The sequence below is a fragment of the Moschus berezovskii genome, chromosome 15 (assembly GCF_049115385.1).
Source record: "Moschus berezovskii isolate FMDL1 chromosome 15, NW_MosBer_1.0, whole genome shotgun sequence".
NCBI classification, from domain to species: Eukaryota; Metazoa; Chordata; class Mammalia; order Artiodactyla; family Moschidae; genus Moschus; species Moschus berezovskii.
Genome location: NC_142474.1, coordinates 9226944 through 9297748, shown reverse-complemented (window position 1 = coordinate 9297748; position 70805 = coordinate 9226944). Strand labels below are relative to the sequence as shown.

The 70805-nt window shown below is 43.6% G+C and overlaps 3 protein-coding genes and 1 non-coding gene across 4 annotated transcripts; all 4 read right to left on the bottom strand.

Moving 5' to 3' along the window:
* Nucleotides 1-21435: 21435 nt before the first annotated feature.
* On the bottom strand, nt 21436-25047 carry LOC148775331 (WAP four-disulfide core domain protein 6A-like). Its single transcript, XM_088844341.1, has 4 exons — nt 24945-25047; nt 23603-23734; nt 22112-22279; nt 21436-21458 (listed from the first exon to the last, which is right to left on the bottom strand). Exons 1-4 carry the CDS (start codon nt 25045-25047, stop codon nt 21436-21438), a joined length of 426 nt encoding a protein of 141 aa, XP_088700467.1.
* Nucleotides 25048-31707: 6660 nt separating this feature from the next.
* On the bottom strand, nt 31708-38816 carry LOC148775330 (eppin-like). The gene is made up of 4 exons (XM_088844342.1): nt 38189-38816; nt 36557-36688; nt 32414-32581; nt 31708-31891 (listed from the first exon to the last, which is right to left on the bottom strand). Exons 1-4 carry the CDS (start codon nt 38277-38279, stop codon nt 31878-31880), a joined length of 405 nt encoding a protein of 134 aa, XP_088700468.1. The 5' UTR covers nt 38280-38816; the 3' UTR covers nt 31708-31877.
* Nucleotides 38817-53842: 15026 nt separating this feature from the next.
* WFDC8 (WAP four-disulfide core domain 8) lies at nt 53843-67970 on the bottom strand. Its single transcript, XM_088844340.1, has 6 exons — nt 67885-67970; nt 62030-62139; nt 58247-58387; nt 56794-56961; nt 55075-55215; nt 53843-53982 (listed from the first exon to the last, which is right to left on the bottom strand). Exons 1-6 carry the CDS (start codon nt 67941-67943, stop codon nt 53843-53845), a joined length of 759 nt encoding a protein of 252 aa, XP_088700466.1. The 5' UTR covers nt 67944-67970.
* On the bottom strand, nt 60571-60643 carry TRNAR-UCU (transfer RNA arginine (anticodon UCU)). The gene has a single exon. It is a non-coding gene; the product is annotated as a tRNA-Arg (tRNA).
* Nucleotides 67971-70805: the final 2835 nt, after the last annotated feature.

Genomic DNA, 70805 nt, shown 5'->3' with positions numbered 1-70805 from the left:
TTCAGTCTTCCCAGGAAGTTTCTTTAAGGCTTGTGGAGCTTGTTCATTTGAAAGATTTTCCTCCAGCGTATGTGGATTTAGAAATTTAGCAAGATCTCAACACCATGCCAAAAGTGTTGTTTCCAGTGTCCCTGTGGCTTATCTGGCACTCACTGGTCTTCTAGTAGTTTCTTCTTTTTGATAGTTTCTGTGTATCTTTTCATCTAAGCAACTTTTATATCACAACAGTTCTCATCACCCAGACTTGATGATGTAAGGCCTCTTGGATATTTGTACTCATAGGAACCAGGCACTGGGAGTCTTCAACTTTTCACCTGTGAACAAATATCAGAGAACGATGGAGAGGAAGGAGACGTATTAATAAAAGAAGGAGATTTATTAATAAAATTAATAACTTTTATTTTCTTAATTTTTTTGTCACATGGATTGCGGGATCTTAGTTCCTGAATCAGGGATCGTATCTGTGTCCCCTGCAGTGGAAGCATGAAGTCCTAGTCACTGGACCACCAGAAAACTCCCAAGAACTGAGTCTTTAAATGGTCACTGCTGTGTGACTCTGGCCAAGCTCCTCCTCCCTGTGGCAGTCAGACTGCTCAGGTGGTCCAGTGATCCCCACTTCCTAGGATTCATGCTCTTGTGTAGTCACTGCCTCGATGTGGGCAGGACTTAGTGACCTGTTTCTAAGGAGCAGTGCTGTAATGGAAAGTGATGCAGTGTCACTTCCAAGATTAAGTTGCAAACAACTGGAACTTCCATCTTGGAAGCACTTGTTCTGGTTTTTCCCACTGCTCACTCTGATGAAGCCCATTGTCGTGTTTGTGAGCTGCCCCCTGGAGAGACCTAATTGTCAGGGGCTGAAGGTGGCCCCTGGCCAACAGCCTTTGAGGAACCGAATCCTTCCAATGGCCAGGTGAGTGAGCTTGGAAGTGAATCTTTCCCCAGTTGAACTTCAGATGGTAGAGCAGGCTCAGTCAGTCACTGACACCTAGACTGCATCCTTGTAAAGAACTTAAGCTCAAAAGACAGTATTTCAGGTAACCCTGAGAGAACTGCTCTGAGTAGGCAGTGGGATGAGTCAGGTTATATAAAAGTTTGCAACAAAGGGCAGGTAGTCTGAACATCAAAAGTATTTTTGTGAAGTAAAGAAAATCAGATATCGCAAGTTAAGGAATTCAGCATGTTTCTAAGTATGGGAAGATGCAAGAGTCTGAACTCACAGAATCATTTCTTTCATTTGCATCTCAGCTATGTGGGGCCAGCATCAAGTATTTTTTTACATCTTGAACTCCTCAGGGTTTACCATAAGGAGTGGCTACAGCCTAACGGCTGCTGAATTGCAAGTGTTCCTCCCCTTCCTGGGCGCCCTTAGGGCTCAGGAATTCGCATTTGGAGGGCTGGGATTGCTGAGGATTGTGACAGCCTTGTTTACTGATATGGCAGGAAATTTTCCATTTCTCAGTTGTTGTGGTGCATGGGCTTAGTTGCTCCCGGGCATGTGGAATCTTCCCCAGGCAGGGATGGAACCTGTGTCCCCTGCATTGGCAGGTGGAGTCTTACCCACTGTTCCCCAGGGAAGTCGTCAGTGAGTTTCCTTCAGATGATTATTTTGCAATCTTTGACAGGCAGACTAGATCTGCATTTCTTGGGGGCCAGTTACCAGAGTTCCTTTGGTTGTGCCATGTTTGATTCTTCATGATTAATGTGGCTTTGTGTTGGTGTCTCTGCATTTGAAGGAACAAATACCTCTTCCAGTCTTGACATACTGGTTTTGGCACGTGAGAACTTTCTATCAGCTCTCCAGGCTGCCAGGACTACCACTAGAATCAGAGTTGTGCTGCATTAGAACTGGTTTTGAGGCTGTCACTGGGTCATCTGCAGTGGGTTTGTGATTGGCATGTTTGATTTCAGAGGCTCAGGTAGGCATGGATTCTGTCCAGTCCTTGGGTGGATGAGACTGTCTCTAGAACCTGGTTCTGCAGGGAGGTGCTGGGAGAGGGGTCTGCTTTAGGGTCCAAGGTCAGGTCCTCATTCAGTGAGCCTATTACCAGGTATAAGGTAGGTGTGGCTCCCACCAGGTCCCTGGGAGGGCTGCTGCTCAGTCACTGGATGAGTCCCTGGGTGGGTGACACTGGTCCTGGACTGTGGCTAAGAGGGACTGAAATGGAGCCCCAGGACTTTTTCAGGTTCAACAGCCAAGATTGAATTTTGTATTCCTGGTTCCAGAGGCACAGACGAGTGTCGCCTGCTGGGTCCCTGGCTGGGCTGGACTGTTCCCTGACTGTGAGTGGAAGGACCAGAGCCAATTCTAGGGCCCTTTCTGTATCTCCCAAGGTACAGATGTGTCTCCTGCCAAGTCTCTGTTCTGGCAAGACTGCTCACAGTCTGCGGCTGGAAAGGGCTGGAAGCCAGTCTAGGGCCTTTCAGGACCTCCAGACTCGCAGATGGGAGTGTCTTCTCTTGGGCCCCTGAGCCAGTGAGCCTGTCTGCAGACCATGGACAGGACGAGACAGATCCTATTTTGGGGCCCTTTCAGAATCTACACTCTGAGGAAGTTTGGTGGGTTTTCCTCCAGGGGCTTCTAGGCAGGGGCTGGAGGCAGTTCACAGGCTAGTTCAGTGCTCACTAGTTCTCTATGCCTATTATCTGATGTGTGGGGGAGGTTGACTCTGCCTGGGTCCCTTGGCATATGGTGCTGGTGACAGGACCAAGCTAAATGGGACTGTAACCAAGTCCTCGTGGGTATGGAGATGTTTTGGGTCTCTAGTTAGAACCATGATAGCTGTGTCAGCCACCTGTGTGTGGGCCTGCCTTCTCAAATGATTCTCCCAGGTCTATGGCTGCCCTGGGCTTCACAGTCTCCTTCCTGGATCTGAAAGCTTCCACAAAGGCATTTTTGTCTATGGATGGATGCCAAATAATTATTCGGAAGGAATATGAAAGGGGGATCTCTTATTCAACCATCTTTCTGGTGTCACTCAGGATGTTATTTTTCAAAGGTATTAAAAATCATTCTTAATGTTTCAGTTCAGTTCAGTTCAGTCGCTCAGTCGTGTCCGACTCTCCGCGACCCCATGAATCACAGCACGCCAGGCCTCCCTGTCCATCACCAACTCCCGGAGTTCACTCAAACTCATGTCCACAGAGTCGGTGATGCCATCCAGCCATCTCATTCTCCGTCGTCCCCTTCTCCTCCCGCCCCCAACCTTTCCCAGCATCAGAGTCTTTTCCAGTGAGTCAACTCGTCTCATGAGGTGGCCAAAGTATTGGAGTTTCAGCTTTAACCTTGTGTTATTTTGCAATAATGGAAAATTGGAAGCATACATTTAACCCCAGATGATTAGCTAAGTAAATTACAGTGCTTTGTAGGTTAGAATATTATGTAGCCATTAACAATGATACTGAAGAATATTCACTGATCTGGAAAAATATTTAAATGTTTATAGTAAAATGTTACATAAAAATCCTGATAGAAAATGCTACCTAATTCATACAGAGAGAGAGAGAGAAATAGGGAGGAGAGAAAGAAAGTAAGTAAAGGCCTACACAGAGGAATGCTATTTTAAGATGATAATTGAATGTTGTCCCTGTGGATAAAATTTAATTTAATCTTTACCCCAAAGATCTTCCTTGTCTAATGTGGTTTCGTCCAATACCATGCCCCAAGTTTTCAAATTCACCATCCATCCCCCAAAACCTTTATCCTCCAAATCACTAAGCATTAACTCATACTGGGGGCATGTGTGTGTGTGTGTGTGTGTGTGTGTGTGTGTGTGTGTGTGTTAGTTATTCAGTCGTGTCTGACTCTTTGCAATCCGATGGACTGTAGCCCACCAGGCTCCTCTGTCCATGGGATTCTCCAGGCAGGAATACTGGAGTGGGTTGCCATTTCCTTCTCCAGTACTAAGTGTGAATGACTCTTAATCCCCACAGTATATTAATATTTGTATGTATGTATATATTTTAAAAATAAAGTCTTGAGATTTTAAACATTTTGGCAATATTTGTAGAATTTCAGGCACAGAGGTAGATAATTTAAAGACACACCAAACTCTCTTGCACTGTTGATGGGAATATAAATTGATACAGCCACTATGGAAGACAGTATGGAAAGTCCTTAAAAAACTAGGAATAAAACTACCATACACCCTAGCAATAGGCATACACTCTGAGGAAACTAAAATTGAAAAAGACACACGTACCCTAGTGTTCAGTGCGGCACTATTTACAATAGCTAGGACATGGAAGCAACCTAGACACGCATCAACAGATGAGTGGAAAAGAAGCTGTGGTACATATATCTGTGGAGGGTTACTCAGTCATAAAAAGGAAAGCATTTGAGTCGGTTCTAATGAGGTAGATGAACCTAGAGCCTATTGTACAGAGTGAAAGAATTCAGAAAGAGAAAGACAAATATGGTGTATTAACATGTATTTATGGAATCTAGAAAGATGGTACTGATGAACCTGTTTGCAGGGCAGCAGTGGAGACGCAGACATAGAAAACAGCCTTACGAACAGGGAGGGGTACGGGGGAGGAAGGAGAGAGGGGGATGAATGGAGAGAGTAGCATGGAAACATGTGTACCATATGCAAACTAGATAGCCGATGGGAATTTGCTGTGTGACTCAGGAAACTCAAACTGGGGCTCTGTAACAACCTAGAGGAGTGGGAAGTGGTGGGAAGTTGGAGGGAGGTTCAAGAGGGAGGAGACATATGTACACCTGTGGCTGATTCATTTTGATTCATGGCAGAAACCAGTGCAATATTGTAAAGCAACTGTCCTCTAATTGAAAATAAATAAATTAAAAAAAAAAATAAAGAACACACCAGGGGGACTTCTCTGGAGGTCCAGTGGCTAAGATTGTGGCTCCCAATGCAGGGGGCCTGATTTCTATCCTTAGTCAGGGAACTAAGTCCCACATGATGAAACTAAAACTTGGCAAAGCCTAATTAATTAATTTAAAAAAAAAAACACAGCAGAGAGAAGGAGGTGGAGGGATGCACTTCTTATTCATAAAAATACCTTCTATTGCCCTAGAGCAAGCCTGGCCCCAGGGAGGGCTGACTTCTTATTAGAAAATCAGGTTTCTTGCAGGTTTCTTCACATTCTGTTTTCTTCTCAAAGTTGTTGCCATTGCCATAACAACCTCCAAAATTTAAAGACTCACATTCAGAAGTTTTCTAGTTGTAAAACAAGAGATGGGTCCATTCTGCACAGGGGCCAGTATTTATAGGATATTTGCAAACATTTGCGATGCCCATTCTGACTAAATAGAGAGTGGTTGAGAGAGGCTCACTTCTTATTTCCATATGCAGGGTGGTGTCGGGGCAGGGAATGGCCCCGGCCACAAGCGCCGGGCTGTCTGTAATAGCTGAGCTCTGTGTTTCTTCCCACTCAACTGACCTGATCCACCTAGCCCCTTCTCCATCTACACAGCAGCTGAGATCTTCATTTCTGGGAGTAGCCTGATGTGGTGAAAACCCAAGACTTGAGACTTCCACTCAAGCAGCTGCAAGTGCTAGCCCTGCCACTTACTGTTAATACCACGTGATATTGCATCACCTTAATATCTTCAAATTGCCATTTCTTCATTTGTGAAATTAGGGAGCTGAAGTCCACCATCTCTGAGCATCCTTCCAGGTCTGATTTTGGATTTGATGAGGAAGATCTCTCAGGTGTCCACCCCCATCTCACCGTCTTTCTAGAAAAGATATCTGATCATGAGACAAGGACCAACTTGAATCTGAGAGCGGGGTTGAACTTGACTCAATCATTTCCTAGCTTGGATAAATCACCTATCTCTTTGACACTCAAATATACACTGTAAAATGGGTGTATATGCACATTTTGGGCTTCCCTGGTGACTCAGCAGTAAAGAACACACCTGCCAGTGCAGGAGACACAAGAGATGTGGGTTCAATCCTTGGGTCAGGAAGATCCCCTGGAGAAGGAAATGGCAACCCACTCCAGTATTCTTGCCTGGGAAATCCCGTGGACAGAGGAGCCTGGAGGGCTAGCAAGAGTAGCCAGAGAGTCAGACACAACTTAGCAACTAAAATAACAAAATAAGCACATTTTAGACTTACTGAAGGGTGAGAGATGACCATTGAGAACCTTGATAAATAGAAAAGCATCAGCTTGATAAATAGAAAACCCTGAAAAGTGAAAGTTGCTCACTCATGTCCCACCCTTTGCAACCCCATGGACTATACAGTCCATGGAATTCTCCAGGCCAGAATACTGGAGTGGGTAGCCTTTCTCTTCTCCAGGGGATCTTCCCAACCCAGGAATTAAATCCAGGTCTCGCGCATTGCAGGCAGATTCTTTACCAGCTGAGCCACCAGGGAAGCCCAAAAATACTGGAGTAGGTAGCCTATCCCTTCTCCAGGGGATCTTCCTGACCCAGGAATCAAACCAGGGTCTCCTGCATTGCAGGTGGATTCTTTTCCAACTAGCTATCAGGGAAGCTGCTCTCAATCACTCTTTTCCTTCCTGGACCAAGAAGACTCTGAAAACAGGGACCTCATAATACTCTTTTCTGCAGTCTACACACCTAACACACACCTGGCTCTGAGTTCTCAGTAAATATTTGTTAATGGGGTTGTGGTAGGGAGGGGACAACCATGAATCTAAGGCAATGTTACGAGTTTCCTGTAAAAAAAACAAAAACAAAAAAGCATAAAACTCCTTTTATGTTAAAAAAGCATAAATTTCCTTTTATGTTCCTTTTAAGTGAACAACTTTATTCTTGCAATTACTCTTCAAGGTAGATATTGGGACTTTCAACTTTACATGAAAAAAGCTAAAAGTCAAAGAGGTAAAGTGTCTTTCCTAATGTCATACTAGAAAGTGTTGGTCTGAGACTTTCTCTATGTTGATGCCCCCCACCCCAACCCCCACCCTATTCCCAGGCTATTCTTGGAGCTCCCATGTTCTGTACTAACCACGCCCTTGGCAGAAGTTGAAGAGCTGGAGAAGTAAGAGAGAGAACAAGATCTGCATGGCTGCCTCCTAGTCAGCAGCCCTGCCTTGGGGTGGCATTTTAGAGAGAAAGGTGACCAAAGAGGAGGAGCCTGATCCCACATCCAAATCATTCATCCCTAACTTCTGCAGTTCAGAAGGCTGGTCCACCCTTGGAACAGAGTGTCCATCCAAAGCACAGTTCTGCCTTTCTCCTTTGACCTTACCTGATCTGAATTTATCAAAGGCTGTTTTACTACACTTCATGGTGCAAGTCCCTCAAACAATTAATAAAGCAACAACTACCATTTGTTGAGTGCCTTTACCTTTCCAAGCACCCTATAAAATACTCTTCATTCATTAGCTCCCTTGAATCCACACAAGATCCCGGCAAGGCTTGTTGTTATTTGGTGACAGACTAAGTCATGTCTGACTCTTTTTGGGACTCCATAGACTATAGCCCACCAAGCACCTTCTGTCCAGGCCAGAATACTGGAATGAGTTGCCATTTCCTTCTCCAAAGGATCTTCCCGACCCAGGAACTGAACCCTTGCTTCCCTGGTAGCTCAGCTGGTAATATGCCTGTAATGCAGGAGACCCCAGTTGGATTCCTGGGTCAGGAAGATCCCTTGAAGAAGGGATAGGCTACCCACTGCAGTATTCTTGGGCTTCCCTTGTGGCTCAGCTGGTAAAGAATGTGCCTGCAATGCAGGAGACCCCAGTTGGATTCCTGGGTTGGGAAGATCCCATGGAGAAGGGAACAGCTACCCACTGCAGTATTCTTGCCTGGAGAATTCCATGGACTGTATAGTCCATGGGGTCACAAAGAGTTGGACACGACTGAGAGACTTTCACTTTCACTTTCTCCTGCATCAGCAGGTGGATTCTTTACCACCAAGCCATCGGGAAGCCAAAGGATACCTTATGTTCTTGCAAAATCCTATATGCAAATGTTTGTAAGGGGTTTATTCATAATTACCCCAAACTGGAAATGAGAGTGCCAGCTGGATCACACTTGGTCCACACTTGGTCTCTATAGAAACTTGTTTCCCATCTTTACATGTTAGTGGAAACGCTTCCTTCCTTCTCTTTAAATTCCCTGAAGCCATGACCCTCATTCGCTGGCATCGCTTCTCCCAACTATAGTTCACACGGTGACTGGTCAGCCGTCTCGTCACCCTCAGAGCTTCACTGGATTCCCTTGAAGGCTTTTCGAAAGGCTGCATTTCCGCATCTCTATGTATCCTCTTTTGCACCTTGGTGGGTCTAGCAGCATTATTCCTGGTATCTCGTTTCTTAGCTCTCTTAGGTGGTCAAATCAGTTCATCAGAAACCAAAATAACGGTGGAAGGAGGCTCCCAGGAAGTAAACAGACAGACATTCCATTCAAACAAAGGAAAAGCAGGACTACCTACAGGTTCCCTCGGCTGAGAGCTTTACTACAATGTTCCCTCTTCTAGAGTGAGAATTGGCCTCTAAATTCAGAAAAGCCCCCGCTAATCCGGTGGTTAGGACTCCAGGCCTACTCTGCCATAGTCCGGTGGTTAGGACTCCAGGCCTACTCTGCCATGGGCCCAGTTTCCATCTCGGGTCAGGTCCCACAAGCTACAAAAGAAAAATGTTTTTCAGAAAAGTTTCTGCTTTCCCAGAAAAGCAGTTTTCATCTGGGGAGGGGATAATTCTGGCCTCCCAGGGACAATATCTAGAGATGTGTTTGAGTGACACAACTAGGGTTGAGGGTCACCTGGTAAAGGCCAAGGATGCTGCTAAACATTCTACAAGACATAGGACAGCCTCAACATAAAGAATTATCTGCCCTCAAATATCAGATATTGCCGAGGTTAAGCGACCTGCATAAAAGTTATGGATATAAATACTTCCCAACCAGAGATCTAACCCGGGCCCCCTTGACAGTGAAGGTGCAGAGTCCTAACCACTGAACCTTACATTGGCAGCATGATATGGATTCCACAAAGTAAATGCAGTGCTTGATGAGCTGTGTCTGTACTTACTGGCTGAACAAGCCTTGTAGGTGGATGTGGGAGGCACTGATCTTTCCAAACCAGGCACTCTATACCCGGTGCCCTGGGCAATCTCTGGCGATGACTCAGTGACTTGGCCTTTCTTCAGGTAACTGATGACTGTAATTCCAGAAGCTGGAGGGCTAGTGCAAGATTTATTAAAAGCTCATTGGAGAAGTTAGCAGTAAGTTCTTGCTAGTTACTAGTACTTATACTCGTCAAAGGAGTCTTACTAATCAACTATACTTCAATAAAAATAAGAAAATTGATTGATTATTTCTGATGACATAATAAATTTTTATATTAATTTCCTATCATTTCAGGATTACCTATATAGTTTCAATGATCTCTACAACTATTTTGAATAAATATTTGGTACTGTCTATCTTTAAAAAAAAAAGTGACCTTTACTAACTCCATGTCAACCATGTATACATGTTTGTGTGTGTATGTCTGTGTGTGTGTGTACACATATATAAAGAATTAATTAAATTACTATTAATTGAGACCTGATGCTTTTGGGTAGTATAGGGACTTTTGCTGTTGTTTAATTACTAAGTCATGTCCAACTCTTTTTGTGAACCCATGGACTGTAACCTGACAGGCTCCTCTGTCCATGGGATTTCCCAAGAAAGAAAACTGGAGTGGGTTGTCATATCCTCCTCCCAGGATATGGATCTTCCTGACCCAGGGATCAAACCTACATCTCCTACATTGACAGACAGATTATTTATACCACGGAGCCACCAGGGAAGTCCAGTGTAGGGATAGGGGAAGTAAATAAGGGTGGAATATTGGAAAAGTAAAATCTCCCCATTCAAACTAAAACCTCCATGTAAAGTTTATCTTTATCTTTCTAGAAGGGGGAAGGAGACCAACATCACCTGAGTACCGGCTACACGTCAGGGAATTTTCTGCCTTGACACTTCACATTCTCATGAAAAGACCGTGTGACAGATACTATTATCATCCCAAGATAATGAACGCAACAGAGAAATGAAGACTTAGAGAGACGACCTGCTTGTACATATAACAAATACGTTTACCACACACGTACACATACCAGGAGATTTTATTTTTGTTTTCACCTTATTTATGTTCAAAATAAATGTCCGGGGCAGGGGGGGATAAGCTTGATTACTTTAAAAGCAGAGTCAATTTATTTTTTATAATTTTTTTTTATAGTGTTGGGTCTTCGTTGCTGTGCGGGATTTTCTCTAGATTTTTCTAGAGAAAGCGGGGGCTACTCTCTGGTTGTGGTGTATAGGCGTCTCTCGTTGCAGAGCACTGGCTCTCTGGCACACAGGCTCAGCAGTTGTGGGCACAAGCTTAGTTGCTCTGTGGCATGTGGGATCCTTTAGGAGCAAGCCAAACTTGTGTCCCGTGCGTGGGCAGGTGGATTCCCATCCACTGCGCCACCAGGGAAGTCAATTTATGTCTTCAGAAAGACAAGTGAAAATTTTAGCAGCGGATAATTTTTAGCATTCCATGCCGAATAGCTTGCGTATGAATAGGGTCTTCAGTGGAGGGAAGAAAATGTCCCTAAAACTCAGGAGGTTGAAATTCTCCCTGAGACACAGTGAATTCCCACAGCTCCAGACTGACCATTTTCCTGGGAGTTGTGACTCTATACAATTTGCATCTGAGTGGTTGACACCATGAAGCAATGCCTGCATTTTGCACTGTTTGTTCTCATACTAATCCTTTTTTGGTCGTGAAATATCTCCAACATACCAGGGAGTATGCTATGCACCTCACATAAATCATCTCATGTGACTTTCACAAAAACTCTGTGGCTCAGATTTTATCATTTTGCATTCTTCACAGATGAGGAAACCATGACCCACACATGTTGTGAGACATCCCCAAGTTTCTTTAGTTCATAACTGATCAGTCTAGGGTTTAACTTATGATTCTCTGACTCAAGCCTTTGTTAAACCATGATACTGTGTCATTCCACCACTTCCCTGACAAGGACCTCTGTCTTTCAGAAAGGACATTCCCCTCCATCATTTCCATACCCCAGAGAGACCATCAGCTCTCCATGGACTCAATGCCTATCCACTTCAGGGCTTTATTCTTTGGGAAATGAAGTCATGAGCAGAGGAACTCATGGAGTCATGTTTGGGGTGGCAGAGAGATCTTAGAGACTCTGAGTTTAGGGTGTACATAGGATTGGTTGTACACCTATTGACCTAATTCCAATAAAATTTGAGTCAGTTATAGTGAGGTGGATGAACCTAGAGCCTGTTATATGAGTGAAGTAAGTCAGAAAGAGAAAAACAAATCTAGTATATTAACTCGTAAATACGGGATCTGGAAAAATGGTATTGATGAACCTATTTTCAGGGAAGGAACAGAGACGCAGATATAGAGAAGAGACCTGTGGACACAATAGGGGAAGGGATGAGTGGGACAAATGGAGACGGCTGCACTGACACGTATACACTATCGCATGTAAAACAGGGGGCTAGTAAGAAGTTGCTCTATAACACGGGGAGCCCAGCCTGGCGCTCTGTGACGACCCAGCGGGGTGGGGTGTGGGCAGCGGGGAGGAGAGGGAGACTCAAGAGGGAGGAGCAACAGGGCAAGTCAGTCATAGTTCTATGGCTGATTTAATAGCAAAGTCATAGCGGAATACTGCTCAGCCATAAAAAAGCATGAAATGATGCCTGTTGCAGCAACATGGATGGATCTAGAGATTATCATACTAAGTGATGTAAGTCAGACAGAGAAAGACAGATACCATGATCTTGCTTATGTGTGGAATTTGAGAAAATCATACAAATGAATTTATCTGCAAAACATAAATAGGCCCACAGACATAGAAAATAAATGCATGGTTACCAAAGGGGAAAGGGCAGGGAGGGATAAATTAAGAGGTTGGGATCAACATACATTCACGACAATACATAAAATAGTTAACCAACAAGGACCTATTGTATAGCACATGTACCTATACTCAATATGTTGTAATAACCTGTAAGGGAAAAGAATCTTAAAAAGAATATATGTATTACATACATGGATAATATATATGTAATATGTAATAATATATGTATATATTAGTCATTTTGCTGTACACCTGAAACTAACACATTGTAAATCAGGTCTAAGTGTGTGCTAAGTCACTTCAGTGCTGTCCAGCTGTTTGCAACCCTATGCCTATTGCCTGCCAGGCTCCTCTGTCTGTGGGGATTCTCCAGGCAAGAATACTGGAGTAGGTTGACATGCCCTTCTCCAAGGGATCTTCCCGACCAGGGATCGAAGCTGAGTCTCTTCTATCTCCTGCATTGGCAGACAGGTTCTTTAGCACTAGTGCTAAAGCACTTGGGGAGCCCCGAAGTTTAGCCACTCAGTCGTGTCTGACTCTTTGAGCCCCCATGGACTGTATAGCCCGCCAGGCTCCTCCATCCATGGAATTCTCCAGGCAAGAACACTGAAGTGGGTAGCCAGTCCCTTCTCCAGGGGATCTTCCTGACCCAGGGTTTGAACCCAGGTCTCCTGCATTGCAGGCAGATTCTTTACCATCTGAGCCACGAAGGAAGCCCAAATCAACTATACTCCAATTTTTAAAAATATATAACTTCGTACCATGAGAAGGGCCATCACAGAGAAGTTTGGATGCCTGAAGACTCAGAGGGAGAGGAAGCCACATAATGTGAACCAGCTTACACGGATGCTTTGGTATGGGAAGGAGCTCTGCACATATGAGAAACTGAAATAAGACCAGCAAGGCTATAGCTCAGGGAATGAGGGAATAAAGCCTGACTCGACCAGCTTCAGCAATGGATTAGCTTTGGGTAGGGGGTTGAGGGGAACAGAGGGAGCCTCTTCAGCCGTGAAAAATAAAGTTCACTGAAGCGTAGCCTTCTTCTGATGTCCTCCTTTCACTTTTTCAGGGATCTTGAAAGAACACTGAGTAAGTCCCGTCTTCATTTTGCTTGATGAATTAATATGCCAGAAGTAGGTGGTAAGGAGAAAAAGGGAGGGAAAGTTGTGCAAAAGATAAATACGATGAAACAGGTATGAGATGTTCTCTTCTGGACAATACTTATCAGGAATAGCAGATCAAGAAGGAAGAATCTTTAGTGTCAAAATTAATAGCAACGGAATGCAGACGTACAAATATGATGAATTAGAAATGATACGCTCTGCATTTTATAATATTTATCAGGAATTGTGATATTGAATGGAGAAGGTGTTAGGCCAGTAGTTCCAAACTTGTAACATATCAGAATTACCTTGGGACCTTTCTTTTAAGTTTGTTTTTGTTTGTTTGTTTTGTTTGGAAAAGTCCAGAATCTCTGAGTCCTCAATGTAAGGATATTGGTGAGCCACTGCCTTAGATATGTGGCTTAAGAAAGCCCTTGACCTACCCAAAGGCAGATAAGGTACTTAAAAGGCATTAAAAATGTTTGTGCGTCCTCTTGACAGAGCCTGCTGAAGTTGTGTCTGGGGTGTCTTAGAGCAGCTCAGATGTCAGTGCTTATGGATACTGAAGTATACATGCTGTTGATCGAGAGTGAAAACTGCCCTCCAAACCCAAAGCCCAGGTCCTGATGACAGTTATCAGGGCTCAGTTCTCCCCTCCCAATGCGATGCTGCATTGGGGTGCAGCTCACCTGACAAGAGGCGGATGTAGGACGAGGGTTTGGAGCCCCAAGCCTTCCTGGAAGGTGTGTGGTCTACAGGGTTTTCCTGGATTTCCTGTTGCTCTACCAGGTCCGCTCTTCTCCCATCACTACCTCTTATTGATATCGCTTTGAACCTCACTAGGGGTGGGAAGGATTCAAGCCAAGGCAGTGCCCCAGGTGAGTCTTTAGAGGAAGGTCCTTTGTCTTTTCCCAGTGGTGCAGGTGTGGTAGTAACCAGAGAGAATAGCAACTTATTCATTGTCACATAGTTCAAGGGCTGGGGCCAGCATTAGAGACCAGTTCCCTAAGCCCAAAGCTCTTTCTACTATTCATGGAAGTGGTCTCCCTTTACCCTGTTATTTTGAAGAGAATATTCTTTCTGATTTCCACTCATGCCCCAGTTCTTTCATCGTATCCATATCCTTGCAATGAGAAAGTAAGAGGGTAAATGATCTCAGTGTTACTCACTTCTGGGTGTTCATGCTCTAAAGGACACCCATTCCAGAGAAAAACCTAACCCAGAGGAATATGGGGCCCATAGCATAACGACAAACTTCAGGAACCAGTTGTGGAAGGACTTCATTGGACCACATCACGTTAGGCCAACAACCTGTCATGAGAAAACAAGTCCTCTGTGCTCACTGAGATTTCCAGGTGGTGCTAGTGGTAAAGAATCTGCCTGCCAATGCAGGCAATGAAAGAGACTCAAGTTACATTCCTGGGTTGGGAAGATCCCCTGGAGAACCCACTCCAGTATTCTTGCCTATAAAATCCCATAGACAGAGGAACCTGGTAGGCTTCAGTCCATGGAGTCACTAAGAGTTGGACACAACTGAGTGACTGAGCCTTATGCTCGTTGGGACTTCTAGACTCTTCCAGGTGCCATCCTCGTATATCAGTCAGGGTTTCCAGACACAAATGCAATCCAGTTTATTTTAGACATAATGGAAATCTATTTTTCAAATTCTGGGTGGTTCACAGGATGCCCAACAGGACAGAGAAATAAGATAAGGGGAATGGACGGGAACAAGGAAGGCAACAAAGCCAGGGCCACAATCAACAGAGCCCTGAATACTGGGGTCCATCTTGTACCAACACCTTTGCCATCATGCCCACCGCCCCCCGGAAATAGGATGAGGCTGTCTGCTCTTGCTGCTGCCCTCAGAATGAATTCTCTCTTATCCTTGCTTCTTGCTTCCTAAGCTCCCAATTCAGTGTTTTAAGTGAGGGGTCTGATTATCTGAACCCAAGACTAGTACCTATTTACCAGCTGCAAGCAGGCTGGGACAGAGAGCACCCTAGCACTAACCTCCTCTCTTCCAGCTCCAGTCCAGCCTTGCTCTGCTGGGGACGGGACTCTCCACAAACAAAGCTTCCCCTTGCTCTTCTGCCGGTTTGCTTTCAGTTAGACTCTGTGATGGGAGACTCTGACAGAAAACGGACAGATGAGATGAAGGGAGACTTTCTTCCTTTTTCTGTCTCCCATCAGCATCTTTCCAGCAGCAGAAGAGTTAGAGCTCCACTCTCTAGATCACTTCTCAAGCCAGATACATTTGCGCCTCCTTGGAAATACCAGCACCAGCTTGGTAGACCAAGCACCATTGGAGCCAGTTTCCCCTCATTTCAGAGGCCCAAATGAAATGCCCCAGCCGCAGGGCATTTTAGAAGATTGAGTGCCCACCACAGAGCCCCAAGCTCTGTCCCTCCAGAAGTGTGAGCCCCAGCTGTGTCTGGGCCCCTTCTGTGAACTCCTAGGTCTGATAACCCCAAATCTTCTATTCTATCAAATCTAGGAGGGATGGATGCCTCAGCCCCTCCTCCTTTAGGTCTTTCATCCTCCCAACACTCACGTAAACAGTTTGTATTTTCTAATTCTCTCTTTTTGAAATACAAAACAGGGTGGTTTCAGTGTCCTTTAATGAACCCTGACTGATAAAGTATCTAACCCTCTCAGCTTTTACATTGGAATGCTGGTTTTACCTCATTCCAAGACTCCTCTGGATAGGGAATTCTTCATCTGTAGGATTCATATGTAGGAATGAGATTAAGACGCTGAATATAAAAAAAAAAATGACAAATAACCATTATATCCACCCTGATTCCCCATTAGGCTGTGGGATTTGGCAACAGCTTGTGTTAGTCGCTGAGTTGTACCCAACTCTTCATGACCCCATGGAATATGGCTTGCAGGCTCCTCTGTCGATGGAATTCTCCAGGCAAGAATACTGAAGTGGGTAGCCATTCCCTTCTCTAGAGGATCTTCCCCACCCAAGAATCGAACCTGAATCTCCTGCATTGCAGGCAGACTCTACAGTCTGAGCCACCGAGCAACACCTTGCTACCCTTCAAACTTGGATTTTAGATCCAGATGTGTTATTGATTTGCTGTATGACTTTGGACAAGTCTGTTTCCTGCTGCTGCTGCTGCTAAGTTGCTTCAGTCGTGTCCGACTCTGTGCAACCCCATAGATGGCAGCCCACCAGGCTCCCCTGTCCCTGGGATTCTCCAGGCAAGAACACTGGAGTGGGTTGCCATTTCCTTCTCCAATGCGTGAAAGTAAAAACTGAAAGTGAAGTCGCTCAGTTGTGTCCGACCCTCAGTGACCGCATGGATTGCAGCCTACCAGGCTCCTCTGTCCATGGGATTTTCCAGGCAAGAGTACTGGAGTGGGGTGCCATTGCCTTCTCCGCTGTTTCCTGCTAGAAGCTTCTATTTGTACATGTGTTTAAAAAAAAAGAGGGGAAAGTTATTGGGCTGTAAGAACTCTCTAGTCTCCTTTACCTGCTCTTTCCCAGAGGTTCCAAGCCATCCACAGTTTCCTCTGGGCATTTCTGGCTCTGGAGGCAGTTTTGAAAAGAGAATGAGGAGAAGAGAGATAAGGGGTCCTGGGTCTGCCTGCCACCACGAGTAACACCTAAAAATCCTACTCAAGGTATCCTCTTGAGTAGGGTTCTAAGGGGCAGAATAATGAGCAAACAGCTGACAACAAGGAGACACAGCATCTTCCATACCAGGACCTATGCTCAATCCTGAGGGCTCTGCACAGGAGTGTCTGAGCACAGAGTGCAGACCCTGTCATCCACAAAGCACACTTGGCCATTTACAAGGACCTCTGTGGTCCGTGAGGGCAGAACGATTCTGTTCCAGTCCCTCGTGCATGTAAACTTCAATCAAGAGCTGAGAGGCACCAATGGGATGGACAAGCATCAGTTGCTTATCGGATTTGGCAAGGTTCCTGAGCTTCCATGTTTTCTCAACTTTAGAAATACTCTTTGAATGTGAGTCCACCACTTTCATCTAACAGATGGGAAACTGAGATTCTACGAGGAGTACCTCTCCACCCTACTCGGTCCCAACCGGGTCATACATTCAATGAGGGGCAAAGTTGAGACTCATATTTCAACGTCTTTATTCCCAGAGAAGTGCTCTCCCCATAGGATGCAGACCAATGATGACTTTTTGGTAATTTGGCCTGCATCACAAAGATGTACAGGACTGGAACAGGCTTCCCAGGAGAACACAGGTGTGAAGGCAAGAGCAGTGTAAATGTGGGAGACACCACACACAAGAACCACTTGGCCAGGTGGTCACTCTGCCAAACTGCCAAATTAGCAGCGGTTTGGAGGTCTGCAGCCCAACCCTGCCTTATCCTCCCCAACTTTCAGAGACTCTAGTATTTTCTCCTAATGTCCTTCTGTACCAGGAGCAGGCACCAAAAAACGTGTTAAACCTCTATTTTTTTCTTTCCCTCACTGATGGATTGCCCCTTAAGTATCATTCCACCCACAGGTTCTATAAAATCACTTAGATCTTGAAGATTCCTGGACTCTCCTTCTGGAGATGACGATTTCTTAGAGGACAATTTCTGGGGGACCCACACTTTAGACAAGCTCCTCCCTATCCTAAGTGACCAGTCAGGCTCTTCTGTCCATGGGAAGTCTCCAGGCAAGACTACTGGAGTGTGTTGCCATGCCCTCCTCCAGATCTTCCAGACCCAGCAATCGAACCTGCATGTCCTGTGGCTCCTGCATTGGCAAACAAATTCTTTAACACTGAGCTACCAGGGAAGCCCCATAAGTGACCCTAAGTGACCATAATGTAGGTATTTGCTAACATCATTTTCAGAAATAGTCATAATTTAAGCAGCGCTTTTTAAGGAGGGAGAAACTGAGAGTTGAGAAGATGGTAGGTCTTACTAGACCAGTGAATGTACCCCAGATTCTTTAGAAGCTCTTGGTGCAAGTCAAAGCAAACAAGGAGTTTATTCAAACGTGACATCCAGGATGTGTGCTGTGGGGCTCCCTTCTCAAGCCTTGTGCCCTCTTATCTTGCCCCGCCTTTGGGGACCCCTTTTTTCTTCACCCAGCCTTCTCCATGTCGTTCCTCTTCCTCTCCCCTCCCCGCTTCCTGCTTCCATTCTATTCACTTCCTTATCGCATCTGTTCCAATTATCTACCAATTGCTGCAAATAAAATTTCCCCAGGGACTTCCCTCGTGATCCAATAGTTAAGATTCTGCCTTGCAATGCAGGGGACGCAGATTCCATCCCTGGTCAGGGAAATAAGACCTCACAAGCCACGAAGCAGCTAAGCCCACGCACTGCAATGGCTGAAGCCCATGGGCTCCAGAGGGCGCCAGCCACAACCAGAGAGTCCAGGGGCCACATCCAAGATCCCGTATGATGCAACTAAGACCCGGTGCAGCCAAATAAATCATTTTTTTAATTCCCCAAACTTGGTAGTTTAAAACAAATTTTTTATTTTTTGTGGGTGAGGAAATGGGAAGGAATCAGCTGGCTGGTCCTCTTTTGGGGTCTTCATAGGGTTGATGTTTGCTGGAGGCTCTGATGGGTTAGGAGCACATTCATGTGGCTGGAGACTGATGCTGCTCCTTAGGCAGAGCTTCTCTGGGTCTGTGGACCACAGCACCAACAGAGGCCTCTTTAGCATGATCATCTCAGCGTAGTTGGCCCCCTCCCTCTCCGTGACAGATGCATGAGCCCTTTCCAAGATGGAGCTACCCTCTATTAAGCCTCAAGTCTTAGGAACCCCTCACTTGAACAGACCCCTTGTAAGACTCTGAGAGTGGCCCAGGTAGTATGCTCTGTACCATCTCTGAAAGCAAGATCTTCTAACCAACCAGCCCGCTTTCTCTTTCCACTCCATCTTTCCCTCTCCTCCTGTGTCCAGTGATATTTAAAGGCAGCCAGCATTTATGGCATCCAGCTACAAGGAAATTGAGTTGGCGAAGCAACTGAGTTTGGAATTAGTGGGATATATTTAGATGTATGCGTGCTAAGTCGCTTCAGTCATGTCTGACTCTTTGTGACACTGTGGGTTGTAGCCCTCTAGGCTCCTCTGTCCATGGGATTCTCCAGGCATGAAACCTGAAATAGGTTACCATGCCCTCCTCCAGGGGATCTTCCCAACCCAGGGATCAAATCCCCATCTCTTATGTCTCTTGCATTGGCAGGCTGGTTCTTTACCACTAGAGCCACATGGGAAACCCCTATATTTAAGCAGTCATTCATGTATGTATGATACATCTATGTATTATGTATCAGTTATTTCTGTTAGGTAGTTAGAATAGGAAAAAGGAGTTCAGAATGGCCGTGGCTAAAAGACAAGGAAGGGGAAAGTTCATGAAAATAGAACAAAGGAATGTCTGAGAACCAGAGTGAGGACCTCAAGTAGAACAAACAGCACTCCTGCTAGCCCAATGTACACAGGGCAGGCCCAGGTGGAGGAGAAAAAACATATAAAGAGGAGCCAAAGGGCCAGGGGTCTCTCGCTCTCTTTCCCTGGCTCTCTCGCTCTCTTCTCTTTGCATCTTTTACGTCGGCATGCCTTCACACCTCGAGGATGTATTTTCCTTTTATTTTCTAAATAAAACTGAACTGTAACACAGTGCTGTGACACGGTCTGTCTGAGAGCTTTAATGTCTGTTGCTTCAAATTTTTGTTGTGACGAGACAGAACTGAAGAAATTACACGCTCCCACGACATTTCTATGTATCATATGTTGCTGCCATCTGTCTTGGTGCAAGAATGGTGCTAAGCAACATTCCTACCACCCACATGACACTAAGGAATGGGGCTAGACGTTGTGTTGTAATAAAATGTACCAAATTTACCTAGAAGGATGGAACAGTGGAGGAAAAACAAGGTCTAAAATGTATGGAACAAGAAAAATCATTCTGCAAAAAATTCTTCCAAATATCAGAAAAATAAATCTATGAAGAGAAAAAAATTAGTTCTGAAGGAAGCCTGTTCAGAGGAGGTGTTCTTTTTCTTTTTTAATTGGAGGGTAATTACTTTACAATATTGTATTAGTTTGTTGCAGAAACCAGTATTCGAGAAACCAAGCACCACACTCGGAGAGTTGGAGAACTCAGGTTTATTACGCCGGTGGACCCAGAAGAGTTAACACTCCAAGCTCTGAGCCCCAAACAAAGGGATTACAGAGTTTTTATAGACAGACTGTAGTGGGCAACACTAGCTGTTAATAGGCTGGTTTAAACTAAGGGGTTTTGCGTGCACAGGAACAGCAGTCAAGATGGGTAGGAGGATGCCTGACCTGGACAGGCCTAATTAAGAAGGTTTGCAGGGGCTGGGCAATTGCAAAGAGCAGGATAAGGGTGAGTGAGATAAACTCCAGTTCCTAGTATTGCAAGTCCCCACTTTCTGAAACTATGTGACCTACATGATCTGCAATTTGCAAGGGGCAAGCTGAGTTACAGAGGCAGAGGGAGAAAGAGGTTATGTTAAATTTTAACTTTTCCTCTTCAGTTTCTGCCGTACATCAACATGAATCAGTCACAGGTATACATATGTTCCTTCTCTCTTGACCTCCTTCCCACTTCCCATCCCAAGAACAGATGCTCTTTACTAGCAAGAATATACTTGATAATTCAATCTGTACAATTTAAAATGCACCATACGTTTTCTTCTTTTTTTGATGGAATTATACAAAGAAAATTTATTGAAATTCCTGTATCTTTAGGGCACAAACCTGCAGAACTACAACTATCACACATGGCTGTGTTATTTATGCACTTCCACCATAATCAAAATAGAAAGATAGTCATCTTTCGATCGGCCACAGTAAATCAAAGACTGAATCATCTTTCCATAGACATTGACTTTTACAGAAATAATGTCCTACATTTTAAAAAATCGATAATCCATCTAAATGGGATTTTGTGCAATTAGTAGTACTAGCTAGCTTTTTAAACTTTTCAATTGGTGCAATTTCCTTTCTCACTTGAAATAATATTCACTTTTAAATTTAATGTGCATTCCTTTTTAAAGGAACTTCTAAGCTTTAGTCCAGACAAAACCTGGACCTGCTCTGTTTCCATTCTTAAGCAGATTTATGGCAATCACACCAGGACAAAAAATATCACCAGCCCTCTACAGCATTTTCATACTCTTCTGTCCCTCCGTTGGTGTCACTGGGAGATCCAATGACATGTTCTCTGCAGAGGGAACATGTGAATTATTCAGTCGCAGAGAACTCAGACCTCACAGAGCGCTTTATTGGGGGGAATCTGAAGGTTTCCAGAGGATGAATGGAGGCCCTGAAAGTTGGAAAAATAGGGTCACACACTGAGAAGGGATCAAAGCGCGAAGGGCATTATGTTTGAAGAGTAACTGAGCTGGAGGAAAGGATGTCAGCAAATCATGAGGCTCCTCGAGGAAACCGCCAAAGTCTTCGCAGCTGAGATTCGACCAGTGGAAGCCAACATGGAACATCTGTCAGGCACACCTGGAGAGATCCCTGGAATAAGCCAAATCCTGGAGGCTGTTCCAGCTTTCTTTATCCCAGCCAGCTGACTGACCCTGCAAGACAGCAGGATGAAAAATGATGTCCTGGTGAGATGCTGGGGCCTTTCTCACCTCCAGGACCATAGCCTGCAATTAATGGAAGAAAGGAGATGGCATCATTTTTATATCATTTCACAGGGAGAGAAAACAGAAGTGGAGTGTCTTCAGGGGCTCATACAGTGATCGTGTGTTCTGGTTTTTCCAATAGTCCCAGTTTATGCCTGTTGTTACCAGTGTAATAATTAATGGCATCTCCTTTCACTCTTAAAAATATCTTGGTTTGGTCATTATGCCATGTGGTTGTCCTGGCTATAATCACCTTAAGAAAATAAAAAGAATCAGTGAAGAGGTTTGACAGAAGTTAAGGCCTGGAGCAACTGGCTGGTGCATGGTGCCCAGCTCTGGGCCGGTTCCCTGGGCCTTCTTCTGACTTGATCTCAGCTACTCCACCACCTCTGTTTACTCTGTCTGTACCCACCATTCATTTCATATTCACCCCCATCCCTTTGATCACTGCTCCCTTTCCCAAAACATCCTCTACTTACCCTTCTGTGAGCTGCATTCTTACCTCTGGATCATAAGCCCCAAGACTGCCAGGCTTCTGAAATGGACCAGTTAGCACCAGGCCTCCCAGGGTGGCCCAGGTTAGCATGGAAACTGGGACTTACTTCTCCGGGGGCAGATAGCATGGCAGACACCTTCAGATTGGAAGTTGTTATTGTTCCCTTGGCAACCTCCATAGATAAATGAGGAACAGGTTTCTTTTTCCTGATCATACCACCAGCGCACAAAGAAGGCGTTGCAGGGGCCAGGAACCTTTGGCAAAGTGCACACATCTGCAGGGAGATTGAGGGGCAGAGCTGTGTCAATGTCTGCCTCCCTAAGGAATGTTCCAAGCACGTGCAAAGGCATGGGATGGGAGGGCGGGGGAATGCAAAGGCATGAAAATTTTAGCACACGGCACAGAACTCATCCTGCATGGATGCTTCAGGAATGTTTACAGTAAAAAATCCTGAACGGAAGCATTTACTGAGCAACTGTTTTGTGCACAGTCCTAGGAGGTACAGATAGAGTTCTTTAGAACCTCATAGTCTAAAGCACAATGAGCACACAGTTATTAAAGGGTCAGGCACTGTTCTCACTACTTAATATATATTAACACATAGTTTTAGGAGGTAGGTCCTCTTATCATCTTCATTTTTCAAATGAACAAACTGAGACTCAGAGAGGCTAAGTCACTTCCCTAAGGTCACATATAGATGGTAAGGGATTTGAATGTAGATAGTCTGTTGCTTTTAACATTGAGACCAGATCCTTTACTCTGACTGGCAAGGCCCTACCTTGTCAGAGCTTTCTCTACCTACTCTAGCTTTATCGTTCTCATCTCTTACCATACTCATGGCCTTCTCTGTTCTCTGGGCTTCCTAGCTTGAGGATGGTGTCTTCTCACACAGGGCCTTTGCACATGCTGTTCCCTGTGCCAGAAACATCCTCCCTTTCATTTTTCCTACCTTCTACCCATCTTTCAAATCTTAAATCATGGATTCCTTTCCTGTCCCCCCTGGCTACACTGAGCAAGTGGAGCCCATCATGGGTGTCAGGGCCACTAGTAAATGTTTGTTTAATGAATGAATAACCCTTGATGAACAAGGTCTTCTTTAGAACTCAGTGATATGGGCAGAGAGAAAAGAGTGTAGGAGATCAAAGATGTCTAGGAGAGGCATCCAGAATTTCTACAGACAGACAGGCCAGAAAAGAAGCTAGGAAATACAGATTATATACCTGTTTTTTATAGTTATCATGTCACCTGCCACCATGCTGGCATTTGATGAGACTTCAATAGCTACTTAGCATCTCAGAGGATCACAAAATACTCACACCTTTCTTAGAAACAGAAAAACTAAGACCCATAAAGGAAAAATTACATTACTCACATCACACAACTAAATAGAGGCAGAAATGAGATAAAACCCACGTCTGTCAACACCCTCCCCAGCCCAGCATCGACAGGATTTGTGCCAAGTTAAGATGCACCCCATCTCTTGGTCAGAGACCAGTCCTCAACAAACCAGGGGAGGAGTACAACAATACCAGCACAGGTGGCAGAAAGTAGGGGTAGGGGTGAGGGTGTCAGACAATCCAAGGGATTGGTGAGTTACCTTTGTTGATATCTAAACATTTCTTTCCACAGTTAAACAGGCAACATTTCATCTTCTTTGGGCAATCTCTGCTGTTCATACATAGGTCTCTTTCTTGTATTTCACATCTTACCCTATTTCGGGGACACTGCCCTGAGGGACAAAAGGATATACTCGTCTGGAACCTTGAAGGGGCTGGAGCCCTCCCTTCCCAGGGCCAGGACACCGCCAAAGGAGGGAAGCTGTTTTCACTTCACCTCTCACCTTCAGGGAGCTCAGAATTTTCCCAACCATACCCCCACTCCCAACCACATAACCGCTCAACATCTGATCTCTAGACCCATTGTCCATAAGGTTCCAGGGACAGAGATGCTCATCCCAGGACTATTCTGGTCACTTGGCCTTCCCGTATTTGGATGTTCCCTGGCTGCAGACAGGGGTGTTTCAACTCTCAGTGGTTGCGAACTCCCTTTCTGGAATCAGGGCTTTTGAATTCTGTGCATCCCTTGGTGTGGCAGGAACCGTCCCTGAACCTTGATTTTCTTCATTTGCTGAGAGGGCTTTTTCGAGGATTCATGTGACAAACCTTGTAAAGCCATTGTCAAGCTGCCCAGGGCCTCATTAGGATCCCCATCCACCATCCCCATCCTTCTCCTGCTCATCATTATAACCAGTATTGATTAAGTGTTTATTGTGTCCCTGTTTCTTTTCTCTTCAGTCTTCCTTACCGCTCTTCTGGGTAAGCTTTGTCAACATTCACATTTTGTAAAAAGGAGCTGCTGTAAACTTGCCAAGATCACACAGCTACCAGGAAGTGGAACGAGATTTGGCCCTGCCGTGTGTGGCTCCGCTGCTGTCTGAGGGCTCAGTTTCTCTCTGCTGCTAATGGCAGGGGTCTTCATTATGTCAGCATTCCAGGGGACTTTCAAAGACCCTCCTTTACCCCAAAGGCAACGATCCCCTGTAGGTGTGGAGGTGGGGGTGGGGAAATTTTGGAGGGCTACAGTGAGAAGACTTAGGAGTTGATGAAGGTGGTGCTGGGGGCGGGGAGTGGCCTTTCTTATGAGGAATTTTCCCAAGTTCCCTTAGTCTGTTTCATCCAAACCCTTCTAGGAAGAAGTCCTCACATAATGATGGTGGGAAGTCATGATCCCGAGCCACAGGCTCAGGTTCCTGCATTCACCAAGGACATCTTAACCAGGAGGAAAGCGGCTAAAAGGAGTTCTCCGGATATGGTTCTTCTTTCTCCCCCAGGATCCCAGACATAGGTGGGGGAACACATTTCTCATCAGCAAATTTTTTGTTCCTTCCTCCCAGCCACGCTCCGTTTCTCCACTAGGAAGACTGAGTCTTCAATTCTTGCTTTGATACTTACTTAGAAAGAATGCCTCCACCAGCCCAGGTTCCTGGACACCCCCCAAGAGAATGAATAGTATCAGGATTGGCAAAATTCCAAGGAACCCCATTTCAGGAGGGACTCGCCTGGCTGGCAGCACCAAAACCAGGAACTCCTGCTCTGCAGCTTCTGCTTCTGAACTTTGGCTGCCCCGGCCTAGCTTGACACTCCAGGAAACCACACATCACTGGAGCCAAGCCAGCCACACTCCCTCTTCTGGGGAACGACAAGCCCCGGAGGCCATCAGTGGGACTAGCTGACTCCCACAATGTCAACCTTTGCGGGGAGGAGCTCTTTGATAGACAGCTCCCTCTTCTCATCTCATTGAGGCTCTCTGGCTTTCTGGTCAACCAGGGAGGACAAAGCTTGTCAGGGGCTTCTAGACCCCCTAGGCAGAAGGGCATATTTGATTTCAGGATCTTCTGTTTTCCAGGGGGAGTTTGGAGATCATGAGGATCCTAGTTCTCTTGTCTCTTTCTAATCTTACCCTTCTCCCGACGTATCTATTTTGGTCTGCTTATTTTCCTCACACTGCTATTGTTTGTTTGTTTTTCCTTCTCTCAGCACCTTTCTTTTATACTGCCTATTATTTCTCTCTTTTTCTTTGCATTTCCCTCTGTCTGGGTCTCTTTCTCCCAGCTGTTCATCTCTCTTCTGTCTTTCTCTTCCTTCTTTTTGGGCAACCACTTTTCGTTCTGTGTGTGTGATCAGTCATACAGTTGCATCCAGTTCTTTGTGACCCCATGGACTGTAACCCGCCAGGCTCCTCTGTCCATGGGATTTTCCAGGCAAGAATCCTGGAGTGGGTTGCCATTTCCTTCTCCAGGGGATCTTCCTGACTCAGGGATCAAAGATCCCTGCACCCCCTGCATTGATGGGTGGATTCTTTACCACAGCACCACCTAATCGGATAGGCACCACTTTTCTTTAACCATTGTCAAAGAGTAAAGGTATCGTCATGAGTAGCATGTGGGGGAAGAAACAGGCTGATTTGAGAATGAACCAAATCTTCAGAGAGTGCCTGTTAAAGTTGTGGTGCTTTGAAAGCAGGAGAGAAGGTTATAGCTAATGGAGAGCTTCGATCACCTCTGACTGTAATTTGAAATCAGTGATGCAGGGAGTGGGGTGGGGGAAATAAATGTCAGTTATGACCTCATAGCTAGCTGCAGCACTGGGGCCTTAAGAATGTTCTTTTGAACTTTCCAATTTAAGGCTTGCAGCATCTGTAGGTCATATTCTTGGTTTGTCTCTGATTTTACCTGCAGTTGTAGGAGACAGTTCTAGTTCATTATTGTTTTTCCTAATCCATTTCTTAAAACTGAGGTGGAATTCACATTAAATAAAATTAAGAATTTTAAAGTAACAGTGCAGTAGCTTTTCAGTACCTTCATAATACTGCATAATTTCCACCTTTATTAATTCCAAAACATTTTCATCACTCCCAAAGAAAACCTCATACCATTATCAGTCACTCTACACCCTCTTCAGCCTATTCCATCCCCTAGCAACCACTATTCTCTTTTTATCTTTATGGATTTACCTGTTCTGGATAGTTCATGTAAACAGAATCTCATAGCATATGACCTTTTGTGTGTGACTTCTTCAGTTCAGTTCAGTCACTCAGATATGCCCGACTCTTTGTGACCCCATGAACACCAGGGCCTCCCAGCCTATCACCAACTCCCGGAGTCCACCCAAACCCATGTCCATTGAGTCGGTGATGCCACCCAACCATTTCATCCTCTATCGTGCCCTTCTCCTCCTGTCCGCAATCTTTCCCAGCATCAGGGTCTTTTCCAATGAGTCAGCTCTTCCCATCAGGTAGCCAAAGTATCGGAGCTTCAGCTTCAACATCAGTCCTTCCAATGAACACCCAGGATTGATCTCCTTTAGAATTGACTGGCTGGATCTCCTTGCAGTCCAAGGGACTCTCAAGAGTCTCCTCCAACACCACAGTTCAAAAGCATCAATTCTTATGCACTCAGCTTTCTTTATAGTCCAACTATCACATCCATACATGACCACTGCAAAAACCATAGCGTTGACTAGACGGACCTTTGTTGGCAAAGTAATGTCTCTGCTTTTCTTTTTTTTTGTAATTAATTTATTTTTTATTGGAGGCAAATTATTTTACAATATTATATTGGTTGGTTTTGCCATACATTGACATGAATTCGCCCCGGGTTTACATAAGTTCCCCCTCCTGAACCCCCCTCCCACCACCTCCCTCCTCCCTCCTCCCTTTATCCTCCCTCAGGGTCATCCCCGCATGCCAGCCCCGAGCATCCTGTAACATGCATTGACCCTGAACTAGTGATTCATTTCACATATGACAACATACGTGTTTCAATGACATTCTCCCAAATCATCCCACCCTCACCCTCTCCCACAGAGTCCCAAAGACTGATCTATACATCTGTGTCTCTTTTGCTGTCTCGTATACAGGGTTATCATTTGCATCTTTCTAAATTCCATATATATGCGTTAGTATGCTGTATTGGTGTTTTTCTTTCTGGCTTACTTCACTCTGTATAATAGGCTCCAGTTTCATCCACCTCATTAGAACTGATTCAAATGTATTCTTTTTAATGGCTGAATAATACTCCATTGTGTATATGTACCAAAGCTTTCTTATCCATTCGTCTGCAGATGGACATCTAGGTTGCTTCCATGTTCTGGCTATTATAAACAGTGCTGCAATGAACATTGGAGTACATGTGTCTCTTTCAATTCTGGTTTCCTCGGTGTGTATGCCCAGGAGTGCAATTGCTGGATCATATGGCAGTTCTATTTCCAGTTTTTTGAGGAATCTCCACACTGTTCTCCATAGTGGCTGTACTAGTTTGCATTCCCACCAACAGTGTAAGAGGGTTCCTTTCTCTCCACATCCTCTTGTCTCTGCTTTTCAATATGCTGCCTAGATTAGTCATAACTTTCTTTCCAAGGAGTAAGCATCTTTTAATTTCATGGCTGCAATCACCATCTGCAGTGATTTTGGAGTCCAGAAAAATAAAGTCAGCCACTGTTTCCACTGTTTCCCCATCTACCCGCCATGAAGTGATGGGACCGGATGCCATGATCTTAGATTTCTGAGTGTTGAGATTTAAGCCAGCTTTTTCACTCTCCTCTTTCACTTTCATCAAGAGGTTCTTTAGTTCTTCTTCACTTTCTGCCATAAGGGTGGTGTCATCTGCATATCTGAGATTATTGATATTTCTCCCGGCAATCTTGATTCCAGCTTGTGCTTCTTCTAGCCCAGCGTTCCTCATGATGTACTCTGCATATAAGTTAAATAAGCAGGGTGACAATATACAGCCTTGACGTACTCCTTTTCCTTTTTGGAACCAGTCTGTTGTTCCATGTCCAGTTCTAACTGTTGCTTCCTGACCTGCATACAGGTTTCTCAAGAGGCAGGTCAGGTGGTCTGGGATTCCCATCTCTTTCAGAATTTTCCACAGTCTATTGTGATCCACACAGTCAAAGGCTTTGGCATAGTCAATAATACAAAAATAAATGTTTTTCTGGAACTCTCTTGCTTTCTCCATGATCCAGCGAATGTTGGCAATTTGATCTCTGGTGCCTCTGCCTTTTCTAAAACCAGCTTGATCATTTGGAAGTTCATGGTTCACATATTGCTGAAGCCTGGCTTGGAGAATTTTGAGCATTACTTTACTAATGTGTGAGATGAGTGTAATTGTGCAGTAGTTTGAGCATTCTTTGGCATTGCCTTTCTTTGGGATTGGAATGAAAACTGACCTTTTCCAGTCTTGTGGCCACTGCTGAGTTTTCCAAATTTGCTGGCATATTGAGTGCAGCACTTTCACAGCATCATCTTTCAGGATTTGAAATAGCTCAACTGGAATTCCATCACCTCCACTAGCTTTGTTCATAGTGATGCTTCCTATGGCCCATTGACTTCACATTCCAAGATGTCTGGCTCTAGGTTAGTGATCACGCCATCGTGATTATCTGGGTCATGAAGATCTTTTTTGTACAGTCCTTCTGTGTATTCTTGCCACCTCTTCTTAATATCTTCTGCTTCTGTTAGGTCCCTACCATTTCTATCCCTCATTGAGCCCATCTTTGCATGAATGTTCCCTTGGAATCTCTAATTTTCTTGAAGAGATCTCTAGTCTTTTCTATTCTGTTGATTTCCTCTATTTCTTTGCATTGATCGTTGAGGAAAGCTTTCTTATCTCTCCTTGCTATTCTTTGAAACTCTGTATTCAGATGCTTGTATTTTTCCTTTTCTCCTTTGCTTTTCACTTCTTTTCTTTTCACAGCTATTTGTAAGGCCTCCTCAGACAGCCATTTTTCTTTTTTGCATTTCTTTTCCATGGGGATGGTCTTGGTCCCTGTCTCCTGTACAATGTCACGAACCTCCGTCCAGAGGTCATCAGGCACTCTACCTATCAGATCTAGTCCCTTAAATCTATTTCTCACTTCCGCTGTATAGTCATAGGGATTTGATTTAGGTCATACCTGAATGGTCTAGTGGTTTTCTCCACTTTCTTCAATTTCAGTCTGAATTTTGCAATAAAGAGTTCATGATCTGAGCCACAGTCAGCTCCCAGTCTTGTTTTTGCTGACTGTGTAGAGCTTCTCCATCTTTGGCTACAAAGAATATAATCAATCTGATTTTGGTGTCAAAATCAGACTCTGCAAGAGTCTTCTCTTGTGTTGTTGGAAGAGGGTGTTTGCTATGACCAGTGTGTTCTCTTGGCAGAACTCTATTAGCCTTTGCCCTGCTTCATTCTGTACTCCAAGGCCAAATTTGCCTGTTACTCCAGGTGTTTCTTGACTTCCTACTTTTGCATTCCAGTCCCCTATAATGAAAAAGACATCTTTTATGGGTGTTAGTTCTAGACTGTCTTGTAGGTCTTCATAGAACTGTTCAAATTCAGCTTCTTCAGTGTTACTTGTCAGGGCATAGACTTGGATTACCATGATATTGAATGGTTTGCCTTGGAAACATACAGAGACCATTCTGTCATTTTTGAGATTGCATCCAAGGACTGCATTTCGGACTCTTTTGTTGACTATGATGGCTACTCCATTTCTTCTAAGGGATTCCTGCCCACAGTAGTAGATATAATGGTTATCTGAGTTAAATTCACCCATTCCAGTCCATCTTAGTTATCTGATTCCTAGAATGTCGATGTTCACTCTTGTCATCTCCTGTTTGACCACTTCCAACTTGCCTTGATTCATAGACCTAACAGTCTAGGTTCCTATGCAATATTGCTCTTTACAGCATCAAACCTCGCTTCTATCACCAGTCCCATCCACAACTAGGTGTTGTTTTTGCTTTGCCTCCATCCCTTCATTCTTTCTGGAGTTATTTCTCCACTGATCTCCAGTAGCATGTTGGGCACCTACCGACCTGGGGAGTTCATCTTTCAGTGTCCTATCTTTTTGCCTTTTCATACTCTTCATGGGGTTCTCAAGGCAAGAATACTGAGTGGTTTGCATTCCCTTCTCCAGTGGACCACATTCTGTCAGACCTCTCCACCATGACCTGCCCGTCTTGGGTGGCCCTACATGGCATGGTTTAGTTTCACTGAGTTAGACAAGGCTGTGGTCCGTGTGATCAGACTGACTAGTTTTCTGTGATTATGGTTTCGGTCTGTCTGCCCTCTGATGCCCTCTCTTAGTGCCTACCATCTTACTTGGGTTTCTCTTACCTTGGACGTGGGGTATCTCTTCACTGCTGCTCCAGCAAAGTGCAGCAGCCGCCCCTGACCTCAGACATGGAGTAGCTCCTCTTGGCCGCTGCCCCTGTGTGACTTCTTAGTGGAACATTTTTAAGGTTCATCCACAGTGTAGCATGCATTAGTACTTTATTCCTTTTTATGGATAAATTTTGTTTTGTTTTTGGCCACATCACACAGCACACAGGATCTCAGTTCCCTGACAAGGAACTGAACGCACACCCTCTGCAGTGGAAGTGTGGAGTCCCAACCACTGGGCGACCGCGGAAGTTCCAATGGCTGAATAATATCCGATGCACACCAATAGCGTCCCACTTCAAGGATCAGAGTCTCTGCTTCTCTGCTCTGAGTTCTCTCCGACTTCCTAGGAACTTGGTCAGCTTGCATGCAGAAGAGTCTGGAAGAGTGAGGGATTTAACAAACAGCATGCATCCAGTAGAAGATGAAAGTCAATGACTAAACACCTTAGCTTCCTCATGAATGAAGAAAATTCAGAGGCAGGTTTTATAAGGTTCTTTGGAAGGTCCCTAATGGGATTAAGCTGCATTTTCCCACCACGGTAACCAACACATAATCAACTCCTCTCTTCCTTTATCACTTATCCCACTCCTCAACTTGTATTTCTTGAAAGATCCCAAATGAACTTACTTTCACCCATGCCCTTCTCCTAGAAAGGAGCAGCACCCAAGAGCCCTTGCCTTAAAAGGGTCATATGATGCTTTGAAAAAACAGAGGAGTAGTATAACAACGTCCCTGGAATCCTCAACTCTCAAGGTTCTGATTATCTTCATTCCCTTTAAAGATGTCACCAGAAACCTCAGTGACCCTTTATTCCCTGCAAAGTGTAATATGCCAATAGATGTAAATTATTCAGCCTCAGAGGCACAGGACTAAATAAAGTGCTTTATTGGGGAAAATGAGAGCTTCACAGATATAAACAAGCGGTTCTAGAAGTTGGACATAAAGGTAAGAAGCATAGAGATGGGATCAAAAGAGAAAGCTTATGTCTAAAAAGAGGCTGAGATGGAGAAAGGGGAGGCAGGTGCCAGGATTCAGTTTAGGGAAGCTCTAAGGCCTTGGAACACTGGAAGTGGAACAGTGGAAGCCAGCCTGGATCATCTGCAGGCATATGAACAGCGCTTGGTCATTAACTGAATCCCGGCGGTGATTGCAGTGTATCCTTTCGCATTCAGGAATTAGAGCCTGTTGAGAATGGAGGATAGGACCAGCTGAGCTTCTAGGACTCAGCTTATTTTCCAAACGCTATGTTTGTACATGTTTTCACAGGAGACTAAAAGGAAGTGGGTTTCCCTGGAAAGCTCTGAATGGGATGTGGCTGGGAGTGGGTTGCTGGCGAAGAGTCATGAGGGGAAATCGATGGCCTGGAAAGGGTGATTGGTCCACCTGTCCAGCACTAGGCTGGATGTCCTGGGATCTCTCTGAACTTGGTCTCTGAGACCTCACCATGTCTGCATCCTCTCCCACTCCTAATACTTGCCAGCTTTGATCCATATCCATGTCCCCTCCCAACCTCAGTTTCTCAGCAAGCCATGGTCCCACCCTCTGCAAGGCTCATTCTTACCTGCTGATCGGAGCTGGTCAGTTCCTGGTCTTCACTTGGTCTGTCAAGGATGCAACTATTCTGGAATAGGCCAAGCAACACCCAGACTCCTCCCCTCAGAGTGGACCTGGCAAGGATGAGAGACTGGGGCCCTTGGGACTCACCCTTTGCGGAGCAGGCACTCTGGCACACAGCTTGGGATTGGAAATTGTTATTGTTTCCTCTGCAACCACCATAGATGAAGCTGGAGCAAGTATTATTTGTCTTATCATACCACCAACGATGGAAAAGAGCCATGCAGGGGCCAACTTCTTTGGGCATACTGCATATGTCTGCAGGGAGATGCCAGAGGTCAGATTTTAAAGTGCCCACACCAAAAAAAAAAAAAGCAGCTCTTATTGTCCTCCTAGTAACTAGCACAGACGAAACCAAACAAGCTCCTTTTACCTTTTCACACCTCGGGAGCCCTGTTCCACTGGTATATTTGCCCATTTGTAGAGCAGAGCTGTTTGGCTGTCTGCATCCCCAGGGAACATCAGGTCAGGTCCCCACCTTCCCTTCAGGTCACTGTACTCACTGTCTCCCCTGAGAGTGAGCAGCCTCTGTTTCCAGGGCTGTGCGCTTAATTCGGGGTGTGCACATTGACCTCCCACAATACCAGTCTTGTCCTTGACTTCAGTAAAATGAGGATGCAAAATCCCACCCTGCTCATCACCAGGGGCTGTCCTGAGGTGCAAATAAGACCACCTTCAAGGCCTGCTAAGTTGTGAGCCCCTTGATTATATCTAAATGTGCAGCTTCTAGCACAGTGCCTGGTGAGAATAGGTGCTCAATAAATACGTTCTGGATGGATACAGGAGTGCCTCAAAAATGCCAAATTATAAGCCACTTACTCTGCCCTCCAAACCATGCCAAAGAAAGAGAATATGGGGTCAGAGTCAAGGGCAAGTCCATGCAGGGAATGCCAGGGATAGTTTTTCAAGCCCCCTTTTTCCCTGCAGTTAGCTTCTGTCCTGTTATGGGTTGAGTCCCCCTCCATTTCTAGTTCATACATTGAAGACCTAGCCCTCAGCACCTCAGAAGGACCCTGTCTGGAAATAAAATTGGGGCCTATATCATTAGTTAAGATGAGGCCCCTAATCCAAAATGACTGGTGTCCCTTAAAAAGGACAAATTCTAATAGTTAACTAGTAAAGACCCACTGTATAGCACAGGGAACTCTACTCAATATTTTGTAATGGCCTATATGGGAAAAGAATTTTCAAAAGAGTGGATAAACGTATTACTGATTCACTTTACTATACAGCTGAAAGTAACGTAGCACTGTAAATTAATTACACTCCAATAAAAAAATGTGATAATAAAAAGGGTAAATTCTGACACCGACACACACACAGGGAGGACACCATGTGAACAGGAAGATAAGGGATCTCCATGGCATGGAACACCAGAGATTGCCAGCAAACCACCAGAAGGTAGAGGAAGAGGTTTAAACAGATCCTCCCTCACCACCTGACGAGGAACCAACTTGCCAACACTTGGCCCTGAACTTCCAGCCTGCAGAATGGTGAGACGATCCATTTCTGCTGTTTAAGCCATCATAGTGGTGGTACTTCGTTGCAGCAGTCCTAGCAAACTAACACGGGTCTGAACTAAACTGTAAGTTCCCCAAGAGTCAACTCCCACAGCTAAACAGTTAAGTCCTGTTGATTTTCACCTTCTCAAAGCTCACCTGTCTGCCCCTCTCCTTAAGTCTCAGGCTGTTGAGAGAGCCCCAGATTGATCTTCCAGCCTCTATCCTTGGCTCCTACAATCAATCCTTCCTGCCTCCCACCAGAGAGAAGGACCTGACGGATCTGAGACCAAGCTAATCATGTCACGCCACAGCTAAGACCTTGACTTTATGAGCAGGTCTTCCATGGCCTACAGACACTTCATCGTCTGGCTCCTGTTTGGCGCTCTGGCCTCCTCCCCTACCACAGTCCCCTTTTGAGCTTCGGGCTTCCACAGTCTTCAACACCCCGCCCCACACCTTTCACTCCATGTTCCCTCTGCCGCCCCTCCATTGTTCATTAATCACATTCTCATTCTCCCTTCAAAACCCTTCCCAGACATCAACTCCACTATGGCGTCTTGAACTCCATTCTCCACACCGCACCCCCACAGGTGCCTAACTCGATCCTGCATTTTTCCACTGGGCTTCTGAGCTGTGTGTGTGTGTGTGTGTGTGTGTGTCAGTTTTTTTCATCTTCGGTCTCATCCACGAGGTCGTGAGCTGCTATGACGTAGTGACCAGAGACCATGTCTGGTTTCATCTTGGAACCCCATTCTTAGCAGATGGTCATGCACAGTGTAGGATTTTGCAAATGCTGAGGGTAAAACAAAATGTATCTTGACTGGAACTGAATAAGTCACTCCCTGAGTACCTACTACGTGCTCAATGCTTAAAGAGACAAAAGTATGGCCTCTGTTACATAGGAGCGCCCAGTCGTGAATGACTGCATAATGTGAGCCAACATGTCACATGACTATTAGATGCCAGGCATTGCCCTAAGCATTTCACCTGCATAAACATATTTGATCTTTCAAATAACCTTTAACATTAGTCTTTTTGCTCTCTAGAAACTGAGGCATCACAAGGGAAAGTGGTTAATTTGCCCAAGATAAATAAGCTGGTGAGAACTGGAGTTAAGATTTGAACTCGGGAAGTCTGGATTCTGAATTCTCAGCTATAGGCAAACGAACACCCCACTGTCCTCCTGCCTGCCCAATCTACTCCATTGTCAAGTCATGTTCACTTCACTTCCTACGTGCCTTTCAAACACATCCGACTCTTCCCCACCCTCTCAGCTACTTAGTCCAAGAAACCTTTTTTTTTTCATCTTGAAGTTCTTTGAGTCACTCCGTTCCTGCCTTGTAAGCATAGTAAAAGCCACACCATGTGCCCACCCACCTCAGCGAATTTCCACTGATCTTAAGATCAAGGTGAGACCCTCGTCCAGCAAGAACTTACCTCCCAAGAACCTTTTTCCCTTTCACCATGTTCATGCTCATGTACAAAGTCTTGATGGTGGGACGCCACAATCCATCAAGACTTTGTATGTGTATATTGCCTGTGCCTGGAAAGCCCTTCCACCCACTTTTCCCCAAAACTTGCTACCCATCCTTCTGAACTCAACTCTAGTTTTACTTTCTCAGGGAAGGCTTCCTCAACCTCCTTACAGGTCAAATCCTATTACAGGTCTCAGAGACACTCAACAAACATTTCTTAAATGAGTGAATAAAGAATCTCTGATAGTCTTAATAGATTCAACAGACATAGAAGACAAACTTATGGTCACCAAAAGGGAAAGGAAGGAGAAGGGATAAATTAGGAGTTTGGGACTAACAGATACATCCTGCTATATATAAAATAGATAAACAACAAGGCCCTACCATATAGCACATAGAGAACTATATTCAGCATCTTGTAATGATTAACAATGGAAAAGAAACTAAAAAGAAAAAAAAAAATATATATATATATGAACCACTTAGTTGTACACCTGAAACATTGTAAGGAGCTATACTTTAACTTTTGTCTTTTTTTTTTCCAAAATTTAAACTGTTTATTTTGTATTGGAGTACAGTCGATTAACAAAGTTATGGCAGGTTATGTTCACAGGTGAACAGCGAAGGGACCCTACATATAATGTAATACATATACATTATGTATTACTTAATGTAATACATATACATTACCCTTTGAATCCTTGATAGTCTTTCTGGAGCTGAGGGAGATGGGCATGGAGTTAATACTGCATCAACAAAGGATAGACCCTCTGGTCTCGTCAGCAAAGATTTCCTAATGCTAAAGTGGATTTGTATAGGCAGGCAGTGAATCTGGAGCAAAAAGCTATTTTTTTGTATTTTTAAGAAATACAAACATCTTAATTATCATTTTTAGCAGCAGTGTTGATATATGGTGAACCAATAGTGGACCCCTGGGGACTAAGAAAATCATAAGGGTTAAAAAAAAAAATAGAAAATAATAAGAGTGGAAAAGAGCCAAGAGACTTTCCAGTTCAATCCCAACCTTATACCTAGATTTTGCTTGCAGAACCTGAGACCCAACAGGATGAAGATACTCCCTAATGTCAAACATCATACTAAGGGCAGTGATGTGTCTAAATTTCAAGCTTCCCAAGTCCAGCAGTCTTGCTCAGAGACCATCCCTTAGTGAACCAGGGACAGAGCCAGCCCAGAGGAGCGGAAGGGGAGGATATGGGTAGAGGGATTGGTTATTGAGGCTCTCAGTATGTATTTACCTTGTTGCAGGTTTAAGCATTTTCTTCCGCAGCTGAAGAAGCAACACTTCTCACGCTTCGGGCACTTTTTGTTCTTCGAACATTCATCCCTTTCTTTGAATTCACAATTACCCTGGATTCTGGGGCATCTCTCTAGGGAAGGACTGACACCCATGAGTCTTACAGTCACAGTGCCCACCCTTCTCCAGACCCAAGGCAATTCTGGGGAGTCAGGGGAGTTTGCTTTCGCTTTGCTCATCCCCAGGAGTCCTTTTCCTGGGGGACTTTCATTTATTTCCCAGCTCTGCCTTCATTAACCTCTCTCCTGACCACCCCTCACTCTCTGCCTCCTTTCCCCAGCCCCACCCACTAAGGCAAGATTTCTCAACCTAGGCACTGGAGGCATTTGGGCCAGATAATTATTTGATGGGTAGAGGAGGGTTGTCCTGGACATTGAAGGACGTTTAGCAGCATCCCTGGCCTCTACTCACTAGATTGCCGGTAGCATTCCCCGGTTGTGACAACCAAAAAAGTCTCTAGACATTGTCAATGTTCCCTGGAAGGCAAAATCGTGCATTGAAAGCCAGTGGTCTAACTAAGCCAATCTAGTCGCTTTGGGCTGGTTGAGAAAGCAGTGTTTGGGATTTCCTCTGGGGGGCGCTATTGTGCAGCAATATTGTTCACCCTGGCAGTCAGACAGCTGGGTTTTTTAATTCTCATTCTTGGTTTACCACTTACTCTCTCTGAACTTTGGTTTCTTCATTTATAAAATCCTTTTAGCTTTACAGAGAGGTGAGGGAGAAGTAAGACAAAGAGGGTAAAGCTATAATCATCGTCACGGATGCCCAGTAATATGAACTAACATTGCTTAAGTAACCATAAGCCTAGCACTCTTCCAACCATTTTAAAGGGGTTATCTCATATAATCCCCATAATTGTTCTATGAAGCTAATTCTATTAATATCCCCCATTTTGCAGATGAGGAAACTGAAGCACAGGGAATTTAAGCAGAATTTGTACCCACCAAGTCTGACTCCAGATCCCTCTCTAAATCCCTGCTTTCAGAACGCTCAGTAAAGAGCAGCAATTATCAATATGACTCTATTCGTTGTTATTCAGTCGCTCAGTTGCGTCCGACTCTTTGCGATCCCATGGACTGCAGCACACGGGGAAAGGAGTATTACTGTCTTAAATTCAAAGGAACTTCCAGAGAGTATCCTTCGGCCCAAAGTCAAGGAACCCTTGGGGAGGTGGGAACACTTTCTAGAACTACATTTGAAAAAATCAGAAGTTAATCGAGGTGGCGGTTCAAGAAAGGGGGCTATTTTTGTCATGGGGTGAGGGAAAAGTCCCTTAGGCATCCCAGATCCTTATAGCCCCTCCCCTAAATGCTAGATTTTGTGATACCCACCCCACCTCTCCACCCCTACTCAGAAAGACCTTCCATTTCAAAGGGGCTGAAAATACAAATTGCCCAGGTCTGTATTCTTGCATTCACTAAAGAGATCTTCCATAGAAAAGAAAAAGGGAAGAAATAACCCAAATATCTCCCTCATCCCTAACCCAGGCCCAGAGCTAAGGTGGTGGAAAACTCATTTCTTCCTCCAGCCATATTCTTTCTCTCCAGGGCAAGGGCTGAGGCCCAGTACTTACGGGGAAAGAACCAATCAGTCAGAGCAGGTCCCTGGACATTCACTAGAAGGAGGGATAGCACCAAGATGCTCAAAAGTCCAGAAGACTTCATTCTGAAGGAAAGCTGTCCTGGTGGTGGTTCCGGATCATAAAAATGTCTGGCTGCCTTGTCCAGCCTAATCTTTCAGCGGTCAGTGTCTTGGATACTTGAGAGCTGGAGTCAAGCCAACCACCTCCTTTCCTGATGGGAACACTGGGTTCCTGAGGTCATCAACGTGACTAGCTGGCATCCACATCCCACAGCCCTGGACAAGGGTCTTTTATTGAGTAGATGTTGGTCATTAGCCCCCTCAGCTGCAGTGGGTCTTCTGGTCAACCAGGGAAGTGGGCAAAGCTGCTCTCACTTTCCAGGCTAGCTTAGGAGTGAATGCCACCATCAGAGGTCTTCATCTTGATAACTTTGAGAGTTGTAGGAGGACCTCCTTCTCTATTCATTTTCCATTTCAACTGGCACACCCCCTCTTATTTTGTTTGATCCACGTGCATCTATTCAGCTCTTAGATTCTCTTTGTTTCTGTAAGTCTCCCATGGTCCCTATGTTTCTTTGTCTCCCTCTCCCACACTGGCCTCCCAGCCTCCTTTTTCTCTTCGGCTCACTCCACTCAAACTCTTTGACTGAGACCAAAGAGTAAAGATGTTGCCCCAGAGTGATTTGGTGAGGAGGAAGCAGGCTGAAAGCAGACTTTGCAGATAACGTTTGTCAAGATTGCATTGTCCTGAGAGCAGGAGGGAGGGTCAGGAAGGGTGGAGCTTGTACAGAGCATCTACTATCTGGTGCAAACTCCCTGTTGTCTGATTGGTAACTTTAAAGGGAAGAGACCTGCCTGAGAGACCACAACTCAGTAAAGGTCAAGAACACAGCAGAGTGTCTGGTTTCTAACTAACTAACGGACCCCTAACTAACAGACGGGCTGTGGGAGAGAGGGGGGCTGCTGTAGGACTTGTCAGCTTTCCTTCAGCTACAGAACCCAGAACCCCAGCCCGTCAATCAGTCCTGGTAGAGGGAGAGATAAATGTCATCAGTAGGGGCCCTGTTTTCTTCCCTAAATAGATGTTGCACATTTGGGCAAAGCTTTATTGTCCAACTGTCTTACCTGCTGGAGAAGCCATACAAAAACCAACCTTATTATCGGTGACTGACTCTCTGGTCACAAAATCTAGGATCACGACAAAGTCCCTGTGGAATCTATCTTGTGGGTCTGAGCCTATTGATAGTGATGTTCTTAGCCAGGACTGCCTGAGGCACTCAGACAGCCTGTATTTACTCTTGTAGAGCCCCACAGACATTTCTTCCATCGTCACCGGGGCCGAGGTTGGGTCTGGACCAACCTTTGTGGTTCTTCGGGTGGTTGCAGGACACAGCTCTGCAAAATCCTCTGGGAACTGTTAAAGGGAAAAACCACGGGCCACAAATGGCATCATTAATGCTCAAATCTATGATACCAAGCCTAGATTTAATACCTAACCTAACTGCAGTTTTGACCTTCACCAGAAATGTATTAATCAGTCTGGAATTCCCAGGTCAGCACCAGTGAGGCAATCTGTCACGTGGGCCGTCTCCATGTGCCCCACTCCCCAAGAACAGGCAATCTGTGTGATAAGGACCCTTGATTCTATTCCCTCCAAAAGTACATCCTGGTCTAAAAGTAATTCTTTCTTTCCTTTTGCTTATAGTTCCCTTGCCTCATAGCTCTTCCTATAAAAACCCTCCATTTTGTACAACCCCTTGGAGCACCTTCTAGCAGCCCAGTGGATGCTACTCAATTCATCAGTGATCTAAGAAAGCCAATTTGAGCTTCAAATTTATTCAGTTGATTGTATTTTTTTAATGGAACTTTGCAGAACAAGGTTTTTATTATTCACAAGTCCTGGAGGGTACATGACAGGCCCGAGGGCCACACAGTTAAGATCACAAGCAGAGAAAGATGGAGAAAGTGTAGACCTGGGGCTCTGCCTTTATTACGGTTCAAGATGGAGTATCTGAGGTTTCACTCTTTTTTTTTTTTTTTAATAATTTCTGCTCCTCTCTCCCTCTTTTTTTTTTTTTGGTTTTTTCTTTTTTTTTTTTTTTTGCTACACTGGGTCTTTTCTGCATTGCATGGGCTCAGTAGCTGGGAATCTCCTGTGGAGCATGGATTCTAGAGTGAGTGGGCTCTCTAATTGTGGCATTGGGCTTAGTTGCCCCATAGCATGTGGAATCTTAGCTCCCCAACCAGGAATTGAACCCACGTCCCCTACATTGGAAAGTGGATTCTTAACCACTGGACCACAGGAAAATCCTAAGATTTCACTCTTTATTGGTGAGTTTAAATCATGAAAGCAGGAATGAGGGCATGGAAGGTAGAAACCAGGTCACCCAGTGGTTAGTCATCTAGGTTATGTTGCAAAACTCAGTCCACCAGTGCCGAATAGAAAGGCAGAGACAAGAGTTTGAGGTAAAATAGAAAAGAGTAGCTTTTATTGCTTTGCCAGGAGAAGGGATCCACAGGGGTCAAATGCCCTCAAGACTGTGTAGCCCACCCTGGGCGAGGTAGACAGGAGCCGTCTAATGTCCAAGGAGCAGGGCCTGATCAGCTTGTGGACATTCTCGGATTGACTGGCAGCCAGCTGAAGTTTCAAGCATCTTCAGTGTCCTAATTTCAACCAGTCTAAGGTCTATATCCTTGTGGTGAGCAGTTTTCATCTGAAGGGAGTCTGCTTCCTGTAAAAACAACTTAGGAATTTGTGCCAGGCCTTTATCTGTATCTTTCAGGGAGCCGGGAATTCGGGAGTTCTGCTCTGTGACAGAATTATAGTCGATAATGTTACCAGTTCCCCAGTCAACAGCTATTCTTTGTTTCTGCATCTTCACATTTCCCAACTATTAACTCTTGAATCAATATTTTACTTCAAAAGACGAAGACACAGGGGTTTGAACACAGCTTCAGTACTTGGACTTTCTAAGAGGGAAACTTCACAGATGGGGGCAGCCTGGTTCCTTGCCTAGTTGTTCTGCTGTGTCCAGTAACTGGCAATATGTTTATTCAAGAGGGGTGTCATCCAGTCAGAATGGCTGCTATCCAAAATCTACATGCAATAAATGCTGGAGAGGGTGTGGAGAGAAGGGAACCCTCTTACACTGTTGGTGGGAATGCAAACTAGTACAGCCACTATGGAGAACAGTGTGGAGATTCCTTAAAAAACTGGAAATAGAATTGCCATATGATCCAGCAATCGCACTCCTGGGCATACAGACTGAGGAAACCAGAATTGAAAGAGACACATGTACTCCAATGCTCATCGCAGCACTGTTTATAATAGCCAGGACATGGAAGCAACCTAGATGTCCATCTGCAGACAAATGGATAAGAAAGCTAGTACATATACACAATGGAGTATTACTCAGCCATTAAAAAGAATGCATTTGAATCAGTTCTAATGAGGTGGATGAAACTGGAGCCTATTATACAGAGTGAAGTAAGCCAGAAAGAAAAACACCAATACAGTATACTAACGCATATATATGGAATTTAGAAAGATGGTAATGATAACCCTGTATATGAGACAGCAAAAGAGACACAGATGTATAGAACAGTCTTTTGGACTCTGTGGGAGAGGGTGAGGATGGGATGATTTGGGAGAATGGCATTAAAACATGTATATTATCATATGTGAAATGAATCACCAGTCCAGGTTCGACGCATGATACAGGATGCTCGGGGCTGGTGCACTGGGATGACCCAGAGGGAGGATAAGGGGAGGAGGGAGGTGGGAGGGGGGTTCAAGAAGGGGAACACATGTACACCAGGTGCGGATTCATGTCAATGTATGGAAAAACCAACCAATATAATATTGTAAAGTAATTCAGTTCAGTTCAGTCGCTCAGTCATGTCCGACTCTTTGCAACCCCATGAACCACAGCACGCCAGGCCTCCCTGGCCATCACCAACTCCCAGAGTTCACTCAAACTCATGCCCATCGAGTCAGTGATGCCATCCAGCCATCTCATTCTCTGTCGTCCCCGTCTCCTCCCACCCCCAATCCCTCCCAGCATCAGACTCTTTTCCAGAGAGTCAACTCGTCGCATGATGTGGCCAAAGTATTGCAGTTTCAGCTTTAGCATCAGTCCTTCCAATGAACACCCAGGATTGATCTCCTTTAGAATGGACTGGTTGGATCTCCTTGCAGTCCAAGGGACTCTCAAGAGTCTTCTCCAGCACCACAGTTCAAAAGCATCAATTCTTCGGTGATCAGCTTTCTTCACAGTCCAACTCTCACATCCATACATGACCACGGGATTAGCCTCCAATAAAATAAAATAAAAATAAAAAAAGAAATCACTGTTAGGCCAGATAACTGACTAACTAATCACTCGCTTTTCTCCTTCCCTGCTTTTATTCTAGCTCTCATGTTTCAAATTCACCAAGGGTGACCCTATGGAACTCTAGGAACCTCACCCTTGACCTCAATAATGGCTGACCCCGAGGTCCTCTCCCCCATCCCCTGCCCTTGTGTGGGTCCTGCATGGGCCATGTACCCTCCAGGACCAGTGAATAATAAAAACACATTTTATTTTTCAAAAAAAAAAAAGAGGGCTGTCATCAAAGTGGATGCCCTGATAATCAAAAGCTTAACATCAGGCACTACAGAATACTTTCCCACCAACTACATGATCTCACGAGATCCCACAAAAAAACTAGGGAACAGAATCTTTAATGAACCGCCAAGATGTCTTAAGCAGTAGCGTCCTTCTTATTCTACTACTTGCATTCTCCCAAACTTAGCCCAGGGGAATAGAAAGCTGAAATACTTAAGTGGAAAAATGCTGGGGGCCCATCAAGTCCCATTTCCTCAAATTACAACTAGAGATCATATGGTCCAGAGAAGTGAAGATGCCAACTCAACGTCACCTAGCAAGTGAGTGTCAGAAATAAAGTTAGGACAGAGTTGAGTTCCTAAGCCCTTGCCAGAGGTCATGAGAGAATCTTCTGCATTGCTGTGGATATACTATTTTAGTAGAGAGTTGAAGGTAGAGAGGAATGGTGAGTCCAAAGAGGAGGAAAATAATATTTTAGTGGCGACACTGGCTAAAGACCAGGGCTTCCCAAGTAGTGCAACAGTAAAGAATCTGCCTGAGATGCAGGGTCGGGAAGATCCCCTGGAGAAGTGAATGGTAATCCAAGTATTCTTGCCTGGAGAATCCCGTGGACAGAGGAGCTTGATGGACTATAGTCAATGGGGTAGCAAAGAGTCGGACATGACTGACTGGCTGAGCAAACACACAGAAACTAAAGGCCAACAGAGTCTGTAAGTGTCCAAGTGGTTCCCAGGGTTCCCAAATAAGACTGAATTTTTCTCTAAGTTTTCTTAAAAATAAATGAAATCTCAGAATTTCTGGTTGCTCTATCCCATTCTGTCTTGTTAAATGTTCAGCCTTTTCTAAAGATCTCACTTTAGAAGCTGGTGAGATGAAATTTACAATTTGGGGCCTTGGATTAATGTTGCTTGGGGACCGTTCCTTCATCTAATTTCTTGGAGAAGGCTGAGTAAGGATCCACCTGGATTTTTGTCCCTCCTTCCCTATGGCATCTCACCAATGGTCAGTGTGCCCTACCTCTGCCTTAGCCACACTTCTGTCCTAGGGCCAATCTTGTGCTCAGAATGAGGGACTCCCAAGGATACCAAGGTAGATGGCCTCTACCTGGAAACTTCGGCTTCTTCACTAGACCCAGACTTATCACATGCTGACTTCCAGTCCCTGGCTTTCTATATTGCTCCCTGTGCCTCTGACTTAATCACTGAGTGCCATATTGGTTTCCCAAAGAAACTCTGAACTCCTCTGAACAGGTCTGTGTCTGGATCCTAGTGTTTACATTTTTTAACTCTTATTTATTTATTTATTTTCGGTTGCACTGGGTCTTCACTGCTGCTCATGGGCTTTTCTCTAGTTGTGGTGAGTGGGGGCTACTCTTCATTGTGGTGTGCAGGCTTCTCCCTGTGGCAGTTTCTCTTGCTGGGGAGCGCAGGGTCTAGGCACATGGGCTTCAGTAGTTTCAGCTCCAAGGGCTCAGTACTTATGGTGTACAGGCTTAGCTGCTCCACAACATGTGGAGTCTTCCTGGACCAGGGATTAAACCATGTCCCCTTCATTGGTAAGCAGAGTCTTATCCACTGTGCCTCCGGGGAAGTCTGAGATTTACATTTTTAAAAAATTTTATTTTATATCAGAGTATAGTTGATTAACAATATTGTATCGATTTCAGGTATATAGCAAAATGATTCCTAGCACATATGCATGTATCTATTCTTTTTCAAATCTTTTTCCCATTTAGGTTATTAGAGTACATTGAGCAGAGTTCTCTGTGCTATATAATATGTGCTTGTTGTAGAACCACATATTTAGAACATGAATAGGCCCAGAATAAATATTCAGTACATTCTGTTGAACGAGCTGTGTAGATGCAGGATTGGTAAGTGGACACGTGGATGGATAGATGGACCAAGGTGTGATAAGTGGGAAGGTGGCTAGATTAGTAGGAAGAAGAAAGGGTGAGGGTAGCATGAATATTTAAGTGCATGAATGCATGGATATGGATGGGTGGATGAATGGCTGGGCCAAGAAGTAAACTGGATTGGATAAAAGGATGGATAGGTTAGTGATGCGATGAATGGGTCTATTGATGAAAGCTGTTTGAATGGAAAGCACATGAGTGATTGGTGGGTGTAAGGAAGAAAGATGGATGTAGAAATGATGGAGAAGCACATTGATGGATATGAGAGAAGTGTGTGAGTGTGAAAGATAAATAGGTAGATGGAAGAAAGAGTGGATATAAATTGGGAGCTGAACAGGTAGAAGGAAGACGAGTGAGAAGGGTAAGTTGGATGGATATGTGGGTAAAAGAATGGGTGCAAAGATAAATTAGTTGAAACGTCAACGGAGGGCAAAGTGAGTGGATGGATGGGTGAATAGGTGGACTGAATGGCTGGTGGATAGGTAGGTAGGGTGGAAAGATGAATGAAAATATTAACTAACGTTAAAGAAAAGAAAGGGACTGTATACCGAATAATTGATACTACTACAAAGTCATACATTATCAACAGGGAGAAAATTGATCAACTTTAGCAAGATAGACCAAAATTTATAGATGAGGTAGAAAGCCTATACAAACTCTAGGATAAAGTATCAAAAAATAAGTAAAAATATACCATTATGATATTTACATATGTATGTATATATAACTGAATCACTGAAACTAAAATTGTAAATCAGTTATATACCTCAATTGAAAAGAGTCCTATCTAAACTAAAAAAAAGGGGGGAGGAATAAGATGGCGGAGGAATAGGACGGCGAGACCACTCTCTCCTCCACAAATTCATCAAAAGAACATTTGAACGCGAGTAAAGTCCACAAAACAACTTCTGAATGCTGGCAGAGGACGTCAGGCACCCAGAAAAGCAGCCCATTGTCTTCGAAAGGAGGTAGGAAAAAACATAAAAGATAAAAAGCGAGACAAAAGAAGTAAGGACGGAGCTCCGTCCCGGGAAGGGAGGCTTTAAAAAGAGAGAAGTTTCCAAACACCAGGAAACCTTCTCACTGGCGAATCTGTGGCGAGCCTTGGAAGCTCAGAGGGCCACATAACCCTCTTTTTTTTTAAGATTTTTTTAAAACCCACAGATTACCCGCCAAACGGTAACTCCCAGCGGAGAAGCAGCGCAGACGCCTGCAGACGCCATTAGCAAGCGGGGGCTGGGCAGGGAGGAGCCGGCTGAACTGCTTAGAGAGAGGACTGGGCTTGAATGCCGCGAGAACAATTTGAGAGAACTGGGGAGAGCAAAGCAGACTGTGGGATAGCTTCCCCACGAAAAGGCGGAAAGCTCTAACCTATGACTCGGCCAGCCCCGCTCACAGAATAAAGGACTGAGCAGAGTGAGCCGGCTGCGGTCGGCCCATCCCCCATCCCCCGCCGAGACAGGCAGGGAGCGCAGCCAGAGCCGGAGCGGGCAACCGCGGCCCCAGAAAGGCATCCGATACAAACTGCAGACAGGCTTGTTGCTAATCAGGACTTCTTGGGCTCGGGCTGGTCGATATCCCCCTGAGAAGGTGCGCCGGTTGTACACCCAGAAAACCGAGTGGCGGGGACTGGGGAGGCGATAAGTCGCAGAGACAGCGCTCGCCAAACACCTGGTCCCCTGAGCTGCTCAGACCGGGGAAGGCACAAAACGCAGGCCCAACCAAGTCTGCGCCTTTGTGGAGTACCTGAGAACCTGAACTTGAGCCGCTCAGACCTGGGAAGTGCATACAACCCGGTGCCGGCCTCGGACAGTTCCCAGCAGAGCAACCTAGAGCCTGTGCAGTATAGACTGGGACAGCATACGTGCTGTGAGCGGGGGCAAACCCAGTGTGGCCGAGACGCTGCGAGCACTCCCCACAGACGCCAGAGATATTCGACTGCAGCGTTCCTCCCTTCCCAGAACAGGACTGAACAACTGAGCCTTAAAAAGTGTCCACCCACCCCCTAGTATCAGGGCGGAAATTAGACACTGAAGAGACCAGCAGACAGAAGCTAAAACAGAGGGAACCACCTTGGAAATGACAGATAGAGACGTCTAGAGACTACTCCAAGAATAAGACCAAAAACCAGAGGCAAGAGGCTTAAGCCCGAATCCTGAGAACACCAGAGAAGTCCTGACTCCAGGGAACATTAATCGATAGGAGCTCATCAAACGTCTCCATACCTACGCTAAACCCAAGGGTCAACAAGTTCCAGAGCAAGACATACCACGCAAATTCTCCAGTAACACAGGAAACTAGCCCTGAGCTTCAATATACAGGCTGCCCAAAGTCACTCCAAACCCACTGACATCTCATAACTCATTACTGGACACTTCATTGCACTCCAGAGAGAAGAAATCCAGCTCCACCCACCAGAACACCGACACAGGCTTCCATAACCAGGGAACCTTGACAAGTCACCTGTCCAACCCCACACACAGCAAGGAAACTACATAATAAAGAGAACTCCACAAACGGCCAGAAGAGGGAAAGGCCACCCCAAGCAAAGCATTATAAGCAAGATGAAGAAGCAGAGAAATTCCCAGCAAGTAAACGATCAAGATAAATGCCCACCAACACAAACAAAAGAGGAAGATATAGGGAATCTACATGAAAAAGAATTTCGAATTTTGGTGGTGAAAATGATTCAAAATCTTGAAAGCAAAATGGAGTTACAGATAAATAACCTGGAGAAAAGGATTGAGAAGATGGAAGAAAGGTTTAATAAGGACTTAGAGGAAATAAAAAAGAGTCAATATACAATGAATAATACAATAGATGAGATCAGAAACACTCTGGAGGGAACAAACAGCAGAATAACAGAGGCAGAAGACAGGATAAGCGAGCTAGAAGATAGAATTGTAGAAATAAATGAAACAGAGAGGAAAAAAGAAAAACAAATTAAAAGAAATGAGAACAATATTAGAGACCTCTGGGACAATGTTAAACGCTCCAACATCCGAATCATAGGAGTCCCAGAAGAAGAAGACAAAAAGAAAGACCATGAAAGAATACTTGAGGAGATAATAGTTGAAAACTTCCCTAAAATAGGGAAAGAAATAATCACCCAAGTCCAAGAAACCCAGAGAGTCCCCAACAGGATAAACCCAAGGCGAAATACTCCTAGACACATATTAATCAAATTAACAAAGATCAAACACAAAGAACAAATATTAAAAGCAGCAAGGGAAAAAGAGCAAATAACACACAAGGGGATTCCCATAAGGATAACAGCTGATCTTTCAACAGAAACTCTTCAGGCCAGGAGGGAATGGCAAGACATACTTAAAGTGATGAAAGAAAATAACCTACAGCCCAGACTACTGTACCCAGCAAGGATTTCATTCAAATATGAAGGAGAAATCAAAAGCTTTACAGACAAGCAAAAGCTGAGAGAATTCAGCATTACCAAACCAGCTCTCCAACAAATGCTAAAGGATCTTTTCTAGACAGGAAACACAGAAAGGGTGTATAAACTCGAACCCAAAGCAATAAAGAAAATGGCTACGGGATCGTACTTATCATTAATTACCTTAAACGTAAATGGGTTGAATGCCCCAACCAAAAGACAAAGGCTGGCTGAATGGATACAAAAACAAGACCCCCATATATGTTGTCTGCAAGAGACCCACCTCAAAACGAGGGACACATACAGACTGAAAGTGAAGAGCTGGAAAAAGATATTCCATGCAAATAGAGACCAAAAGAAAGCAGGAGTAGCAATACTCATATCAGATAAAATAGACTTTAAAACAAAGGCTGTGAAAAGAGACAAAGAAGGAAACTACATAATGATCAAAGGATCAATCCAAGATGAAGATATAACAATTATAAATATTTATGCACCCAACATAGGAGCACCGCAATATGTAAGAGAATTACTAACAAGTATGAAAGGGGAAATTAACAATAATGCAATAATAGTGGGAGATTTTAATACCCCACTTACATCTATGGATAGATCAACTAAACAGAAAATTAACAAGGAAACACAATCTTTAAATGATACAATAGACCAGTTAGACCTAATTGATATCTATAGGACATTTCACTCCAAAACAATGAATTTCACCTTTTTCTCAAGTGCACATGGAACCTTTTCCAGGATAGATCACATCCTGGGCCATAAATCTAGCCTTGGTAAATTCAAAAAAGTTGAAATCATTCCATGCATCTTTTCTGACCACAATGCAGTAAGATTAGGTTTCAATTATGGGAGAAAAACTATTAAACATGCCAACATATGGAGGCTGAACAACACGCTGCTGAACAACGAACAAATCATAGAAGAAATCAAAAGAGAAATCAAAATATGCATAGAAAAGAATGAAAATGAAAACACAACAACCCAAAACCTCTGGGACACTGTAAAAGCAGTGCTAAGGGGGAAGTTCATAGCAATACAGGCACACCTCAAGAAACAAGAAAAAAGTCAACTAAATAACCTAACTCTACATCTAAAGCAACTAGAAAAGGAAGAAATGAAGAACCCCAGGGTCAGTAGAAGGAAAGAAATTGTAAAAATTAGGGCAGAGATAAATGCAAAAGAAACAAAAGAGACTATAGCAAAAATCAACAAAGCCAAAAGCTGGTTCTTTGAGAAGGTAAATAAAATTGACAAACCACTAGCCAGACTTATCAAGAAACAAAGGGAGAAGAACCAAATCAATAAAATTAGAAATGAAAATGGAGAGATCACAACTGACAACACAGAAATACAAAGGATTATTAGAGAATACTATCAGGAATTATATGGCAATAAAATGAATAACCTGGAAGAAATGGACAAATTCCTAGAAAAATACAACTTTCCAAAACTGAACCAGGAAGAAATAGAAAATCTGAACAGACCCATCACAAGCACGGAAATTGAAACTGTAATCAAAAATCTCCCAGCAAACAAAAGCCCAGGTCCAGACGGCTTCACAGCTGAATTCTACCAAAAATTTAGAGAAGAGCTAACACCTATTCTACTCAAACTCTTCCAGAAAATTGCTGCGGAAGGGAAACTTCCAAACTCATTCTATGAGGCCACCATCACCCTAATCCCAAAACCTGGTAAAGACCCCACAAAAAAAGAAAACTACAGGCCAATATCACTGATGAACATAGATGCAAAAATCCTTAACAAAATTCTAGCAATCAGAATCCAACAGCATATTAAGAAGATCATACATCATGACCAAGTGGGCTTTATCCCAGGAATGCAAGGATTCTTCAATATCCGCAAATCAGTCAACGTAATACACCACATTAACAAACTGAAAAATAAAAATCATATGATTATCTCAATAGATGCAGAGAAAGCCTTCGACAAAATTCAACATCCATTTATGATAAAAACCCTCCAGAAAGTGGGAATAGAAGGGACATACCTCAACATAATAAAAGCTATATATGACAAACCCACAGCAAACATTATCCTCAATGGTGAAAAACTGAAAGCATTTCCCCTAAAGTCAGGAACAAGACAAGGGTGCCCACTCTCACCACTACTATTCAACATAGTTCTGGAAGTTTTGGCTACAGCAATCAGAGCAGAAAAAGACATAAAAGGAATACAAATTGGAAAAGAAGAAGTAAAACTTTCACTGTTCGCTGATGACATGATCCTCTACACAGAAAACCCTAGAGACTCTACCAGAAAACTACTAGAGCTAATCAATGATTACAGTAACGTTGCAGGATATAAAATTAACACACAGAAATCCCTTGCATTCCTATACACTAATAATGAGAAAATAGAAAGAGAAATTAAGGAAACTATTCCATTCACTGTTGCAACGAAAAGAATTAAATACTTAGGAATATATCTACCTAAGGAAACAAAAGACTTGTACATAGAAAACTATAAAACACTACTGAAAGCAATCAAAGAGGACACTAATAGATGGAGAAATATACCATGTTCATGGATTGGAAGAATAAATATTGTAAAAATGAGTATACTACCCAAAGTAATTTATACATTCAATGCAATCCCTATCAAGCTACCAAAGATATTTTTCACAGAACTAGAACAAATGATCTCACAATTTGTATGGAAATACAAAAAACCTCGAATAGCCAAAGCAATCTTGAGGAAGAAAAATGGAACTGGGGGAATTAACCTGCCGGACTTCAGGCTCTACTACAAAGCCACAGTCATCAAGACAGTATGGTACTGGCATAAAGACAGAAATATAGATCAATGGAACAAAATAGAAAGCCCAGAGATAAATCCACGCACCTATGGACACCTCATCTTTGACAAAGGAGGCAAGAATATCAAATGGAGAAAAGACAGTCTCTTTAACAAGTGGTGCTGGGAAAACTGGTCAGCCACTTGTAAAAGAATGAAACTAGAACACTTCCTAACACCATACACCAAAATAAACTCAAAATGGATTAGAGAGCTAAATGTAAGACCAGAAACTATAAAACTCCTAGAGGAGAACGTAGGCAAAACACTCTCCGACATAAATCACAGCAGGATCCTCCATGACCCATCTCCCAGAATATTGGAAATAAAAGCAAAAATAAACAAATGGGACCTAATTAAAATCAAAAGCTTCTGCACAGCAAAGGAAACTATAAGTAAGGTGAAAAGACAGCCTTCAGAATGGGAGAAAATAATAGCAAATGAAGCAACTGATAAAGGATTAATCTCCAAATTATACAAGCAGCTCCTGCAGCTCAATTCCAGAAAAATAAATGACCCAATCAAAAAATGGGCCAAAGAAATAAACAGACATTTCTCCAAAGAAGACATAAAGATGGCTAACAAACACATGAAAAAATGCTCAACATCCCTCATAATCAGAGAGATGCAAATCAAAACCACAATGAGATACCATTTCACACCAGTCAGAATGGCTGCTATCCAAAAGTCTACATGCAATAAATGCTGGAGAGGATGTGGAGAGAAAGGAACCCTCTTACACTGTTGGTGGGAATGCAAACTAGTACAGCCACTATGGAGAACAGTGTGGAGATTCCTCAAAAAACTGGAAATAAAACTGCCATATGATCCAGCAATCGCACTCCTGGGCATACACACCGAGGAAACCAGAATTGAAAGAGACACGTATACTCCAATGTTCATCGCAGCACTGTTTATAATAGCCAGGACATGGAAGCAACCTAGATGTCCATCTGCAGACGAATGGATAAGAAAGCTTTGGTACATATACACAATGGAGTATTATTCAGCCATTAAAAAGAATACATTTGAATCAGTTCTAATGAGGTGGATGAAACTGGAGCCTATTATACAGAGTGAAGTAAGCCAGAAAGAAAAACACCAATACAGTATACTAACACATATATATGGAATTTAGAAAGATGCAAATGATAACCCTGTATACAAGACAGCAAAAGAGACACAGATGTATAGAACAGTCTTTGGGACTCTATGGGAGAGGGTGAGGGTGGGATGATTTGGGAGAATGGCATTGAAACACGTATGTTGTCATATGTGAAACGAATCACTAGTTCAGGGTCAATGCATGTTATAGGATGCTCGGGGCTGGCATGCGGGGATGATCCAGAGGGAGGATAAAGGGAGGAGGGAGGTGGGAGGGGGGTTCAGGAGGGGGAACTTATGTAAACCCGGGGCAAATTCATATCAATGTATGGCAAAACCAACCAATATAATATTGTAAAATAATTTGCCTCCAATAAAAAATAATTACCTAAAAAAAATAAAATAAAATAAAATAAAAAAATAAACTAAAAAATATATATATTATATATATATATATACTATTATAGAAGAAACTGAAAATAAGCAAGTTTCCCAAATAGTCTTCCATACTAGTTTTCTGAGGTAACATAACTCAAATAGCAAAGCACACAAAAATCATAGGCTTAGCTTTTTCTTTTAACCAATAGATATGGGAATTCTAAATAAGCTATTTGCTAAAAGAACCAACAAGGTATTAATTCAATTATACCTTCAACATGATTAAGGTCATTCCAGGACTATGAGGATGGTTCAACATATGAAAATTTGTGTACGTTTTTTTTATCTTTCTTTTTTATTTTCTAAATTATGAAAATATGATAACACATTTACAGGAGACTTGGAAAATACAGAACAAAGTTACATATAATTCCACTATATATTACATTTGTTTGTTTTAAGTAGATAAATTAAGATTTTTAGTTGCAGTTTCCATATCAACCTCTTAGAAATTAATAGAATGAGTGTAGATAAAGATAGTAGACGTGAAAAGCATTATGAACCAACTTGATGTAATTAAGATTTATACAGTTTTCACACAACAGTAGGATACAGATTCTATTTAAGTTCCCATAGACTATAAAGTAGGAGACACTGGAACATATCCAGAGGCATAACACCAGGTACAGAAATCTCATGGTGTAAAGGTATTGAAAAAAATTGTATAAGTTTTTATACCAACAAATTAGAAGAAAAAAATAATTGCTTCACTAGATGCTGAAAAAATATATGACAAAATTTAGCAGTAATTTTCAACAGCAGCTATAAATGGATTAAAGAGGAAATGACCCAAGGGCAATAAAACCTACTTTTCCCAAACCCAACAACATACAGCCAGAGACACTGACTTTAAAATAAAGAACTGGAGAGGGCTAGAGCTTATTGAATTTATTTTCAGCATTATTTCAGAGGTTCTGTCTAATATAAAAGGCCCTGAAATTTTTTAAAAGTAAGATGAAGTTAGAAAAAAAATTCAAATTTATCATCATTTTCAGATTATATGATTGTATATAAAATCAAAGTAACCCCAATAAATATTGTTATACTTAATAAGGCCATTTGGCAAACTAGTTGGATGCAAGACAAAATTGATAGCTTTTTATTATACCGAAAGTGAAAGTCACTCAGTCACGTTCAACTCTTTGCAACCCCATGGACTGTACAGTCCATGGAATTCTCCAGGCCAGAATATTGAAGTGGGTAGCCTTTCCCTTCTCCAGGGGATCTTCCCAACCCAGGGATAGAACACAGGTCTCCCACGTTGCAGGCGGATTCTTTACCACATGAGCCACAAGGGAAGCCCTTTTATTATACTGCTCATCATTAATTACATTGATGATAAGATTTTAAACTTACTATTCATTTCAGGGGTTCCAGGCACTTTAGTCCACAGCGTGAACAACACTTCATTGTCAATGGGCAATCATTATCCTGCAGGCACTTGGGTCTGTCAATCGTGGAACATACTGGCGGCTTGTTTGGGCAGAAACCTGCTTTGACTTTATGAGGTAAAACAAGACACTTGACCTTGAAATACTTGACCATACTTTGAGACAAATTAGGGGAATCTTGGGAACCTTAAATAAGGTTTTCCTCTAATTAAGCCTCTTACCCTCCCCTCTAGAGTAACAATAAGGTGGAATAGGTGGAGTATCAACTTCTGTGTGATAAATAATTTTAATAACTATTTGAGGAGAATCAAAAAGTCTTGCCAAGAGGTAGGGAACATATGCATACCTATGGCTGATTCATGTTAATGTTTGGTAGTTATAAATACAATATTGTAAATCTATTATCCTTTATTTAAAAATAAATATTTTTTTTAAGTAGCAGAAAACAAAGTTTTGCCATCTCTGATTTATAAAATCTGGTAGGATTCCTAATTGACTCTACAAAATTAATAGATTTGGGTTAGCTAATCCTAGAGTACCAGAAGTAGGAGTATTAGAGAATACCAAGAACTTCCTTGTTTTATAAACTGTAGATACTAAGGACCATATAGGGGGAATTGAGTTGCCTAAGGTCACACAGAAAACAAGCAGGAAAGTTGAAGTCAGTTGAAAAGCCTTTGACTCCTTCCACCATGCCATGTTGTTCCTCAAAACAGTGACAATCCCTGGGACAAGACCACAGTATCTTAGCACTGCACGCGGGAATGAACAGCACCTATAGAGGAGGAGTTCGCTGCTACTCCAATAGCACTTTGCTACCCATCTCTTCCCCTGCACACTTTACATGAAGTTCTGTGCAGACATAGGATTTATCTGAATTACACTTATGAATGATCATGAATTTTCTATATGAATAAGTGGATACTGTCACCTTGTAGGACACTGAAGAATGAGACTTGAAATAAATACATTTTCATTGAGAAATAGGAAGAGGGTTACCATGCAAGACTGGCTTGGAAGAATAGCACCGCAGCCTCCCAAGGTCAAGAGGGCAACATGAGAGCCCTGGTTGGCCATTAAGTGAGGGAAATTTCCTGAGACCTCTGACTTAAACTAAGGGGCATCCACCACTCCATGAGACAGCTTGGCATTCTCAGGGTTTGCCCAGTAGACTTTGGGAAGTATATCCCCAGTCCTTACCTGTCCAGGCCATGGCACAATCAAAGCCACACATGGATTCACAGCATTTTTCATTTAAGGGGCAATCGTAGTCACTCTTACACGAAGCTGAACACTCCATACGGTTCTTAAAAGGGAAGAGTGGGCACTGTCCATCCTTGACTGAAATGAGCGCAGAGGTGAGTTCCTTCAAACCCCATCCTCTCCCATCACCCTTCAAACAGCTTTTCCTTTTCTTCAAAACTAGTATCTCTTTCTGGAATATGGTTCATTCTGCCCTGTCCACAGGCACCTCTAGTAGACTGTGGAGTGATGAAATGCCCCGCTCAATCAGGAGATGCAGTAGAAAGAGAGCTAAACTTGGTGTTCGAAGCCCCAAGGTAAAGTCCCGTCCTGCCACTTAATGAATGACTTCGGTTTCCTTCTCTACAAGGTAGGATTAATTATGTGACATCTACACAAGTTCATGTAAGCTATTTTAGGGGACGTGCTTTACTTCGCAGGAGGAGTGACGTGATCTGACTCGAATTTTGAAAAGAATCGTTGTGGCTACTGTGTTCATAACAGACTTGTAAGAAGGGAAGGAGAGAAACAAGGAGATCTGTTAGGAGGTCACTGCGATTAATCCAGATGAGAAGATGGCACCTCAGCTCAGGGTGGCAGCTGGTTGTGGTAAGAACCGCCCCGATTCTGGATCTCTTTCCAGGTAAGTCTAAAATGACTTCTTAACAAAGGACGTTGATTGGGAAAGACAGATCTCACGGATGCATGTGCATGTCTCTGTCCTCGTCTGACTGTAAATTCCCTGACAGCAGGACATGCTTTTTCTCCTCCTCCTCCTTAGTGAGCCCACGTAACCTCGTCAAATCTTTGTGTCCTTGATAATCCTGTCAACAATTCAATGAGGTACTATTCCAGTATTCCAATACCATTTTTCCAGTATTCCAAGGGGAGGAACTGAAACTCAAAGAGGTGAAGAAATTTGCAGTGAGAAAGACAGATTTCTAGCCAGTATTTTGACTCCTAAGCTCTGTATCACGCTGTCACCCAACATTACTGGTCATTGCACAGGAAATAATCCACAGACTTTACCTTTAGCCCACTCTGAAAGTGAAAGTCATGTCTCTGACCCCATGAACTGTAGCCCCCCCCGCCCCGGGCTCCTCTGTCCATGGAATTCTCCAGGCAGGAATCCTGGAGTGGGTTGCCATTCCCATCTCCAGCGGATCTTCCTGACCCAGGGATCGAATCTGGGTCTCCTGCACTGCAGGCAGATTCTTTACTGTCTGAGCCACCAGGGAAGCCCTTTCCTTGCTCCACTCTTCACCTCCTCCCTGCTCCATCCCTATTCCATGGGATTCCAGAGCTGGCCTGTCTATGCTTCATTCTTGGGTGAGTCCTTAGGTAATATTCAGTAGGTCAATGTCATGAGAAAATAACCTGTTTCCAAAGTGTTGACCTGACTCTCAGGTCCCACTGGCCAAAGTTTACCAACAGTTGATGTGCACTACCTCATTTTTTGGCACAACTCCATTAAGTAAAGACTATTGTTATTCCCATTTTATAGACAAGAGAACTAAAACTCATGAAAGACCCAAAACTAAGACTACCCAGCCAGTGGATGCCACAGCAGAGATTTGAGCCAAGGCAGTTTCACCTCAAATCCTGAGCCTGCAACTGGGATGATATACTATTTCTCGTCAGACTAGGCTCACAGATTGCCAAGGGTATGAGTCTTACCAACTGATGAACAAGCCTTCATGCAGTCCTCCTTCTTGGAGAAGTTGTTGGCATTCCCAAGGCAGCCTCCATAAAAAAAGGGTTTGCATACATGCTCTTTGGTGTTAAAATACCACTGCTTGACTGTACTCTTGCAATGTCCTTTGTCTAAGGGTAGCAAGCAGGGTTCTGAGACAGGAGACAGAGAGGGAAGAACATAAGGGTAGCAAAAAAGGAAGGGGTTAGGCCCTCAGCTTTTGTATGGTTCAAGGTGTTATTACCCAAGTTATAGAAAGAGCCATGATCAATAAAATTCTGGTCCTAGATCTATACGGTCACTCTTTAACATCTCTGAGCATTCTTCCTACCTTGCAAAAGAGGTCACAAAGAGCATATAAGAAAGATTCAGAGCTGATCTTACCTCTTCATTGCTTTGAGTTTTGCGAGGGAAAAACGTGTTCAAGAACTATATCCAAACTGCTATCAAAGCACCTGGCACATAGAAAGAATGACGTACTGAGACAGAAAAAGAGCAGTCCCTGTCTGTCTGGAAATTGATCTGATGCGCACAGCTAAGCCATCCTATTCTCTTGTTGGACTTAATCCCATAGGACATCCACATCAAACAAAGTTACTCTGAGGGATAGAGTGGGACCAAAAAAAAAAAAAGATCACTGTGAAACCTACAAAGTACCAAACACCCATGAGTGATGTATGCTTCTCTACCAATTACGGCTTTATCCTCATTCTAGCCTTCCCGCTCTGTTGAAGAGATTTACCAGGATAATTACACAACTGCCCCCACTTTCTGACAGCACCCAATCTAGGGTGAATTCCCAGTTCCTTATATCTTCCCCCGAATTCTCCAATCAAAGCCTTAATCCTGTAGTAGATACTTCCTAACAGTTTCTTCTTGAAACACCTCAGATTGTCTGTGGTGAACTCGCTCCCTCACTGCAGCAAGTGATAAGCTCAGCTTGTTCAATGACAGGTCTGTTCCTGGTGGTCGTTCCCCAAAGGGCATTGATACTACTTATTTGTTGAAGGAATGAATGAGTGGATCTATACAAAGTGCACAGTTCCTTATCATTAGATACTCTGAATTACCAGAAAACCTCCTCGAAGGGCAAAGAATCAGAAAACAACTCCAGCCTCTGAACTGACCGAGGTTGATACTTGCCACTGTGCCAACAACAGTTTCTTGACACACAATGAACAAGCAGCCAGCATTAGTTACTGGGAGTGATTGGACGTTGGGCCAAAGAAGAGTAATACCAAGAGCGTCAGTTGATGTCCACCATGCCTAGACTCATTGTTTGTGCTTGAGGGTTGGGAGTCTCATCAGAGAAGGTGAGAAGCTTGAACCCTGGCCTCCCTATCCCAACGTTTAAGGGAATCATTCCACCAGGTCTTGACAGAGCAGAAAGTAGGACACCTCACAAGGCACCCTTGCTCTCAGCCTGGATGGCACTACCTTCATATGGATCCATGCACTTCTTCCCACAAGCAAAAGAGCAGCACTTGAGGTGTTCATCACAACTGGAATCTGTTTTGCATAAGTCTGGGACTTTAGAACTACAGGTGATCCTTTCTTGGGGGCACTCTCCTGGCTTCTCTGTAAGAAAGAAATGTCCAAATTCACATCTTTTGAGAGTTTCAGCTCTTATCAGCCCATGGAAAAAAGTGGATAGTGAGATTCTTTCAGTCCTATACTCTGCCTTCAATTCTTAGCTGTCACTCTGCTTATATTCAGGGTCTGCTTCTCACCACTCTTCACACATTGAGGTAGATCTGAATCAGGAATTTGTGCCCAGGTAGAAACAAAGGGGAAGCATCTCAGTAACCATAAGTTTGTTTTCAAAATCTGTGAGTCCGTTTCTGTTTCATGACTAAGTTCATTACATTATTTTTAATTAGATTCCAGAAATAAGTGAAATCGTATCTGTCTTTCTGACTTACTTCACATAGCGTGATCATCTCTAGATCTATCCATGTTGCCGCAAATGACATTATGTCAGTCTTTTTATGGCTGAGTAATAGTAACATATACACATATACCACATTTCCTTTACCCATTCAGATTCCAGGGTAGGGGGTTTTATGGGGACCAAGATCCTAGTCTTAAATTCAGGATCTGCTTTCTCCTCTTAAAACTAATTATTTTAATGCCTAATTCCTCTGCCTCCTGAATCTTAGTTGATAAAGGAAGTTAATTAGTGAGGAGTGGTGGAAATACCATGGACATAGGAGTCAGGAGCCCTGATTTTGGTTCCTGACTCCTTGTGAATTCAAGACCAATCTGAGTTCCACTATACGACTCTGCAGTTATCTCTAAGGAGGAAGAAATGGTCAACTGGAAGAATCACTATAAATAAGACAGTTCTGGCTTAGGCACTTGACTCTACACAACAGCTAAATAATCTTGGGGGAAATGTCCTCCTTTGTCTGAGTTATAAACTTCCCATCTATGAAATGGGAATTACAATCTCTGCTTCATAGGCTCTTCAGAAGGATTAAGATAGCAGAGTAGGAAGACTCTGAGCTCACCTCCTCCCATAGGCACACCAAAATTACAACTCTTCATGGGGCAACTCTTATGAGAAAGACCAGAAGACTAGCAGAAACGATCTTCTACAACAAAAGATACAAAGAAGGAACCACAAGAAGATGGGTAGGAGGGCAGAGATGTACACTCAAGACCTATACCCCAGGTGGGCAACCCACAAACAGAAGGATAATTACAATTTGCAGAGATTATCACCAGGAAGTGAGGGGGTCTGTGTCCCACATTGGGCTCCCCAACACAAGAGTCCTATATCAGGAAGACAAGACCCAGAATGTTTGACTTCAAAGGCCAGCGGGGCTTACTTTCAGGAGAGGCAGAGGGCTGTGAAAAAGATTCCACTGTTGAAGGGCACACACAAAATCTTGCCTGCTCTGGGACCCAGGGCAGAAGCAGTGATTTGAAAGGAGCCAAGTTCAGAACCCCTGCTGATTGTAGAGAGTCTCCCAGAGAGGCAAGGAGCAACTAGAGTTCAACCCAATCTGTTAAGTCTTTTAAAAAGAAGGTTTTTTCCTGATTGGTAGAGAAGAGGTCAAAGATATTCAAAGTATTTAAGAGGAATCTGGACTGCTATTTGTGGCCTTGAGGATGGAAGAGGCTAATTGCCTAGGAATGAGGGTGGCTGCTAAAAGTTGACAACCAGTAAGGAAACCTCAGTGCTACAGCTGCCAGGAATGATTCTGCTAACAACCAATGAGATGGGAGGAGACCCTTGAGTCCCATATAAGAATGGCAGCCTTGATGGACACCTTGATTTCAGTCTGGTGAGAACCTGAGCAGAGAACCTCAACACCCCATGCCAGACTTCCAACCTACAGGTAATTTGTTACGCCGCAAGATAACTGATACAATATTTATTGTGGCTCCATGTCTCAAAACTGAGCATTTCTGTGGTGGAATCTGACCAGAGAGACATGACTCTTTTGGATACTACTGAATCTTGGAATTATAGAAGTTTCAAATTAGAAAAAACATATTTATCATTGGTATCAACTTCCTAATCTAAAAGGTTAAAATAAGAGAGAGGTCACATAGAATAATATAGTGAATTGGGGGCAGATCTGGGACTTTCAATCCATGGCTTTTTCCAGAAGACCTGCTTCTTTGGTGAGGACTGGCCACTGAGACTTCTAGTGCTTTCCAGATATATTTCTTGCCCTTCATACTACCCTTTTTAAAAAGACTGATTTATTTATTATTTTCTTGGCCAAGCCTCAAAGCATGTGGGATCTCAGCTCCCCTAACAGGGATTGAACCTGTGCCCCCTGCATCAGAAGTGCAGAGTCTTAACCACTGGACCACCAGGGATGTCCCCACTTCATGCTATCCTTAATGCACTCTCCAAGGATGGCCTGAAGTGGAGAAAAGAAGATAATGTCAGCCCTCTCCTGTCATTCCTTGACTCATACTTCCCAGGAGATCACATCCATTCCCACAATCCCAACTCTGGTTCCTATAGCTCCCCTCAGACCTAGCCTCTCTTCCAAGCTAAGACACTTTATATCCAATGGAAAACACCACTGGGGCATTTAATAAACACCTCTGTTCCAACAGGTTTAAAATGGAACTAATCACTTACACATGAAACCCAAAATATGGCACAAATGAACTTATCTACAAAACAGAAACAGACTCATAGGCATCGAGAACAGACCCAAGGTTGCTAAGGAAGAGAGGGAAAAGAGGGAGATGGACTGGGAGTTTGGGGTCAGTAGATGCAAACTATTACATTTAGAGTGGATTAGCAACAAAATCCTAATATATAGCACAGGGACCTTTATTCAATACCCTGGAATAAAGCCTAATGGAAAAGAATATTAAAAAGAATGTATATATGCATGTATATATATGAGTCATCTTGCTGTACAGCAGAGATCGGCACAACTTTGTAAATCAACTACAACTAAAACACAGTAAAAAGACAAAATGGAACTAGCATCTCCCCGTGTCCAAACAGCACCTTCTCTCTGTTTCCGTCTCGATATTTGGCACCAACAGTCCTCTAATCTGTTATTAGAGTCCTGAGATTCAGTTCCCTCACTCATCATCACCCCAGCATCCCAGGCATGGACTTGGGTCAATTGGACTTTCTAAATCCCATCTCTTCTTCCTCTTTGCTCCACTTCCTCAGGTCAGCACCTGACCTCCTCCCGTGTGTGCTTGGGAGGCATCACCAAGTCACGTCCAACGCTTTGCGACCCCGTGGACTATAGCCTTCCAGGTTCCTCTGTCCCTGGAACTTGCCAGGCAAGAAAACTAGAGTGGGCTGCCATTTCCTATTCCAGGGCATCTTCCCAACCCAGGGACTGAACCTGTGTCTCTTGCACCTCCTGCTTTGGGAGGCGGGTTCTTCACCACTCTCGCTGCTAGGGAAGCCCGACCATCTCCCGTCTCCCCCCTCAACTACTGCACCAGCCTCCTCATCGGTCTTCTGCCTCAGAGTCCTGCCTAACAACTGACAAATTGTCAAAAATTAAACTTGGAAAAGACATGTATCAGGAAAAGTCAGGGAATAATTTGGGGGGAGGCAGGTGAGGGAAGGATTTAAAGGGCTCAGGACAGGCAAGTGGGGCTAGTTCTCTGAAGCCACCATCGCAGTGGCCTCCTCTGACACAAGTCGTTGCCTCATGTCTAATCCTCAGTCCCCAAGATTGTCCTTCTAAAGAAGAGCAGCTGTAGCTTTTCTGAACCCACTTTTGACTCTGTAGCTTGGCGAGGCAGATGTCTGCTCCAAAGAGAGGGAGAGAAGCAACAGGAGGGCGACATTCCTCCAGGAGAAGGTGGAGCTGTGGAGAGGAATATGCCTATGGAGGGGGAAGAGAAGAGCAGGGATTAGACACAAGCCAGAGAGACGCAAGCATCTGCAGACGAACCTTGGAGCTGATCCACCAATTCCCTTAGTTCACAGAGGAGAAACCCAAGGCACATCACGTGAGGTCAGTCACGTGGCAAGCAGGGCAGGTCCCTCAGCCCCAACCCCCTCCCAGGGGCCCCTCGCTCTGCTGGGAGCTGTACATTACCTACCCAGACACTTGCCCATCGTCTTGCTCCCAGGCGAGAGGCCACACACAAATGATCACAGGGATCTGTCTGGAACGCAAAGTTGATTTGCCCACAACCAGTCCTGGGGCAACCCCAGACACTAGTGAGAATCTTTCCTTTGCTCCACTGAACAAGAAACTGATGATGGTATGAGATTTGTAGGGAGGCCTGGGCATATCCCCCTGGGTTTTAGTGCCCCAAGAGCCAAAAAAATGCCAGTTGATCTGAGGTTAACAAAGTGAAGTGAAAGTCACTCAGTCATGTCTGACTCTTTGCAACCCCATAGTCTATACAGTCCATGGAATTCTCCAGGCCGGAATACTAGAGTGGTAGCCTTTCCCTTCTCCAGGGGATCTTCTCAACCCAGAGATCAAACCCAGGTCTCCTACATTGCAGGTAGATTCTTTACCAGCTGAGCCACAAAGGAAGCCCGAGGTTAAAAAGGGATCCCTCTTACTCCTTCTGGTGTTATCCAAGCTTAGGATCTTATGATATGCCCAGACAACCAGATAAATGGACATCTTGCCCACTTACTTAAGTCTCCATTTTCTATGTATTTTCCTGGCCTTTACCTATAATTTTTAAATAATGTGAAGAACTGATAATGTCTTACTGTATTGCCTCTCTTGGAGTAAATTTCAAAAATAGCTAGAGAAGGAGGGAAGAAGACAGAAAGGAAGAGGGAAGGGAAGAGAGAAAGTTTTTATGCCAAAGTGTCTTGTTGTTGAGTTGCTAAGTCAGGTCTGACTCTTTCGTGACTCCATGGACTGTAGCCTGCCAGGCTCCTATGTCCTTGAAATTTTCCAGGCAAGAATACTGGAGTGAGTTGCCACTCCCTTCTCCAGAGAATCTTCCCAACCCAGGGACCGAACCCAAGTCTCCTACGTTGGCAAGAGGATTCTTTACCACTGAGCCACCAGGGAAGTAACACCTATTAACTCTTGAAAGTTAGTTGATCGGATTAGCCTACAGTCAGTTAGTAGGAAGCAGAACCCCTGAAAAGGGGTAAATGGAAGGATACAGATAAATAAGATTGCTAAATATAATATGAGATGTCCAGTTATCATTTTTAGTATAAGCATATCCCATGCAATGTAAGGACTATAGTTACACCAAAAATTATTCGTTGCTTATCTGACATTCAAACTGAGTTGGTTGGGACTTCCCTGGAGGTCAAATGGCTAGGACTCTGCACTTCCACTGCAGAGGGCATGGGTTCCATTCCTGGTTGGGGAACTAAGATCCTGCATGCTGTGTCAATCAGTTCAGTTGCTCAGTCATGTCTGACTCTTTGCAACCCCATGGACTGCAGCATGCCAGGCTTCCCTGGCCATAACCAATTCCCAGAGTCCACCCAAACCCATGTCCATTGAGTCGGTGATGCCATCCAATCATCTCATCCTCTGTTGTCCCCTTCTCCTCCTGTCCTCAATCTTTCCCAGCATTAGTGTCTTTTCAAATGAGTCAGTTCTTCACATCAGGTGGCCAAAGTATTGGAGTTTCAGCTTCAGCATCAGTCCTTCCAATGAATATTTAGGACTGATTTCCTTTAGGATGGACTGGTTGGATCTCCTTGCAGTCCAAGGGACTCTCAAGAGTCTTCTCTAACACCACAATTCAAAAGCATCAATTCTTCGGCCCTCAGCTGTATAGCATAACCAAAAGAACCCCCCAAATTGAATTGGTCATCATGTATTTGTACTTGTTAAATCTGGAAACTTTAAAACAGAATGAATTCATTTCAATTGGAAGGGGATTTGTTTGGGCAATAGAATTAGAATTCAGAAGAATAATGGTTGCCAAAGGGATGTGTATTAAAACTTTTCAATTGAACAATTAATTCAATCTTTTTATGGAAGAAAGTCATTTAATTTGGTTGACTGAGGACTGACTTTGCCAATTAGACAATTTGGTTAACATTTTTCCACAAATATAGTGCATGACTTGCCTCTTGAGAAATCTGTATGCAGGTCAGGAAGCAACAGTTAGAACTGGACATGGAACAACAGACTGGTTCCAAATAGGAAAAGGAGTACATCAAGGTTGTATATTGTCACCCTGCTTATTTAACTTATATGCAGAGTACATCATGAGAAACACTGGGCTGGAGGAAGCACAAGCTGGAATCAAGATTGCTGGGAGAAATATCAGTAAGCTCAGTGCAGATGACACCATCCATCCTTATGGAAGAAAGTGAAGAAGAATAAAGAGCCTTTTGATGAAAGTGCAAGAGGAGAGTGAGAAAGTTGGCTTAAAGCTCAACATTCAGAAAACTAAGATCATGGCATCCGATCCCATCACTTCATGGCAAATAGATGGGGAAACAGGGGACACAGTGGCTGATTTTATTTTTCTGGGCTCCAAAATCACTGAAGATGGTGACTGAAGCCATGAAATTAAAAGATGCTTACTCCTTGGAAGGAAAGTTATGACCAACATAGGCATCATATTAAAAAGCAGAGACATTACTTTGCCAACAAAGGTCTGTCTAGTCAAGGCTATGGTTTTTCCAGTGGTCATGTATGGATGTGAGAGTTGGACTATAAAGAAAGCTGAGCGACGAAGAATTGATGCTCTTGAACTGTGGGGTTGGAGAAGACTCTTGAGAGTGCCTTGGACTGCAGGGAGATCCAACCAGTCCATTCTAAAGGAGATCAGTCCTGGGTATTCATTGGAAGGACTGATCGTGAAACTGAAACTCCAATACTCTGGCCACCGGATGGGAAGAGCTGACTCATTTGAAAAGACCCTGATGCTAGGAAACATTGAGGACAGGAGGAGAAGGGGACGACAGAGGATTAGATGGTTGGATGGCATCACCTTCTCAATGGACATGGGTTTGGGTGGACTCCAGGAGTTGGTGATGGACAGGGAGGCCTGACGTGCTGCGGTTCATGGGATCGCAAAGAGTCGGACACAACTGAGTGACTAAAGTGAACTGAAAATCTGTAGCATCAAAGATTTTTTTAAATGTACTTAGAGACTGCAATAAGATTAATACATTTTATGAAAATATGCTATCAAAGGTCAATCAGGTTAATAGTATTCAAGCTTTCCAACATTTACAGAATGTATGAGATTATATAAGGTGTCTAAGTAAAAGAGTAATGGGTGTAATCAATAACATCTTTGATCATTTGGCAAGTACTCTTAAAACCTTTTTGGTAAACTTTCCAGAAATTAAGAAAATCACTTGTGATTTGTGATCAGTATTCTAATTACCAGGAAACAAATTATTTTCAAGGGTAAGGTTTCCAATTGTATGTCTTAATAAAAATTGAAAGAGGGCTTAATAAAACTTTCTTAAACATTTAATAAATCATTAAAATAAAATTTTATTATACAGTATTATGTGACTGGGGGGCAACTTGCTAGAAGTTCAAAGAACCGAGTAACATACCTATAACAAAACTCCATTTGTTCCCATGTATTAACATATCATTGAGTTGCATTACCTATGGAATTTGTTTATCAATAAATTTTTATTTATCAATAATTTCAATGTATTTATTTATATATTCATTACTATTATTATGTTATTTAAATAACAAATGGAGTGAAAAATCAATCCCAAAGAAAACATTTTATTCCTACAGTCTTATGATCACAGTAAATGAAAAAGCTAAATTTTAATTTATACTCATGTTCTTGTTGCATAGCAATATGAAAAAGTCATGAATAAAAGGCTTTTGAGCATAAGATTGTATTTCATCAGATTAAAAGTCTGTGGGGTAAGAGCAATGGAAAGAGAAGTTCAAGGAGAAGTGTTTTAAATTTTCCAACTGTTCGAGTACTTTTCATGTATTTTTTAAATAAATGATGCTGTATATCAATTTATTGTGGTATTTTGGCTCCAACTGATTCATTTGTTATGTAGCAGGGCTTTTGTAAAGTATTAATATTTGCAACAGAGAGGCAGTCCATCCCTGCTCTCTCTGCTGAGGGATGGAGTCTAATCCCTCATCAGCAAACTAAAATCCCACAAGCCTCCTGGCATGGCCAAAAAAAGTTTAAAACATGTTCGCATAATGCATTTGAGATTCATTCATGTTTCTGTGTGTTGTTTGTACCATTTTATTGATGAGTCCTAAATCCACTATATGGATGTCTCACAAGTTATTTATCCATTCACTAAAGGATATTTGGATTTTCCCAGTTTGGGATAATTATGAATTAACTCCCTACAAACATTTGCATATAGGGTTTTGCATGAATGTAAGGTATCTTTTGACTTCCCTGGTGGCTCGTTGGTAAAGAATCCGCCTGCCAGTACTGAAGTTGATCGAACCTGCCAGATTCAATCCCTGGGTCTGGAAGATTCCCTGGAATAGGAAATGGCAACCCAGTCCAGTAATTTTGCCTGAAAATTCCCATGGGCAGAAGAGCCGGGGGGCTGTCATCCACGGGTTCACAAAGAGTTGGACACGACCGAGCGACACGCACACACATTTATAAGAAACTACCAAAACGTTTCTCGAAGTGGCCGTACTATTTCGCATTTCCACAAGGATTCGATGAGAGTTCCACCTGCTCCACATGATTGCTAGAACTTAGTGCTGTAAATATTTTTTGCTTTTTAATTGACGTTTAGTTGATTTACAACGCCATGTCAGTTTCCGTGTATAGTCAGTGATTCAGATATATAGATATAGATATGTGGGTTGCTGCTGCTGCTGCTGTTAAGTCACTTCAGTCGTGTCCGACTCTGTGTGACCCCATAGACGGAAGCCCACCAGGCTCCCCCATCCCTGTGATTCTCCAAGGCAAGAACACTGGCGTGGGTTGCCATTTCCTTCTCCAATGTGTGAAAGTGAAAAGTGAAAGTGAAGTCGCTCAGTCGTGTCCGACCCTCAGCGACCCCACGGACTGCAGCCTACCAGGCTCTTCCATCCATGGGATTTTCTAGGCAATAGTACTGGAGTGGCTTGCCATTGCCTTCTCCGAGATATGTGGGTTAGGACACACTATTGAGCATCCTTCCCTATGCTATACAGTAGGCCTTTGTTGGGTATCTATTATATATATAGTAACGTATATGTGTTAATGTAAATGCTTCTATTTTAATCATTCTCATAGATGGGCTTCCCTGGTGGCTCAGAGGTTAACGCGTTTGCCTCCAATGCGGGAGACCCGGGTTCGATCCCTGGGTCGGGAATATCCCCGGGAGACGGAAATGGTAACCCACTCCAGTATTCTTGCCTGGAGAATCCCATGGATGGAGAAGCCTGGTAGGCTACAGTCCACAGGGTCGCAAAGAGTCGGACACGACTGAGTGACTGAATAGAACAGAACAGATAGATGCATAGCGGTAAGATTGCAAAACATTTTAAGAAATTAAAGTAGTTCGCTTAAATTTCTAGAACCCCAAGAATCTAAGCCACCGAGAAGGATGACAGGGAGATCTCTCCTATTTTCCAACTTTCCTTAGGACACTTTCAAGCCCAGCATCCTCTTTGGTTCCTGAGCCTGCTTGGTCAGGAGTGTCCACAGAGCCTCATTGAACCTACCTCTTCTCCCAGCTTCCCTGCGTGGCGGAGGTTGCTCTTGACAGTCGACTGAGGAGCATTTTGCAACTGAAAGGTCTACAGATGGCCAGGAGCTGGGGGAACATGTGAATTTCCAGGTTACAACCTTTGGAACCACAGGTAAAGGCTCCACCTTGTCTCCACGATGTCCCACTACGCTCTAACTCCCCTCCTGGGAGCAAACCCAGCGCTCTTTCCATGGCTGAGCGCTCCCTGCTCACATCTCCCTCATCCCAGGGGTGTAGTGTGTCTCGTGCATGGCTACTCTACCAGTAACGCGCCTTGAGGAGGACAGTTAGCTCTGTGGATGGGCTTCCCAGGTGGCGCTAGTGGTAAAGAACCCACCTGCCAATGCAGGAGATGTAAGAGATGTGTGTTTGATCCCCGGGTAGGGAAGATCCCCAGAGAAGGGCATGGCAACCCACTCCAGTATTCTTGCCTGGAGAATCCCCATGGTCAGGGGAGCCTGGAGGGCTACAGTCCATAGAATCACAAAGAGTCGGACACAAATGAAGTGACTGAGCACACACACAGCATGCCCTAAGCTCAGGTAGAGTAAGTAGATGCCTCTTCCAAAGACATAGCCTTCTAAATAACGCCTACTTAGCGATCTACACTCTGATACTGAGGAAAGGCAGTCTCTAAGGGTGGAATGCAGAGCACTATGTATCTCCATACTGTGTTAAGGATCTTAAATCTTTCTAATTTTTTGTCTCTTTAACCTGTCAGTAATTGGAAAAGATGTGTTGAGGGCTATCAATACATAGGCTTCTCTGTTTATGCCTCAGTTTAATATATCCTGATCCTATTTACTTATTGTTGCTGTTGCTGTTTTAGTCTCTTAGTCGTGTTCGACTCTTTGCAACCCCATGGTCTGTAGCCCGCCAGGCTCCTTTGTCCATGGCATTTTCCAACTGAGAAAACTGGAGTCAGTTGCCATTCCCTTCTCCAGGGGATCTTCCTGACTCAGGGATTGAACCTGTATTGGCAGGCGGATTCTTTACCTCTGACCCACCAGGGAAACAATGCATTCCTTGTGAACTGTATCTTCTGTCATTATATAGTGACCCACTCTCTGTCTCTAAAATAAATATTCACCTTAGAGTTCTTGATTGTCTGATATTAACCAAACTATACCATTTCTTTTGTTTGCAATTATCTAGACTTTGGGGCTTCTTTGGTTGCTCAGTGGTAAAGAATCTGCCTGCCAATGCAGAAGCCTCAGGAAACTCAGGTTCAATCCCTGGGTCGGGAAGATACCCTGGAGGAGGAAATGGCAACTCACTCCACTCTCCTTGTCTGGAAAATTCCATGGACAGAGGAGCCTGGCAGGCTACAATCCATGGGATTGAAAAGAGTTGAACACGCCTGAGAAACCGAGCACAGACACACCTTGACTTTTTTCCATCTTCTTGCTTTCAGCCTTTCAAAGCACTTATGTGTTTTTTAAATTGAAGTATAGTTGATTTTCTTATATGTTTTATATTAATTTCAAGTGTACAACATAGTGATTCAAAATTTTATAGATTGTGCTCCATTTATAGTTATTATAAAATATTGGCAATATTCCCTGTGCTGCACAATATATCCTTGTAGCTTATTTATTTTATACCTATTAGTTTCTAACTCTTAATCCTCTACCCCTATTTTGACTGCCCCCACCCCCACCACTTTCCTCTCCTCACAGGTTACCACTAGTTCTCTATATCTGTCTTTTGTTGTTTGTTTTGGCCCAACCACACAGCTTATGGGACCTTAGTCCCTGACCAGGGATCGAACCCTGGCCCACAGCAGTGAACGTGCTGAATCCTAACCAACTGGACCACCAGGGAATTCCCCAGGTGAGCCTTTTTTGTGTTATACTTACTAGTTTGACTTTTTCAAGATTCCAAATAAGTGATATCATACAGTACTTGTCTTTCTCTGTCTGACTTACTTCACTGAACATAGTATCCTCTAGATCCATCCACGTTGCTGCAAATGGCAGAATTACATTCTTTTTTATGGCTAATATTCATATATATATATATATATATATACCACATGTCTTTATCCATTCATCTGTTGATGGATACATGGGTTGCTTCCACATCTTAGCTGTTATAAATAATACTGCTATGAACATTGGAGTGCATGTATCTTTTCAAATTAGTGTTTTCATTTTTTCCAGCTCTGTCCAGGAGTGGGATTGCTGGATCATATGGTATGCTAATTTTAGTTTTTGAGGAACCTTCATAGTGTTTTCCACAGTGGCTACACCAATGTACATTCCCACCAACAGCACACAGGTGTTCCCTTTTCTCCACATCCTCTCCAGCATTTGTGATTTGTATACTTCTTTATGATAGCCTTTCTGACAGGTGCGAAGTGATACCTCATAGTTGTTTTAATCTGCACTTCTCTAATAATAAGCAATGCTAAACTTGTTTCTGTGTGCCTGTTGGCCATCTGTTTTCTTCTCTGGAAAAATGTCTATTCAGGCCCTGAACCCAATATTTTATTGGGTTGTCTGTTTGTCTGTCTGACATTGAGTTGTGAGAGCTGTTTGTTTATTTTTGTTATTAACCTCTTGTCAGTCATATTATTTGCAAATATTTTCTCCCAGTCCATAGGCTGCCTTTTTATTTTGTTGCTGGTTTCCTTTGCTGTTCAAAATCTTTTAAGTTTAATTAGGTCCCATTTGGTTATTTTTGGTTCTATTTCACAGATCCAAAAAAAAAAAAAGAAAAGGCATTGCTATGAGTTATGCCAAAGAGTGTTCTGCCAATGTTCTCTTCTAGGAGTTCTTTGGTTTCAGATCTTGCATTTAGATCTTTATTCCATTTTGAGTTTATGTTTGTCTGTGGCGTGAATAAATGTTCTAATCTCATTGTTTTGCATGTTCTCGGTTGTTTCTCTTTACT

Bases quoted from the DNA above. Each gene is read 5' to 3' on its own strand.
- LOC148775331 (XM_088844341.1), bottom strand. From the start codon at position 25,047: ATGGGGTTCCTTGGAATTTTGCCAATCCTGATACTATTCATTCTCTTG. The intron at 23,735-24,944 runs GCAAGAATTGAA...TTTGTCCCTCAG, and splicing joins CTTTCTAAGTAAGTATCAAA to GGCAGTGTCCCCGAAATAGG. The intron at 21,459-22,111 runs GTAAGTCCCAGT...GCTGTCTTGCAG, and splicing joins TGCTATCTGCCCCCGGAGAA to GGTCAGTCAGCTGGCTGGGA.
- LOC148775330 (XM_088844342.1), bottom strand. From the start codon at position 38,279: ATGAAGTCTTCTGGACTTTTGAGCATCTTGGTGCTATCCCTCCTTCTA. The intron at 36,689-38,188 runs GTAAGTACTGGG...GTCCTTCCCTAG, and splicing joins GACTGATTGGTTCTTTCCCC to AGAGATGCCCCAGAATCCAG. The intron at 32,582-36,556 runs GTAAATACATAC...ATCTCCCTGCAG, and splicing joins ATGCTTAAACCTGCAACAAG to ACATATGCAGTATGCCCAAA.
- WFDC8 (XM_088844340.1), bottom strand. From the start codon at position 67,943: ATGCTCCTCAGTCGACTGTCAAGAGCAACCTCCGCCACGCAGGGAAGC. The intron at 62,140-67,884 runs GTAGGTTCAATG...CCCCCTCCATAG, and splicing joins CAGGGAAGCTGGGAGAAGAG to GCATATTCCTCTCCACAGCT. The intron at 58,388-62,029 runs GTGGGTTCAGAA...TCTTTCTTACAG, and splicing joins GCCAAGCTACAGAGTCAAAA to AGAAGCCAGGAGAGTGCCCC.